General features: G+C 39.4%; 1 pseudogene; it reads left to right on the top strand.

Moving 5' to 3' along the window:
* Positions 1–11,827: 11,827 nt before the first annotated feature.
* LOC126470856 (katanin p60 ATPase-containing subunit A-like 1) lies at positions 11,828–68,957 on the top strand (annotated as a pseudogene).
* The last annotated feature ends 3,132 nt before the right edge of the window (positions 68,958–72,089 follow it).

Raw genomic sequence — 72,089 nt, 5'->3', positions numbered from 1 at the left:
ATACATGAAATTATAACACGATTGTAGAAACAGATAAAATGAAATATAAGAAACATATTCAGGCGACAAGTCGTTAGTTTAAATAAAGAAAATCAAGAATGTAACACTGGAATTTGCTTAATTTTTTAGCTCTTCCAGGAGCTCCTCGACAGAATAGAAGGAGTGAGCCATGAGGAAACTCTTCAGTTTAGACTTAAAAGTGTTTGGGCTACTGCTAAGATTTTTGAGTTCTTGTGGTAGCTTATTGAAAATGGATATATACTGCACTCCTTTCTGCACAAGAGTCAAGGAAGTGCATTCCACATGAAGATTTGATTTCTGCCTAGTATTAACTGAGTAAAAGCTGCTAACTCTTGCGAATAAGCTAATAATGCTAACAACAAACGACATTAAAGAAAATACATACTGTGAGGGCAATGTCAAATTCCCAGACTATTGAATAGGGGTCGACAAGAGGTTTTCGAACTTACACCATACATAGCTCGAACAGCCCGTTTTTGAGCCAAAAATACCCTTTTTGAATCAGAAGAATTTGCCCAAAAAATAATACCATATGACATAAGCGTATGAAAATATGCGAAGTATACTACTTTTCGTGTTGAAATATTAACCACGAGTTTAGCGACTACTACTGAAATGGGCATGTGATCATCAGCACTGGACAATGACACAGTGGTAATGCTCTGCACGGTCCGATGAACCCCAATGCTGATGGGAGGGCACGAATCCGTCACCTTCCAGGGGAACATTTCCTTGACACCTGTACTGTGGGACGGAGACAATCTGGTGGCAGCTCCAGTATGCTTAGGAGAACATTCACGTGGGCTTTCATTGATCCAGTGGAGCTTGTGCAAGGCACCATGATTGCCAAGCAGGATCTTACACCGCTTCATGACGATCATGTTTCCTGACAACAGTGGCATATTTCAACAAGATAATGCGCCATGTCACAAGGCCAGGAATGTGATGGAGTGGTTCAATACAGTGCTTAGTTCCAATTGATGTGCTGGCCCTCAATTCACCATATCTGAACCCGATCGAACACTTCTGGGATGTGATTGAATGTGGAGTCAGAGCTTGTCAGCCCCATCCTTGGAGTTTATGGGAATTAGGTGACATGTGGGCGGATGTGGTGCCAGCTCCCTCCAGCGACTTGCCAAGGCTTTATTGCTTCAGTACCGTGAAACGTTGCCACTCTATCCATGCCAAATGTGGACGTACCAGCTGTTAGGTAGGTGGTCATAATGTTGTGGCTGGATCAGTGTACATGACCCAGTCACACTAATGTAACCATTATCTACGTTCGACATCAAAGTGCTATAGCCACTTACAGACAGCAGGTGGCAGCATTAGCAGTGTAGAGTATAATGCGTGTCGGGGTATGCAGGAACAGCGCAATCTTTGTCAGTGCAGAAATGGTGTGATTTATCTAATGTCTAAAAGGGCCCGATCACTTGCTTTCAGGCCTTATTCAGTAGTAACAACTGTACTTCAAAGTATCTCATTCTGTCTGCCGCCACACGTACTGGGCATAACATCATACTTTGTAGCTTATATTTTAGACGTCGTTAGCCATATTTTCATCCCCCTATACTGAATATGTATCATTACTGTATTACAGGGATTTGAGCCTGATGGTCCGAGGAAAGGGCTAAAAGGGGTTGTCAAGAAATAAAAAGTCTGAAAATGTGATCGAGACTGTTTTCTACTGATTTTTAACATTTTATACCAATCACTGTGCTCCAGTCAAAAATGCTTTCTAAAATTTTAAAAGAGTGGAAGCATTTCCGAAATGGCTATGTTTGTAAACTGTTCACGTGCCACCATGGTTAAAGCATACCATGCATGGCAAAATTGCAATATCCAAAACTGATGCTAAGTGGTTATAAATCTGTGGTGCAACTGTGGTGCATCATGCACTATAGATGACAGGGCTGAACGATGCCTGCAGAGATGTGTACAGACAAATAGATGTAAAACTGTTGAGCAATTGACAAGATGAACCAAGGGACTATTAACAGTATCTCCTCATGGCCATTTAGTGCATGTATGGGTCTCTGCAGAAGGTGCATGGTTCATGCATAGGTGTTCATTTTTTATGCATGCTGTTCTAGAGTGGAGTAATAGAGAATTAGAGTGCACTTTGTTTGATTAATCTTCTGCCACAACCTTAAGTGTTATTTGAACCATAACCATGTAGATGCAGATGTAGTTGCACCCATGTGGACTGCTGTTCATCAGCGACGAAGGCTGGAATTTGCTTGCCAATAGCACCACTGGACATCCACTAAGTGGTGACAGAAGGTCTTTTCAGATAAATCAGTTTTACGCTCCATTATGTCAAACTTCTGAAAGCAAACACCCTGCAACAATCGTCAGGTGGGTCCAGGATAGAGAGGGGAATGTGACGGTCTGGGGAATGTCTTCATGGCTTCCCTGGGTGTTCTTGTCATGTCGGAAGACACAGTGGATTAACACAGTTATCCATCTATTCTCGGGAACCACATATACCCCTACATGCAGTTTGTTCTTCCTTGGCACGCAGTTCATTGGAATGTGCAGAGGAACGTGTATCACCCTGCACTACTGTACCAGACATTGGAAGTCACTGAGTGGACTGAAGGGACATCAAAACCACATTTATGGTTCTAATCCTCATCAGTTTACGTTTTTATTTTTTAGATGTTTCTTCCCTACTCTTTATCATTTCTTATCATTAATAATCAGGACATTGTTCTATGTGTCCACTAACTGGGCTGTGCACAACCATAACTAGTCCTGTCCAGTTCATGTAGGGTGACTTCCAGATGGAGTAGACAAACAATGAATACATCACTATGCTTTTGATACTGGGTGAATTCGATAACCAAGCTGCTATTGCTGCTCGTACATATACTGCACAGTACCCTCAAAGGTGACATCCTGATAGGAATGTTTTTGTCTCCTGGAGCAATGTCATCAGGGAAGCAGTAGTCTTTGTCCACAAGTAATGGACAGGTGTCATTCAAGGACTAGACATGCTCCACAAACACAGGATGCAATTCTTGATACCATTCACCATTCACCTCAGTGAAATACCCATGATATTGCAAGGCAGTTCAGATATTTCAAAAATTGGTTGTTAAAGCGTTGCTTAGTGAAGAATTCCACCTGTATCATTACACATTTACTCAACACCAGTGGCCAGAAGACCTCATTCAACGAATGCAGTTTTGTGAATGGCTTTTGCAAAAAGTGGAAGATAATGAACATTTTATGAAGAGTGTGATATGGACAGACAAATCTAGCTTCACTCGCAAAGGTATTTTTAACCTCCACAACAGACATTATTGGTCACAACACAACCGACATGTCACACGTAAGCATGACTTGTAGGCACGCTTTGCCATAAATCTGTGGCCTGGAATCATGGAAGGAGTGCTTTTGGGCCCCTACATATTACTGGAAAATTTGAATGTGCTCCTGTATTGTATGTTTCTTTACAGCACTTTGCCTGGCTCATTGGAAAACATCCCACTTAGTGTTCGGCGAAAGCTATGGTCTCAACGTGATGGTGCACAGCCACGGTTCACAATGAATGTGTGTAACTATTTAAATTAAACGTTTTCATGGAAATAGATTTGTCACTGAGGTCAAATATTCTGACCTCCATGTTCCCCGGACCTTATTCCACTAGCTTTTTATTTGTGGGGACACCTAAAGGAACAAGTTTATAGTATTCCACCAATGGATGGATACAAACTAAGAGCATGTGTGCATACTGCTTTGGCAATGATGGATGCAGGTGTGTTGCATAGCATGTTACAAAGTATTTTGACTCTAGAGGGAATGGCAACCAATGCAAACAAAGCATTCCTTGCATTGGCTTTAACACTGTGTATAAAAAAGAAAAAGAAAACGAGATGCTAGTCCAGGAAATAGTTAAAACTGAGAGACATATAGCTATGAAACTTTGCTAAAGGATTTTTTTTTCTTTTTTTTACTTGGCCCTCACACTGAAAAAGAAGACACAAGTATGCAAAAATTTATTTTCATCTAGTTTGTTGCCTAACAACAGTTTATTAAAATATCACACTGTGGAAACATATACATGGTGTTTGGAAGAAGATGTGAATTTTGATATTTTTTTTTATTTTATTGCACTCCTTCTTGTGTGTTGTGCATAAAATATTGCTTTTTTTTTAACTCTTCCAGCATAATACCATATATGGCTGGGAAAGAGGCAAGACGTCTACCCTTTTGGTAATTGCCGGTACTGTTTTGTCTTTATCCTTGATCATAGTTTCCACAGTTGCAAAAACTCATGATAGTGAGATGTATTGTAATAATCTCTTTTTTGCTAAATCTGCACAATGAAACATCAACACCAAATATCAAAACTTCTCTCAAACACATCAAACACTCTAAATGTTTGACAAATGCATCAGACAAAGCCACACATAGTAAATTATTTAAAAAGCTAGCAAAGGATGACAAACTGCTTGTTCGCGTATGGAGGAATTTGAAAATTTGATATCCTGTCATACAAAAACTGCACACAGTAGGTGTTCATATGAACAGTTTATATTATGTTTGTAAAATAATAATTAACTACAGAGTGAATCACGTCATAAGAGTACATTTGGATGGAATCATTTAGTTGACCAATAGTACATTTTAATTGAGCTTGACCATAAGATGTTAACCTGGACTGGTCAGCTAAAAGAAGTTCACAAAGATATTTACATGTAAGTGTCTGGTGGTTAGACAAGGAGTAACTGGAACACTGTTCTGCACAGTGAGTTACAGAAGTGTGTATTAATAAAATTCAAAATTTATTGTTATATTTTACTTTATAGAGGGAAACTAGCAAAATTTGTGGACACAAAATTACGATCAGACAAAGAAGTGTCATTAACTATGTGTTTTTTATCAAGGAAAATGACAATATTATGAGAATTATGTTGTAAATACCATACATATACTCATCGGGATCTGCAAATACTGGGAAAAAAATGGCTAAAATTTCAAATTTTGTAGATAGAATAAATAGTAAATTAACAAGTTTTGCTAGTGAGAGTGGCATTTTTGAACTCAGACAAATCAGAGCTACAAAATTGTGGAACTGAATTTTGAAAACAGCCACTGATTAAAAATCAGAAATCAAATAAGAATTTTAATTACAAATATTTGGGGAAATATGGTATTTTAGAAGAAATAAAGATGTTCTCTAAAAAGGGGAGGGTGAAAGCATTAAACTGAATAATAATCTGTCAGTCAAAATCAGTTATTAGTTCACTTTACAAGTTCCATCTCTACAAGTTCTTGAAATTTTATTTCCAGGTTATTTAATATAAGTATCATTGTTAGTGATTTAGAAACCATATTGTCACTTGAAGGAAGGTGTAAGTAGATGAATGACGAACACCAGCTTTACTTAACGAAAGTTTATTCAGCACTTGCACATACAAGAACGCAGAGCGATGTGCCTCTGGCCAGAACACTTACGGTATATATACAGCTACAGAACATTCCAGTATAATGATTCTTGCCATTTGTGGATACTTCTAGAATGGCAATGTTTCAGTTCAGGTGAGTTTTGAACTCACGACCCTCCATGCAACAATCTAGTATCATAACCACTGCACTACAGCGACTGCGCTACTCGGCATCTTCTGCGAGATTGCTCCCTCCTTAAGAGAACAGCGTCTCGCTGTTACATCCTCCTAGTCCAGGAATGAGTCATCGGTCTTGCATACTCTGACTCCCGATGACTGATGTTCACCCTGGTGGTGATCTTCTTATAACTTCCCTTGCCGCTACGATCTTTGTTACCTTTCCACTTGTTGCCTGTCGCTGGAGCTTCGACTGTACCCTGGGTTGCAGGAGCCTTATAGGGCTTCATTCGAAGGGCGTGGACCGTATCTCTGATCTTTCGTCGTCTTGTGTCAGGTTCGAAGTCTTCAACTTCGTAACATCAGACAACAGTCTTACAACCTTATAAGGGCCAAAGTAGCGCCTGAGGAGTTTCTCAGAGTGACGAACCTTCCGAACAGGAGTGAAGATCCAGACGAGGTCACCAGACTGGTAGACAACAGGGCGGTGGCTTGTGTCATACATACGGCGATCGTTTTCTTGATCCTGCAACGTACGGAGTCTAGCTAACTGCCGAGCTTCCTCAGCTCTGTTTATTATCTGGCCGATGTAGACGTCTTCCACGTCATCAGGATGTAACGGAAACACAGTGTCGATCGTCGTAGTCGCCTCACGCCCATGCACCAGGAAAAATGGCGTAAATCCTGTGGTGTCTTGTTTGGCGGTGTTGTAGGTAAACGTCACGAAAAGTAGCACCTAATCCCAGTTGCTCTGCTCAACATTGACGAACATTGATAGCATGTTGGCCAAGGTCTTATTAAGGCGTTCAGTAAGCCCGTTAGTTTGCGGATGGTAGGCAGTCGTCATGTGATGAGTAATGCACCGACAGTTTATCTCTGTCACAAGATTCGATTGAAAAACTTTCCCTCGATACGTAATTAACGACCTTGGGGCACGGTGTTTCAATACAATGTCTTCTACGATGAATTTGGCTACCTTGAATGCTTCGGCTGTTTTCACGGCTTTTGTAATGGCATAGTGCGTCAGACAATCAGTGCAAACAACAATCCATCTACTGTCACAAGAAGACGTTGGAAATCGTCCGAGGAGGTTCAAATGGCTCTGAGCACTATGGGACTTAACTGCTGAGGTCATCAGTCCCCTAGAACTTAGAACTACTTAAACCTAACTAACCTAAGGACAACACACACATCCATGCCCGAGGCAGGATTCGAACCTGCGACCGCAGCGGTCGCGCGGCTCCAGACTGTAGCGCCTAGAACCGCTCGGCCACTCCTGGCGTCCGTCCGAGGAGGTCAAGCCCAATACGATGGAAAGGCGTTTCGGCTGGTGCAATTGGCGTGAGTCGGCCAGGTGGTTTCTGAGGAACTGCCTTTCTCCTCTGGCACTCGCTACAGTGCGACACATAGTGACGGACACTCCTAAATAAACCCGGCCAGAAAAGTCTCTTGCGGATCCTATCGTATGTCTTAATAAATCCTAAATGTCCGGCCTCAAGTGTGTCATGGAATTTCGTAGAACATCTAAGCGCATGTGTTTAGGAATCACTGGTAGCCACCTCTTTCAAAAACGGATCAAAGTTTTTCTTGCAAAGTAATCCTTTAACTACCTTAAATTGTCCTTTCACATCCTCTGACCGATTTAAGGAAGCATAATTTGAGATATCTTGGCGTCCTTCTTCTGCTCAGCAGAGAGATACTAGAGTGCAGCGAGACAGTCATTATCTTCATCAAAGTCTTGATGGTCTGGCACAGGGCTTCTTGAGAGACAGTCGGCATATTGGTGTTTTATCCCACTTTTGCACATTATGGTAATGTCATATTCTTGAAGTCGTAGTGCCCACCTGGCGAGTCGTCCTGTTGGATCCTTAAGATCTGTCAACCAACAAAGTGAATGATGGTCTGTAACAATTGTGAATGGCCTTCCGTAGAGATACTGTCGAAATTTGCACATGGTCCAAATCACAGCAAGATATTCTCTTTCTGTAGTTGAGTAGTTTCTCTCGGCTTTTTTAAGTGTCCTAGACGCATAGGCTATAACCTTCTCTTTTCCATCCGAAATCTGCACTACAACAGCACGGATCCCATACCCACTGGCATCTGTGTGTAGTTTTGTAGGTACTCTCTCATCATACAGATCAAGTACAGGGTCAGTCGTCAGAGCTTTTTGCAGCAAATCGAAAGAATCTTGTTGAGCACTACCCCAGATAAATTTAGCATCGGCTTTTAACAAGTCTTGGTGTGGCCTTACTTTGATACAAAAGGCTTTGATAAAACGACGGTAATAAGAACACAATCTGAGGAAGCTTCTCACATTTCTAATACTTTTAGGGATAGGAAATTCCGTCATAGCTCTCACCTTTTCTGGGTCTGGCCGTACACCTTCGTTTGACACAAGGTGTCCAACCATTTAGATTTCTTTTGCTCCAAGGGACACTCTCTTGCATTAAGTTTCAGTTCGGCTTGTTGGTACGGTCTGGCTTGTTGGAGGCACTTAAGAACGGCCCTCAGTCTTTTTATGAATTCATCAAATGTCTCTGAGAACACTATAATGTCACCTAATTCACAAAGACACATCGTCCACGTCAGGTGCCTTAGAAGATTATCCATCATTCGTTCCAAAGTTGCTGGTGCATTACACAGACCAAACGGTATTATCTTAAATTCATACAGGCCCTCAGGGGTGATGAATGCAGTTTTCTCACGATCAGCCTCATCTACTTCGATTTGCCAGTATCCCGAGTACATGTCCATGGTTGAGAAAAACTTAGCCCCTTTCAGACAATCTGGTGTATCATCAATTCATGGAAGAGGGTAAAGGTCCTTTGTAGTTATTTTATTAAGCTTCCTGTAATGAACACAAAAGCGCCAACTGCTATCTGTCTTCCTGACAGGAACCACTGGTCACGACCATAGGCTCTGCGAAGGCTGAATGATGTCATTCTTCATCATTTTCTCTACTTCGTCGCAAATTATTCGACGTTCCGTTGCTGACACACGTTATGCTCTCTGGCTTATTGGTTGATGGTCTCCAGTGCTAATCCAGTGCTTCACTGACGATTTGCCTAATTTGCTCTTCACCTGTGGATTGAAGCATTCAGAGAACTCTTGAAGAATGGTAGTTAGCTTCTTCTGTTGTTCCTTAGTGAGATCTGGTGATAGTCGAGCTAGAAGATTTTGTCTCGTAGTGGTAGCGCGAAAGTAGCGCTAATTTCGCCCACAGACCCGGCCTGGGAAGTTTCTATGACTCTCAGCTGTTCTGCAATTAACAGCTCAGCATTTACTACGCACATGCATCTTGGAAGGATCTGCGGTTCTCGGCGACACTTAACTATCCACAATTCACCGAATCCGTTCTTAAACGAGATGCCAGAGGCTGGGATGACCAAGTTATTCTCCAGTGGTTTGCTTCTCTTACATTCCACTCAAGATCCATTGGTTGATGCATGGCATGACACATGACAGCTACCTTTCTAGTGCTGACTGTAGGAATGATCACTTCATCCAGCACACATAGTCTCCACACACTAGGATGCGCATCTTCCTGTCCAGAGTACCTCATCTCATCTACCATAATCTTTGAGCGACCACAATCTATAATTGCTTGAGAAGCTATCAAAAAGTCCCATCTGAGAATGACGTCATGATTACACTCTTGGAAGATGGTGAATTCTAACAGCTGTGTATGGCCACTTATACCCACATGAATGACACATCTTCCTGTAGGTTTTACATATTTAACATTAGCCTCCTTCAGCAGAGATGTTTTTCTGTCGACGAATACGGTTTTCTGCAACTGGCGATGGTACTTCTCCGAAATGACTGATTATGATGCTCCAGAGTCCACAAGAGCTTGGGCTGGTTGGCCATCCATGAGGACATCGACGTAGTTTCCTATCATTTTCGTAGTGATCGACGGCGGAGGATTTTTCTCTTCGACAGTCTCACCTCCAAGGAAGGTCGCACTCTTTAGTTTTCCAGGTGGCGGCGGCTAGGTGATCGGCTGCAGCTTCTAAACGGCGATGTGGACCTTGATCGGCGTGTTGGGGAGCCTCCTCTCCAGCGGCTAGCTTGCGGCGATGGTGACCTACGTCGTCTGGCGCCCACCTCTTCTTGTTCATCTTCGTCGTCCCGGAGTTGGCGACGGCTAAGATCGTTCTGCTGTCTTTTGGTGTGGGCTCCATCAAATATCCTTTCTCGACAATAACGCATCACATGTCCCGGTCGTCCGCAGTGAAAACATACTGGTCGGTTACCCTGGGTCCTCCAGACATCAGTCTTCCTTGGTACCTAAACAGGTTCCTCATGCGGCATTGTAGAAACGTAACTTCGCCTGGGTCTCGACTTTTTTATTGTTTTAAAGAGAAATGAAGGACGAGAGATTGGGTTCAATGTCCGTTCCACTTCCTCCCTTATGACCTCTTGAACCGTCTCGGTTTTTTGCTCGACGTGCAATCCAAGTGCCTTATGAACTTCCTCTCTCACTATCCGACAACGAACACTTGTGAAATCAGTTTCTTCCTCCATCACAGACATCGATACGACGCTTGGAAGCCGTTCAAACTTCTTGCGTGTAATTCTTTTTTGATGCATTGTCTCGATATACTAGCACCATTTTATCAAGTCGTCTGCTGTCGAAACCTCCTTCAGGAGTAGGGCTTGATACATGTCCTCAGCGACACCCTTCATGAGATGTGCAACCTTATCTTCCTCCTTCATTTGAGGATCCACTATTTTACACAGCTCCAAGACGTCTTGAATGTAGGATGCTGTAGTTTCTCCTGGACGCTGTGCCCTGCACTTTAATTTATCTTCAGCCTTGCACTTCTGTCGTTGTGTGTCGCCAAAATACTCGCGCAGTTCCGCCTGGAATACTTCCCAGCTTGTGAACTTCTCCTCGTTGTTCTCATACCATTGCTTGGCAGTGCCCTCCAAGTAGAAAAATATGTTAGCCAAACACACGGTGTCATCCCATTTGTTAAATTTTACTATAAGCTCGTATACCTTCAGCCACTTGTTTGGATCTTGACCACCGTCACCAGAGAACCCGGAAGGATGTCTCATGTGATGGCACACAGTTGCTGTTATCGTGACGTCATCTTCTTCTTCTGTCTCTAATAGATTGGGATCTATAGAATATGCCTCAAACTCGGGTTTCTCGCCACGTAAATGGCCTGATGGGAGCCACTGTGTCGTCGACAATGTGTGGTATCACAAGTTTCAATACCCAGCGCCTCCATCAGAGTAATGTCACGCAGAGGAATGTGTTAGGAGATGAATGACGAACACTAACTTTACTTAACGAAGGTTTATTCAGCACTTGCACATACAAGAGCGCGGAGTGAACTGCCTCCAGCCGGAACACATACAGTATATATACTGTTACAGAACATTCCGGTACAATGATTCTTGCCGTTTGTGGATACTTCTAGAATAGCAATGTTTCAGTTCAGGTGAGTTTTGAACTCACGACCCTCCATGCAACAGTCTAGTATCATAACCACTACACTACAGCGGCTGCACTACTCAGCTTCTTCTGCAACAATATTTTGAACAATTAATTCTGATAAAATACAACCTGAATACAAAATTAACTATTTTGTGAAATTGTCCCCTATGTGTATATTACTATCAGGAATGGTATAAGAACAAGTCAATAGTTCCACCTTACTCCATTACTGCTAGTTCCAATATAAATTAGTGTTGAATTTCCCACATAGAAGTGTTGATTTCTTGCATAGCTATAGATGTAAGCAACAACTGTATTTGCATATATCTCTGTGTATAAAGAATTTTATAATAGCTTTGCATTTCTACTATTTTTTAGTCTCATAACTGCTTTTACACAAATAATCTGACAGTATGTAGCCTCATGTAGAAATTGAAACTAACTCATCTACCTATATCCAATTTTCTGTGGGGCATAGAACACTAATAACACTTAGTTCAGTACTAGTACTTGGTGTTGCCTTTTTCATACTACTGATATCTTATCATACCAGGTCACTTCCACAAACTTTGTAAGTTTATTCAAAATCATTTACTCTCCCCATTACATAGATTTCTGTCACGTCTGGATGTTTCTGAGTCATAATCTCTACGTTGCCACAGGAGGGCCCTGTTTACGGTCCAAGGGCCACTTGAAGCACCAGGCTGAGGCACACTAGAGGTGCCTCTTGTGTAAAATTCGACACAGAGTGTATCATAATTAGTAGCAAAACCAATCCATTTCCATGTTCAGTAGATTTAGGTTTATTTTGACAGGTCTCATGAAGAGCCCAAGGAATTGCAGCTTGGCAGGTAATGTACGTGCAAGGGAAGTAGAAGGGAAAGGGGGCATGAAATGTTTCTTGTGTGGAAAAATGGGAGGGGGGGGGGGGGGGTGGCAAATGACATATTGTCACTTGTGTGGAAAAATGATCCTTGTCACAGAATTTGGTAGAAAGATGTACCTATTAATTTTCCGGTTTCTTTCAATCAGTGTGGTATACTTGTGTGATATGGTAGTTTTTGTTTGAACTTTTCTGGTCTGTTATAAGCTGAGGTTTGATAGGGTCCCTGAATGTTCATCAAACCAGGAACATATGCTTGCAGACCTGTGAACATAGCTGCTGCCATCATGAAAGATGGTAGTGTCCATGACATATCACCATGAATATATAGAAGAAAGGAAGATAACTGTTTGGCAAGAATGCTGAAATATACATCCGTAGCCTGAATGAATGGGCTCAAGCCATGGTACAAAAAAATCATCCCTCGAAGATCACAGGACCACCTCCATCCTGACTTACACCCTCAGTGCATTATAGTTTAAATGCCTCATTGAGCCACCAATGCACTCAGCACCTTGTATCATTTGAAAAGAGGAAAAACTATGACTCATCAGGCCACACTATGTGCCTCCATTCCTCTGTGTTGTTTGGCTCATTAAGTAGATTTATGTGCATTTGTGAGTAATGGCCTTTTGTGAGGTACCACCCTACGCTAAATGTCCATTGCACTCCCTTCACAACTTATTGAGATGAAACTGCATTCACTGATGCCATTTCCTGGCAAGTTTGAAACTGATCATCATTGACATCCCTGTTAGTTAAGACCTTATCATGACCATAGTTAAAATGCTGTTACTTGGCTGTGAATAGTACACTATTCCCTGTAAACACATTCGACATTCCACATTGATACACTAACAAACTGGGCAACATCAGTCACAGTGTGGTTATATGCACATCCAAATACAATATCTCCTTTTCCATTCTGTCACATCTCCTTCTCAACCTAGCTTACTGCAGTGATTTGTACAACTGACATCACTTGCCTGAAATGATTTGTCAATGGTGGATGGTCACATGAGTGCCTGCTACTAGTTCTATGTCATCTACAGAATTCCAAAGTGACAATAGGGCTCTTTTATGAGGATAGCTGATATCTTTCCCCATGAGCAGAACTCTTTGTGGACAGAATTATTGATCAATAAAATCAAAATATTGTACGTGCTCTATTTGTAATATACAAGGGTATGATATAAGATATTTTGATATTTGATAAAAAGACATATTGGTCAAGTTTTTTATAATATATTATGCAGTGTTATTTATTTTTTACAGAAATGATTTTACAGATGAATTAAATGTTGGCTTCTTAGTAGTTATATATACTGTCTGACAAAACAGTGAAGCACCCAGAAGACATGGTCGGCTGTCAAACATATGAAACACCAGTGTTTGTGTAAAAGATTATAGTTGCAATTCTCTGTGACAGGTAGAACAGCCACCGTAGTTCATTAGTGCATGAAGCACACTGTAACCCCTCCACATCTGTGCCTGCCATACAAGAACAAGTAATGGATTCCCTGCAATGTTCTGTATCATCCTGCATCATTCAGTAGAGATTAGCAGCAGCCAGACTAGGGAACTACTTTCCCATATGTAGGCTCCCATTAACGCCACAACACAAACAGCAGTGTTCGGAGACGTGCCATGAACATGGAACCTAGACTGCTGATGAAAGATGTCACATTGTATTCTGCAATGAATCATGATTATGCGCTAGGCTAGATGATCGTCGTCGACAAGCATGGTAGTGACGTGGGAAGATGTCCCATTCTTCCAATGTTTTGAAGAGGCATAGTGGTATTAGTCTTGGCATCATGGTGTGTAGAGCCATCGGGTATGACTTTACATCGTAGCTGGTACTGGTTACAGAACTGTGATGGCAAAATGGTACATAACAGACATCCTGCATTCTCGCATACTACCACTCATACTACAGCATTGTGGTGCTACTTTTCAACGGAACAATTCTCATCCATGCATGGAAAGTGCCTCTGTGAAGTCTCTGTGTGATGTTGAGGTATTCCTGTTCTAGCAACATCAAGATTTGTTGTTGATAGAAAATGCTGAGGACCAGCTGAGACATCAACTCTGTCAAAGTGCCAGTATCCAGGATACCAAGGAATGACTTGCCATTGGAGAGGGTACAATGGCTTTATGACACCCTTGACAATTGTATCAGTAAATAAAGCCAGGCAAAAGAGAGTGCAATGTCATACTGATAGGTGGGTCCACTTTACTGTCAACTTCTTTGTAAATTTGCCCCAATCTTGTAATCACTGAAATAATATCACATACCCTCTCAACCCATGAAGTTTCGTTTTGTTCCCTCCTCCCCAACTGGGTGCTTCACTATTTTTGTCAGGCAGTGTATATACATTTTTCTGACACATGGAAATACACAATAATGAGATACTTGTGACCTGTATAACCATTATCTTTTGTGGAAGTCCAGAAAACAGTTCCTTATTGTCTAACATTGTCTTGATGGACAACTCATCTCTGAGAGCTACATAAAAGGTATACAGAAAATTAGTATCGCAGAAACAATTTTAAATAATGCTGCAGAGCAAATATGGAGATAAAAGCCAAAACCTTACCATTTTCAGAAATGTTTCTTGTAGCTCACCTATTTGTTAGCACAAAACAGCTGCAGTATAATTAAAGGAGCCACTCAAGTAACTGTTGCCACCCTCTCCATCTGCTCTGTGTGCCACACAAGCAAATACACTACTCTTCTTTGCATAAAATTCTGTAGGGCTGATTTTATATAAAAACAACTTTTCTTGTGAATGCCTAAGTTAACAAATTTGTAATTCTTAAAGAAAATAGTCACAATGTTTTGGAATAATATCTATCATAGTAATTTTTTATCCAGATATTTCTCAAAATTATCCACTTTTTGTAGAATTTCTTAAAAGTTCACAGCTTACCCTTTGTAAGATCATTCATAATAAGTATGAAGAGCTGAAACAAATGTTTCCACATTCCCAAGATGCAATTGCTCAAGTGATTCAACAAATTGTCACAGCACTATTTTACAATGTATTGGAAGCTTACAAACTTGTTAAGCACAACCATAGAGGGTTATATCCTGTCATTAATATTCAGTAACTCATATCTGTATGGTACAGTTTATAATATAGTTTTAATGTCGCTAAGTTTGGATTTTTTTTTTTTTTTTTTACTAAAAGTAGTTCTGAAGGAGCATACCACCACAGCCTAACTTTTGACATGAGCCACTTTTAGTTAAGGGACAGTACCATTTCTTACTTAGTGATTCTTAAACTGCAATGCATCTCCTCCATTACTGGCAGTTCATGAAGCCATACTGTCACATGCTTTCATGTTTTCACTGTGTTTGATGGTTCTTCATTGACTAAGAGTTTGTTACATTGTCCTATGTTTAAATTGACTCTCACACAGTATATCACCTCTTCTAAGATGGTTTAGAAAGCTATTCATTAATGAAAATGTGGTTAAGATGTGTCTGAATTTTGATTACCACAAATTTTGCAATGACTGAAAATGTGGAAAGATAGGAAAGAAGTACCATCAATATTTTCTGAAAGTTTGAATCATAAATGTGCTTCATAATTAATTCTTATAAACAAAAATGCATACCATAACGTCAGTTTCGAGCTAGTTGTCATAGTATTATATTAGTGAATATCTAAATTCATTACACATTTAACAATAAGTCATTACAATTTCACCAAGTAAATTTTTCATTAAGACTTTTGACTTCTTTCATTGTAGCCGATCCAGGAAGTCTCATTCAATGGACCGCACTCCATGCCTGACAAAGCGGTCACATCCTGGAGCAGCAGTGAGCGTGAAAACACAAGAACCTGTAAGACGGAGCAATGAGGGACCGCCTTCATTACCATCTGCAATACCTTCACAAGATAGTGATTCTCATGAAACCCCACCAAAAGTGTTCCAGGCTGCCCAGTATGAACAGCATCTTGTAGAGACACTTGAAAAGGATATCATTCATAGAAATCCTAATGTGCAGTGGAACCGTGTTGCTGGGCTGAGCGAAGCAAAAGCAATACTTCAGGTGATGAACAATATTCAGTTACACACTTATTGTAGACAGTAATATTTTGTTGAGTTACATGTTATTACTAACACAACTCAAGAATAATCAAAAATTTCAGCAAAATATGATGAAAGTATTAAAAAACCAGAAGAAGGTGTACATGAGAAATGTTTCTCTACTGCTTGAATAACTTTTTGTATTTAAAATACACTTTGGATGTGTGGTATCAGAAATTATGTTTTATATCTCCTGCTTAATAAAAAGAACAGTTTAATACTAAATCATTGCATCAGACATGAGAGCAAATACCCTCACCTCAGGTGCCCTGGATATTGATTGACATCTGCACTCTTCATGCCACTGGTTTGTGGCTGTCAGGTACTGCATAACATGACCACCATTCTCTTCCTCCTGTGTTCTATATGTAGAGGAAGCATGATGAGACCTATGTGTGTCCTACTGCTTCCTATCTTGCTCATGTGGATTTTCCCTTACAGGTACAAAAACAACAAAGTAAAACCAAATTCCATAACACACCGGTGTTCAAAAGTTTCCTTAACAACTTTCCACAGAAAGAACATCCAAAATTTAACATTCTATGTTATAAATCTTCTGAAAGACTTTAACTTGGACCAGACATGCTATTGGGAGTTACAGTATTCATCTCTAAATTTCATGTATATGCTTTGCCAATGCAGCCTTGCCAGAGCCATACTCATTTTTAATCTCCTGTATATGCTGAATTTTATCAGTAGTATTTCATTGAAATGGGATACGCCATTTCCTGTCTCCATAATTAAGTACATAACATAGTTAGCCTTCCACTACTACTTCATGTAATCATCACTAACTAGCAAGACAATGAATGTTTCTCATGATGATGTGCAATTATGTAGAGACAGCCACAATTTGCCTTTAAAAATAGTACTGAGTGACAGAAAGGCACACAAAAAAATGGAGATTTCCACTTGCTGAATGGTAAGACATCGTTTCCTCAAACAAAAAGGTTATCAGGAAGATAAACATAATTTTGAGGTTGCTGATATATTGCTTTGGATACTGGAACAAAATAAAAACATAATATTTAAATAAATATCAAATTAAATAAATACTAATGTAAAAAGTGAGTTACACACATAAAATTTAGAGGTATTCAGAAAAATATCAGTCTATAGAACCAATGTAAGGGAGGACTGGAATAGTAATAGGAAGAAAAAAGAAGAACAGTGTGACAGAGTCAGTGGTGTGAAAGCAGAAGGAGCTAGGCAGATTACATAATATTGTTGAAGTTCAGACAAAGGATAATGTAGGAATGTTGGGTGTTCTATATGGACATTATCCATTTATGTAGAACATTTTGCATCTGTGTAAAAGATCTGTCCTTTAGTTGGAAGTTACAGATGGTATGGGTTCTGAACACGTTGGAGTCTCACAGTTTCATAATCTTGCTACTTTAGGAATCATATCAATTTAAACATTAATTTTTTTCTTCGTGAATACATATATGTTAATCCACATAAGACGCATAGGAATTTCTGATAGTATTCTAAGCATACTGGTTTAAAAAATCCTTATTTTTTCTTAGATGCAGAATATTCCCATAATTCATAATGAAGAATAGGTTATTGAACTGAAATCACTCATGTATAAAACAATGGAAACACCAGGTTGAAATATCAGCTGTATAAGAAAAGGATAGATTGCTACTCACCATAAAAATGACATGTTGAGCTGGAGACAGGCACAATGAAAATATTATTACACATTTAGATTTTGGCCAAAGCCTTTTTTAATAAGAAAACACACACACATTCATTCACACAAGCAAGCACACCTCACACATACATGACAGCCATCTCTTGCAGCTCAGACTTGTGAATAGTTGCCCCATAATCACAAATACTAATGTATGGTGCTTCACCTGGAAGAGTGACCTTCTCCGTTCTCAACAAACAGATAGATCTCATTTCTTCACGGAATAATAGTAAGCTAGGGAAAATAGACATTTTATACTACTCACAGTTCTGCATGTAATTACTTCAGGCTGATCAGACTACAAAATTTATACTGAAACTAACTTTTTATCAACTGAATATAATGTTGATGTGATCCATACTTCATTCTTGATAACTCATTCGATAATGAATATAGAAAGCTGCTCTTGCTTTCTAGGTGACATGTAAAAACATGATATGTCATATAGCTTAGACTAGTCAGCATAAATTAAATTTTAGTGTTTTTCAACAATATGGCAATAGCAACAGAGAAAAAAATTAAACATTTAGTGTGAAATTATTGTTGCAGATGACAGTCCTCTGAAACTCTTTGGCAGTGACTAAACATTTATCAGTGTTTACAGCAATATGTAGGTAAAGTTCCTATACCTACCAAGTGAGCAGCTCGGTGTATCAGAAAAATCAAAGGACATCATATCCTACATTAACATATTTGTAACAGGATTGCTGTTTATTTAAACATTATCTATCGTCTTACACTGCCAGATTCATACATGTTAGGGAAAACTGTCTTTCATGGTAATTTCTTCATGACACATGCACCATGTAGCATAAATTGATTGTGGTGGATATTATGTAAAAGCTTACCTAGACCTCTGTGAGACCTATGGTCATTTCAGAAAGTAACATAACTACTATGAACTGTGTCAATATTACTGCTAACATTCATGGCTGACACATACATTTTGAACCCTAGCCAGGTATGCATAGTCTAAATTTGCACTTATTATTAACCACAAATAATGTTAGGAAGTAAATTTATTGGTGCACCAGTATAAAAATCCCAGAGTCTATGAAGAGGATTCTGCAAAATGCTTGGTTAGAAACTTTACAAAATATTTTAACTGCATGTGCCCTTAGAAAAAATACTTTTTTAACCTTTCCTGCACTGTCCCAGGAAATTATGTCACTGCACCATAGTGCAGTACTGAATGAAGGTATGTAAACACAATCTGCAGATTACACAGTGGTAGGGATTTTCAAATACCAAGCAGACAGATAGGAGCTTTTTGGAGAACTTACCCTTTATGCTGGTTCAACTCAGTTTATTATCCATCTGAATGCTTAGACTTTTACATAGAGTTTCATTTATTGTATTCCCATTGACATCTATTTCTAACCAGTAGCTGTAACATTTTTAACTGATTTCAATTGCATAATATAAGATTTGTAAGATAAAGTAAAATAATGGTAAGAATATCATGGGAGATTGTCAGTTCACCTGCCCAACGAACAACATCCTTGCATAACATGTGTCAGTAGACATCGAGTTATAAACACAATGTTTATGTCTGGCATAGTGGTTAAAAGAAAAATATGCAGTAATACATTTACAAATGTGTAAAAAAAATCAGAAATTTTAAAATCTTTTGCTGTTCAAAATATCAACCCTGGTGTGCAACCTCAGTTATTAAATTAACAGAATATACACTGAAGCACCAAAGAATATGGTAAAAGTGTGCATGCTCAGGTACAGAGATATGCAAATAGGCAGAATACAGTGCTCTAGTTGGAAACACTTATATAAGACAACAAGTGTCTGGCGCAGTTGTTAGATAGGTTACTGCTGCAACAATGGCAGGTTATCAAGATTTAAGTGACTTTGAATGTGGTTTTGTAGTCAGCAGATGAGCAATGGGACACAACATCTCCAAGGTAGTGATGAAGTGAGGATTTTACTGTATGACCATTTCACGAGTGTACTGTGAATATCAGGAATCCGGTAGAACATCAAATCTCCAACATTGCTGCGGCCATAAAAAGATCCTTCAAGAACAGGACCAACAATGACTGAAGAGAATTGTTCAGTGTGATAGAAGTGCAATCCTTCTGCACATTGCTGCAGATTTCAATGCTGGGCCATCAACAAGTGTCGGTGTGAACCATTCAATGAAACATCACAACACAAAGCTTTAGGACAGTCAGTACCGACATTGGACTGTTGATGATTGGAAATATGTTGCCTGGTCAGAGGAGTCTCATTTCAAATTATATCAAGCAGATGGACGCCTATGGGTATGGAGACAACCTCAAAAATCCGTGGACCTTGCGTGCCAGCAGGGGACTGCTCAAGCTGGTGGTGGCTCTGTAATGGTATGGGGCATGTACAGTTGGAGTGATATGGGACCCCTGATATGTGTAGATACGACTCTGACAGGTGACATGTACGTAGGCATCCTGTCTGATCACCTGCATCCATTCATGTCCATTGTGCATTCCAACAACACCCAACACATCCAGAATTGATACAGAGTAGCTCCAGGAACATATCTGAGTTCAAACACTTCTCCTGGCCACAAAACTCCCCAGACATGAACATTATTGAGCATATCTGGTATGCCTTGCAACATGCTGTTCAGAAGAGATCTCCACCCCCTTGTACTCTTACAGATTTATGGACAGCCCTGCAGAATTCATGGTGTCAATTCCTTCCAGCACTACTTCAGACATTAGTCAAGTCCATGCCACATTGTGTTGTGGCACTTCTGCATGCTTTTGGGGGGCCTACATGATATTAGACAGGTGAATTGGTTTCTTTGGCTCTTAAGTGTGTTTAGTAGCACTTGAAGAAAATAAGTAAAGGTACAAGAAGCTGCTTTCATTTTAGAAAGTATGGCATAAAGTTCCTGGTGTTTCAGATGACAGGCTAACATTTTAGATGGTTAACTTTGCATATAAGCACAATACAGCAAAAATCCTAATAATAAAATTTCGAGGTTAACATCTATGATCACGATGAAGAACTAAGATATAGGAGAACAAGTGTGGAGGTACTTAGACATTCACATACTATGCATTATTTATTGTTTATGAAGATGTATACATCAATGAAATAGACACTGAAGAGTAATGGAATGATACACATTTCCTTAGTAACATACAGTACCATGATGATGGTGGACACTTGTAATGGCACGGGGTTTGCAAGAGACTAGTTGCCACATGGACTCTTACTGATTGATGATTCACATCTAGTGGAAACTAGTCTAATGATGTGTAGAATCCCAGGCTTGCTCAATAGGACTGAAATTAGACCATACTCTAATATCCATAGAGCACCACACTGACAACATTCAAGAGTGATGTGATGATGTGGGTATTTACACACATCATAAAAAGTTTTGTGTCAACCCAGTTCCCAGAACTCCTGAAGATAGTCATTGACTGTGGATATTGTATCACAGACACAGTCTCTTTGGCTGTTCAGAGATGTCACTAAACCTGCCTGAAGATTTAAACGACCACGCACGAGCAGTGACTATTAGATGGAGGGGGTCCGACTGCCGATCAGTTCCAGTCATTCCACCAGGAAGGAGGTACACGGCTCATGTTGTCTGTAGTTCAACCAAGCCTAGATGGTCAATGCCACAGTTTGATCATGTCCACATTGTTACTTTTAGCCAGGAAGGGTTCTCAACAAGGAAAGTGTCCAGGAGTCTCAGAGTGAACCAAAGCAATGTTGTTTGGACATGGAGGAGTTACAGGGAGAAAAGGAACTGTTCATGACATGCATCGCTCAGGCCACCCAAGGGCTACTACTGCAGTGGATGACTGCTACCTATAGATTATGGCTCAGAGGAACCCTGACAGCAACGCCACCATGTGCAATAATGCTTTTCATGCAGCTACAGGACGTCGTGTTACGGCTCAAACTGCACGCAATAGGCTGCATGATGCGCATCTTCACTCCCAACGTCCATGGCGAGGTCCATCTTTGCAACCATGACACCATGAAATGTGGTACAGATGGGCCCAAAAACATGCTGAATGGACTGCTCAGGATTGGCATCATGTTCTCTTCACCAATGAGTGTCACATATGCCTTCAACCAGACAATCGTCGGAGACCTGTATGGAGGCAACCCAGTCAGGTTGAATGCACTCTGTCCATCAAGTACAGCAAGGCAGAGATTCCCTGATGTTTTAGCATGGCATTATGTGGGGCTGACATACACCATTGGAAGTCATGGAAGGTGCTGTAATAGCTGTACGATACGTGTATGCCATCCTCCAACTGATAGTGTAACCATATCGGCAGCATATTGGCGAGGCATTTGTCTCCATGGACAACAATTCGCACCCCAGTCGTGCACATCTTGTGAATGACTTCCTTCATGATAATGACTTTGCTCAACTAGAGTGACTAGCATGTTATCCAGACATGAACCCTACTGAACATGCCTGGGATAGATTGAAAAGGGCTGTTTATGGACAACGAGACCCATCAACCACTCTGAGTGATCTACACCAAATCGCCATTGAGGAGTGGGACAATCTGGACCAACAGTGCCTTGATGAACTTGTGGCTAGTATGCCATGACAAATACAGGCATGCATCAATGCAACAGGACATGCTACTTGGTATTAGAGCTACTGATGTGTACAGAAATGTGGACCACCACCTCTGAAGGTCTCGCTGTGTGATGGTACAACATGCAATATGTGGTCTTTATGAGCAATAAAAAGGGCAGAAATTATGTTTATGTTGATCTCTATTCCAATTTTCTGTACAGGTTCTGGAACTCTTGGAACCGAGGTGATGCAAAACTTTTTTTGATGGGTGTATTATTATCATGCTGAAAATACATATCTCCAGTAGGACCCTATAAATCACAAATATAAACACATGATCTGCCAGCCACTACCTGAATCCTTAGCCTATGAATGATAGGAGTACATGCACCAGAGGTCACGTTCAGTCTCATATGAATTTAATCACATGAAGAGACTACCACTTATTAGACTGCATCTTGATCGTTATAGGATTACACACACATTTAGAAATATGCAATTCTGTACTGGAACTCATCTGCCTTAGTGACCTTTTCCTTTTGTTGAGCATCCATTTGCAGTGTTTTTGCCCTTATGCTAATTGCTCTGGTCTGTGAGGTGTGGTTTGCAAATTGTTTATTGTGTGATGGCGGTTTTTGTACCTTATGGTGATGCGATAGGTCTTGATGGTATTGTTTCCCAAATATTGTGTACAAAAATAGCAAGTGATCTGGAGGGCTGTGGTTTGTCTATCTAAGGTTAAATTCTCAGCCCAGTGATGGAAATCCCTACCAGCTAAATTTTGATAACTGTAGTTGCAGTATTACCTGGATCAACATAGCCACTGTATATACAGGAAATTGTGGCCAATGAAAGCTCCAGTACCTGTATAGCTTCAGGGATGAAGCTGTCCCTCGCATCTGACTTGTGTCACTTGTCAGTCAAACATCTTGCCTTTCTGTGTGCAGCTGTTCTGTGTACAGCCAGTGCATGGTCTGACTACATTTCAGTCATGTACCATACTGAAACACTCAATTCAGTGAAACAACAAAAGTGCTATTACTCCAATGTGGTAGCAATCAGTTTCCCATCAGCATATATATCTGACCTCATACAGATGCAAATATTCTGTTGTAGAAAAACTGGCTCTGTAAACGTGTGCTATTAAGAAATCTGTTTTACTTACTTTATTTTAATTGAGTCATATTTTTAGTTACTTAACTGAGTAGGACATACAGTGAGAAAGTTGGCGTAACTAATTTAATTTTGAAGCCAAAAAATCCACTATGAGAATGTTACAAATATTCTTTCCAAGATCCTCAAAGAACATGCATCAGTCAAGTGAAATTATTTCTATTTCCGGAACATACATTGCCATTAAATCTACTTTATTATTAATTTACAAACTCATTTCTTTCTGATAAATGGAGAACTTCCAGAATGAATGTTCTATATAATCATCAATTACTGACCAGTGAATGGCATATTGACATTTACATAGGCTGAAAAAGCACTCTATGTTTCAGGAAGCCATGGTACTCCCAATGCTGATGCCTGATTTCTTCTGTGGAATAAGAAGACCATGGAAAGGAATTCTTATGGTGGGACCTCCAGGAACAGGAAAGACTATGTTGGCTAAGGCAGTTGCAACTGAGTGTGGTTCAACATTCTTCAATATTTCTTCAGCAACACTTACCTCAAAATACCGTGGAGACTCAGAAAAGCTTGTGCGACTATTATTTGAAATGGTACGCTTATACAATAATGGAAATTCACTTAAGTTTTCACTAACTGCATAAAAATCACTTTTAATCAGTCAAAGTAGCAATCTGGTTTTAGAAGTCAGTATAGCACAATCAACCATTTATAAGTCATGAAAGTAGTTGCACTTTGCCTACGATTCAGAGATTTTGAGAAAGCTTTAAATTTAATGTCAGTAAATTCTCTTCTGACAGTCCTTGACAGACAATACATTGATTCAACCTATGTTATTATGCTGATGAATTCATAAACCACTGCAATAACTATCATTAGATTTAACCAGGATAACGGGAATTTTAAAATTGAGAAAAGAAGCATGTACGGAATTTTGTATCACCGATGCTATTCACAGCAGCCCTAGGTGATGTTTTCAGGTACATATGGTGAAAAATATTTGTTAATGGAATGTAACAGAACAATCTTCATTTTGCTGATGACATTGTGTTGTTTGCCTGCAAATGATTTGTAATCAGTACACAGGAAAAAAATTGTACAAATTAACAATGAAGTTATAGAACCAGTTGAAAAGCTGTATTTCAGACATTTGAAGACAATGGCAGTGTATGCAGCATAAGAAAAAAAAATATAGGAACAAAAGTGGCCTGGGTTGCTTTGGTACACTAAATTTCGAAAGTAAGCATCTGACGTGTATGAAAAGTAAAGCTTGCAGTTTGTGTATTTATCAGTTATGCTTATGTTAGTGAGATAATGCAGAATCTGTACAAAACTTGAGGGTTTTTCAGAGAGCAATAGGAATATGCATACCATAGACCATAATGGTCTAAATAAAGTAACTTTCCTTTTTTCCAGTTCATGGATAATAATTTATTTTTTAGAAGTAAGCAGATTTTTTAAAAAGTAGTGCCCTCTTTTGTATATGGGTAAATACTCATTTGCAGTTGTCCTAATTATATAAAGAACAAATCAGTTCTATCACTGTCATAAAAGTAGACTGTCATTAACACTACATATATTTACATTTGACATTATAATGAAGAATCCTGTCTTCAACACATCTAGTAAGGAAGACAGCACTGTTAGTGTTACAGAGCCTGAGGAGATTATAGAGCATATTTCTACAAACAAACCATGCAGCACAGTATGTCTTTTTGGAGTTGGTTTGGTATAATTTGCTATTAATCTCAAGAACAGGACAGTTGAGTTAAAAAACTGAAACTGTGCAGATTCTAATAGTACATTTTAATACTCTCTACTCCATTTGCATTCAAGCTGGAACAATCTAGATCACAGTGCTGGCAAAACTAAATTATTACTCTGTAGTATAACATTTATTGCAGAGAAATATTCCTGAAAGGTTAAAATTATGTGACTTATGTGGAAGGCAAGCAAAGATCTATACTCAGGTCTCAGTCTGACATAAAGCTTTAACCCATTGGGAATTTTTATTGTTGCTTAAAGTTTACTTCAGGTTTAATGTTTCATTCTGAGAACAACTTCAAGGCATTTACATTGTACACTATTTTGTTTTTAATAGCATTTCATTAATTTCTTCAGAATTGATATGCTTGTTGCTACACTCTGATTTTTTTAATGTCCTCTGAGCTGATTCTTCCAGTGCATCATCCTTCTCACACTTTATTTTACAGGTTTCAATGCATTTTCCTCCCTTCCCTTCCCTTTTCTAAAATCCTTGGAATTTGTAAACTAAGCTGATACTCTTTGTTCTCAGTTCAACTAATATTAATAATTCTAAACTGAAATGGAAAATTGACACTTATGAGGTTCCAGTAGAAAAACACAAGAACAGCAGATGATAAAGATAGTAGACTTTGGAATCAGATGTTCCTTTATTGACTAAAATAGAAGAAAGGGCTGAAAGAAAAGGGGCAATTTAAGAGATATGCAGGAGACCCAACCAGGTTCCCAAGTCAAAAAAGTCATATTGTCACAGGATAAGAAATAAATAAATAATGAAACCAATGGATAAGATTTAAAAACTAGAAGACGAAAGTGGTGGAGAGGGTAGCCAACAACTCAGAAAAAAGTGGAGCATAGTGTGAAACTAGAAATATAGATAATCAAGTTTGGCAACTCCAGATTGAATATTAAGAAACTAAAGAGAATATTCATTGTACACCTAGACTCTGATACCCATAGTTAGGAAAATGCTCAGTGCTACTGTCCTGTCAGACTGGATATAAATATCAAAAATTTTAATTATTTAAAAATAGTTGAGAGTAACTTTGACACAAGCATCTCCACATCATAATGCTCCATTAAAGTGTCTCTGTAAAGCAGTGTTTCAGGAGATCCACTGCATATGCTGTGGCCTGTACTTTATAACAAATAATTCAGTTCATATGATCACATAAAGCTAATTTGTTGCCTACATGTTTCAATATTGGTAGAACAAGTTTATCTAAAATATATGCCAATCAACTCATTTCTTATAATATACTGTATATTCTAGGCTAACAGCTCATACTGCTACATTACAAATACACAATATACATTTCAAAATATAATGACATGTAGAAAAAAGGCAATATGATTGGAATAGTGATTGAATACTTGTATTAATTTTTCAAAGTGATTTTGTTTTCTGGGTCTCACTCATACCAGTTTTTCAACTTGAACATTTTAATTTGCTGCAATGAATAAGATATTTCCTTAATAATATGCATTATATTTCAGGTTCACTTTTATACCCCAAGCACTATTTTTATAAATGAAACAGATTCACTGTGTTCATAACGTCGTACAGATTCAGAACATGAAGCTTCCCGAAGATTTAAGGCAGAACTGTTGATTCAAATGGATGGTCTTAATTCTAACAGGTATGAACACCATATTTACTTCAAATGGTAAAGAAACATCAATTAATTAAGTTATATGGACAAGTGTTGCCTGTGTGAATGAAGATATAAGTTGGTTGACACTGCAATCAGTGTTTGAGTAGAGTCTGAGAAAAGAAAAAGGTTAGGGTACAGGCACATTGGAAGATTAATAATGCAGAGATTGTGAAACATATGTAGTCCCTAAGCCATTGTTGTGAATTCCAGATGAGCTGACAGTGTGAAAATTTTGCACATAAAATACAATAAGCAGTTCTGAAACATGCACACACACACACACACACACACACACACACAATCACACACACACACACACACACACACAGAGAGAGAGAGAGAGAGAGAGAGAGAATGTAACTGTTTATTATTGTGTCATTCCTCAGCATACTGTTTTGGCACTAAATAGATTCCTGTCCTCATCTGAGACTTTTTTTAACTGATAAACTCTCAGATGACATGATTCAGGGTGCCGATTTCTTGATACTCTCAAGAATCTGTTGAGTGTTGATGTATTTTTAGTAAATACAAGGGATATTAAATATAGCCTATATTTTCCCAGGTAGTGTATTGGATTTTTGGGTGTCCCAGCTGTTATGCACTCTTGGTCACTACAACTGCTACTCTATAAATTAAAGAATATCTGACCAGATTTTTTCCTTGAAACAAAAAGTGCTTCATTCTGTCACAGAAAATGCCAAACTACTCCACTGGTGTTTAAAACTCAAAATAAGAACAAGTTTGAAAACACTCTGAAAAATAACAGACTGTGCACTGCACGTGTCCACTATTTTTTAGTTAGTTAGCTGAGTTTGCTATTGAGTGTAACCACAGAAAACAAATTCTTTCAGGAAATCAGCAGATTTTATCCCAGGTTTTTCTTTTGTCATAATAGAAATGTCTTCCTTGGGTGTTAATTGATTCAGTTCTTAATGGGCACTTGTAATACTTGTAGCATAACAAATCCAAAAATTAAACACAAATCAGCAAGCTTCATTTAAAGTTATAAGTTTACTCTTTTGTGAAACATTCCATGAGTCACAATACGCTCAACTGCGAATGTTGTTCTCAGGCCTGCGATGAGTTACTTACTGTTTGTAGACAGCTGGAAACAGATCTGAGAACTGTTAGATGACTGGAGCTGCACCAAACAGGTGTACTTGGAGGGCTACAGAGAAACATGTACCAAAGATACCAATGATACCTCGAATACAATCCTCCCATTGTTTCCTCTACAGCAAGTACAGGATCTATCACTACTCGCCATTGTGGATGGTGTGATAGGTCTCAGGGCCCTGTACAGAGGAGACAGGGACCAGAGAGAACTCAAGGTTTTACAGCCACCCACCGCACCCCCAACCAATGAATTCAAGGTTCTGTCTTTCACTGAAACTGAAACTGAGCCAGTAAGACTCACTTCACTTATTTAGGAATCTGCTGTGTATCATGTCAAGGGGAGAAAATTTAAAAGAGTATGGGGTCTATTAAGCACTGACACTTATAACATACAGGAATACTTGCACCCTTAGAAAAATTTCAGCAAAGGATGGGAAGGATCACCACACGCACTCCACACGTATGCCCATTCAACATTCTGAGGAGGCCGTTCCAGCACCCATTGAAGGAACAGACAACTGTGTATTGTGGAGCATATTTGAACAAACAGTGCTTGTCAGGCAAGCTTCAAAATCATACTTGAATCCTTCCACGACTGGAAGGAAAGGCTGAAAAGAGTAGCCATTTTCACAGACATACATTCTGCAGCATTTCCCCTGGTTCTCAGTTGAGAAGGCGGCTTGAATCACTTTGACTTTGGAGGTTCTGCGACAAGTTAGGCTACAGATTCTTAGAATTGCACCATAGAGTAGAGAAATCTAGGGTCTGTCTAGATGTGTCAGGTGTGCACTACACATCAGAAGCTGTTACCAAGACAGTTGATGGTTTGTGGGGTGCACAAAAGATTTTTTTTATATTACCTGACTCTTGATGCTGTCTGAGTAATGACACCTGTAAAAGCATCAGTGTAAGGTCAAAATTAATGCACTCCCCTTGCCACCTTCCCCCTATCCACCCAAAAAAGTATAGAAGTCCTAGTTATCAGTATCAATTGCTGAAGCACTTGCAACAAAGCACCAGGGTTAATAGCACTCCTAAAAAGCAGAAATGCTGAACTCCAGGAGTACTATCCCAATTTAATGCTTGCACCACTGCCAAGATTGGTGATATAGATATTAGGGTCACTACTATTAAGAAAAAATTTAAACCGCTAAGACTGAATGAAGTTCCATGACCTGATAGAATTCCTATTAGATTCTATACAGAATTTGTGGCTGAGTTAGTGCCCCTCGTAAAAATATTATATACCATAGATCTCTCAAACAAAAAAAACTGTGTCCAGTAGTTGGCAGAAAGCACAGCTCTCACCCATCTACAAGGAGGATAGCAAAAGTTATCTACAAAACTAATGTCCAATATCATTGACATGCATCATTATAGAAACTTAGAACATATTCTGAGTTCAGACATAACTAGGACTTCAAACAAAATCACCTCTTGCAAGGTAACCAGCATGGATTAAAAAGCATTGTTAATGCAAACCCAACTCACACTTTTCTCACACGATATCTGGAAAGTTATGGCACAAAGCAGTCAAGCAGACGCATTATTTCTTGAATTTTGTAAAGCATTTCACTCAGTACCTCACCTAAACTTCTTATCAAAAGTATGATTCTGTGGGATATCAATTGAAATTTATGACTTACTGAGGATTTCATGGTGGAGAGGATGAAGCATGTTATCTTGGCTAGAGGGCCATCAACAAATGTAAAAGTATCTTCAGGCAACCCATAGGTAGGTTTCTTGGGATGCTTGCTGTTCACGTTGCATATTAATGACCTATCAGACAACACTCATAATAACCTCAAACACTAACCATTGTGGCCGAGCGGTTCAAGGCACTTCAGTCTAGAAGCGCGCGGCTGCTTCAGTCACAGGTTCGAATCCTACCTTGGGCATGGATGTGTGTGATGTCCTTAGGTTAGTTAGGTTTAAGTTGAAATGGTTCAAATGGCTCTGAGCACTATGGGACTTAACATATGAGGTCATCAGTCCCCTAGAACTTAGAACTACTTAAACCTAATTAACCTAAGGACGTCACACACATCCATGCCCAAGGCAGGAGATTCAAACCTGCGACTGTAGCAGTCGCACGGATCCGGACTGAAGCGCCTAGAACCGCTCAGCCACCATGGGTGGCTAGGTTTAAGTAGTTCTAACTCTAGAGGACTGATGACCTTAGATGTTAAGTCCCATAGTGCTCAGAGCCATTTCTTTTAACCTCAAACTTTTCACAGATGCGTTTATGTGTAATGAAGAACTGCCTGAAAAAATTGCACAGTTACTGAGATAAATCTTAATAAGATTTAAAAGTGGTGTAAGGATTCACATCTTGCTTTAAATTTTCAGAAATATAAAATTGTGCATTTCCCAAAATGAAAAAAGTCGTATCCATCAACTTCAATAACAATCAGTCACAACTCGAATCAGTCAACTTGTACAAATACAAGGTTGTAACAATTTGTAGTTATATTACATGGAGAAATTGCCTAAGCATAGTTGTAGATAAAGTAAGTGGCAGACTTTGTCTCATTGGTAGTACACTAAGAATACATAATCTGTTTACAAAGGAGGTTGCTTACAAAACACTCAAGCTATGCAGTAGTTCTATAATGCTCTTCCATGGGTCTAATAAATCTGTGACCATTTGTGCTGTCCTTGGTGTAAGGACAGTATGAATGGTCACAGATTTGTCAGACCCACAGAAGAATTGTTAATGGTACAATGTTAATGATATCTTAAAGAAGCAACACTGTTTATCTTTGATTTGTGTTATCTACCATTTTTAAATGCTTTCGCATTTTCTGTTTATTCTGTGTTTGTATTGTTGTCTGCCATTAGTTGTAAGCTGTTACACATTGCAATAAACTCCGTACAAATGGGCTTATTTTCATGGTTCATTTACTGTTCCTGATCACAGGTTATGGTTCTAGGTGCATAAGTCTGTTATCAGTGTAGTGGCAGAGAGTTGTTTCCTGGTGTCATGCGTAACAGCAAAACTTTTAATGTCACCAGCATAGTGTTGGCGTGGCACAATGGAACAATCTACACATCAGTTTCATTTAATATTGTCTGCAGGGGACAATTAGGTGGTGTAGAAATTCCAAATGGATGTGATATTAAGAGGAAAAGACCTTTTAGATACTGCCAATAGCATTGTTACTCAGTCACCACAGGAGAGAGAAGCAGAAGTAAAAACATGGCAGGAAAAGGACACAAAAACACAGGAGTTTATTGTGACCTGGATGGAGGTAGCACCACTCACTCATCAGCTGGCATGTGGACAAAACTGAGACTGTGTATGAAAAAGAGTCCACAGTATTTACCTACTTCAGCAAAAGTGTTTCTTGCTCCAGTTTGATGATGACGCAGTGGTTACCGTTGTGTCGAAAATACAAAAAAATCAACACAATATTGAAGCAAGTGGGAGAACCACTTTCAGATAAAATGATCATAACAAAAGTGGTAATGTCATTGAGAAGGAAATGTTTAATGACTTAATTTCAAGATTGCTCATTGAGGAAGAGAGAAATAATCAGTGCAATCAGCCGGAGGTAGCTTTAGTCAGTCTAAGCAGGCAATAAAAAATTACCTGTTATGCTTGTGGTAAGACGAGCTACTACGCAAAGGACAGCAAAAGTAAAGCAAATATAGAACTAAGAAGTTGCAATTATTGTAAGAAAAGATGTCATTTGAAGTCAGATTGCAGGCTGTTGAAATCAAAGGAAGGCAAAAAGGCTCAGAATGTAAATGCCTTTATGTGTATGAATCAAGGAGTTGACCTAGAAAATTATTGGATGAGGTGCTAGCGAGCATATGTGCTGAGAACTGTTTACAAAACTGGACAGTGTGCAAAGCTCAATGAAAGTTACTGTGGGTGACAGTAAACTTCTTGATGTGACTGAGCATGGTACTGTGGAACTGTATGCATGGATCAGAGTTAAATTTATCAAAACAGTACTTAGTGGAGTGCCTTTTGTTCCTGAACTGAAATTCAATCTGTTTTCTGTAAGAACTGTGTTACACAAAGATATGTGTTTAGTTTCAAACAAGGAACAATGTGAATTCTTGAAGAGTAAAGGCGAAGTTTGTGCATTATTCAAACATGTCAACAAAATGTATCATACATTGTTTTCACTAAACGGAACACAGTCACAACTGTCAATGGTTCCTTTTATGCATGTGGATGAAACACACACTGTGGTTGACAGTAATAACATGTCAATTTGTCTATATATATTGAAAACTTGAGTGTCTGGCACAAATAATTGTAACATCAGAGCATTACGCACATGAAAGAGTTTTTATCATATAAAGGAGTGAGATTCATTGAAAACATTTGTAAAGAATGTTTAGTATGTAAACAACATCACTTGCTTTCCCTGTCAGTTCCTCTGGAGCTAATGCCTCACTCGAACTGATTCGTGCAGATGTCTGTGGACCCATGGAGATGCATTAGCTTGGAGGAGCTGGTTCAAATGGCTCTGAGCACTATGCAACTTAACATCTGAGGTCATCAGTCCCCTAGAACTTAGAACTACTTAAATATAACTAACCTAACGACATCACATACATCCATGCCCGAGGCAGGATTCAAATCTGCGACTGTAGCAGTCACGTGGTTCCGGACTGATGCACCTAGAACTGCTTGGCCACTGTGGCCGGCTTCTTGGAGGAGCAAGATATTTTTTGCATTTGAAGGATGACAACTGTGGTTAACACAAAGTATTTTTTATGAAACAGGAGAATAAAGTAAAATGTTTGATTAGGTATTTTATGCAAACACTGAGAGAGAAAATGGTCGGAAAATTAAAGTTCTAAGAGGTCATAATGGACTGGAGTTTATGAGTACTGACTTAGGTACATTTTTGAGTGAAAATGGCATAGCCCATCAAAGATGTGTTGTGTACACTCCACAGAAAAATGGAAAAGCTGAAAGGGAACTGCACACCTTGGTTAAAGCTGCTCATTCAATGATTTCAGGAATTCCCAAACATTTCTGGGCTGAAGCAGTTAACATGGTTGCTTATTTATTAAATCAAACTGGTCCAAGCCCTATAGAAAGTAAAACTCCTTTTGAAGCTTTTTATGTTAGAGAATTGCCCTTAGCAGATTTGAAAATATTTGAAATGCATATGTCTGTCCCCATACCCAAGGAAAAGTGACTGAAACTAGGCCCCAAAAACAAGATAGATTTATTTGTGGGTTATGATAATGATGTGAAGGGCTACAGAATATTTATACCTCCCACAAAGAGAACTGAGATGCAGCAAGACATTATTTTTTGCCTCCAGCAGTATCCAAAAGGAAGAAGAAAGCTGATGTTCATGTAAAATAGTCAGACACTATTCATTGTGATAAAAAGAACATAGATGAAGCTTCAGATTTAGAGGAATGGAAAGAAGAAATGAGGACTGATGTTGTGGAAGAAAATAAATGTCAGCCTAGAGGAGAACAAGAAATCAGTGAAGACAGTGAAAACAGAAATTTTTTTAGAGGATGCAGAGGACAAGAACACATACAATCTTAGATCCAGGAGGAAAATTCAACACCCAAATCAATTGGAGGATTATGTGTCAGAGCTGTTGACAGCAGTGATTGACAAAGACCCCAGCACCTATGCTGAAGCAATGTCTAGCAGTGAAGCTAAAAATTGGAAAATGCTCAACCAAGAGAGCTGCAAGCCCTAGAAGAAAACATCACATGGTATTATGTATGTAAGCCAAATGAATGTGATGTTATTGACAGAAAATGGGTTTTTAGGCAAAAAAAGGGATGAAAAGGGTAATGTTGTTTCTCACAAAGCTTGTCTTGTAGCAAAGGTTTCCAACAAAGCTTGTCTTGTGACTCTTCAAGCTTTCCTGGCGGATGTGTTGTAAATAGTCTTAGACAATTTACAAAGCTTGTCTTATTTAGAGGTATACAGTGCAGTAGCAAAACTGGTTTCATTGAAATTTTTTCTGGTTAATTTTAATGAGAATAACTTTTCCATCTATCAACTGGATGTCTTTAGTGCATTTCTCTATGGAGAGATAGTTGGAGACTACTGGTTATTGCAGTAAAATTAATGGCAAAGTTTGTAAACATACAAAAGCTCTGCATGGTTTAAAGAACTTACAAATAACTGTACCTGATGTTACATTTTATTCTCTCATGCTAAAAAAGTACTTTAAGTAAATAATTATTCTTAATTTTACTTTATTTTCAACATGATTATTTTAAACCATTTTGTGGTACTTAAAATGACAAAATACCTGTAATTATTCTGTACACTTACAATTAGATGTTATGAGACAATAAAGTTTCTATTCTATTCTACCAAGCAAGGAAAAAAAAAAAAAAAAAAAAAAAAAAAAAAAACATGGCTCTGAGCCCTGTGGGACTCAACATCTATGGTCATCAGTCCCCTAGAACTTAGTACTACTTAAACCTAACTAACCAAAGGACACCACACAACACCCAGTCATCACGAGGCAGAGAAAATCCCTGATCCGCCAGGAATCAAACCCAGGAACCTGGGTGCGGGAAGCAAGAATGCAACCGCACGACCACGAGCTACGGACTAAAAGTTTCAATTCTGCCATAAAAACAGGTAGCCTATTTATGGGGATTATGACAGTCAAATTGAAATAATGCATTACAAATTTAGAAAAAAATGTGGGCTTTATAAGACATAAGATTTCGCATGTAATAAATGAAAATTCTGAGCTGCAGAACGTTTCCCCATCTTGGCGTTAAGCACCAACAATCAGTCGAATTGCTCGCCAAACAAAAGTAAACTATGAGCAAATACGTGTTGAACATGCAAAAAAAAAAAAAAAAAAAAAAAAAAAAAAAAAAAAATCATCATATTTAGTGACAGGACGTGTCTAGCTTGCACTGTAATATCAAAAATTATGGAAAAGAGGCATGTAGAATCAGAGAAATTCGAGAGTACAGAAGCGAACAGAATGCGACGTTAAGTCGAAGAGTTTCAGGTCTTTGCGACTGTGGAAATCGTTCCTTTAAAGGAATTGTGTGCATCAAATATAAAACTGCTTCATTTCTCTTGTGCAAATGTGAATTCGAAATGGAAGATATGGTTGTGCATGGAAGATGAGCTAGGACTAAATTTTAATAACAAAGATGGTACTTACATTTTTTATCAGTATGCTCATTGATGAAGTTAAAGATTTAAGAAGTAAAATCGACGAACTCCGTTGACAGAAGCTATAAAATGATGGCGAAATATGCAGAGACAAAAAAATTGGCGCTAAATTATGCAAAAACCAATTCCCTGCAAAGAAAACCTTTACGAGAACTGAACAATATATTACGACTAAAAAAACATTTAAAACTGTGAAAAGAATTGCGAATGATTCTTCCTTAATTATTACAATAAGCAACAGGTTTCTAGCACTTCAAAAAGGATAAAATCACTAACAACAAAGTACCTGTACTGAAAATACGGTATTAATTTTACAACTGAAGCAAACAAAATAAATAACAAGAAATATTCACACAACAGAAACAGCAATGGCATAAGCAGCAGTCACAGTTGGAGTCAGTCCATTCATCCTATTATGTGGGTGTAATAATGTGTTGTGATAATGTAACTGGCCAGAAAATGTATAGGCCTAGGTAAAATGCTATCAGTTTACAAAGGTGACTGCTTCCAAAACACTTGTGTGTTCCACAGCACAATATTGTTGAAGTGTGTGGAAACCATACTAAACAGGACTTATTGGGGATACTGAACTTATACAAGTGGTCACATGTTTGTTTGACTCGAAGGAGACCATCGAAAATGCTGAAAAACTTGAATTGGCAGATGCTTTAAAATGGAGACCAAGTATCCTGTGAAAGCCTATTCACAAAGTTTCAAGAACTATTAATATATATGGAATCTAGGAATGTATTGCAGATGCCTAAAAGATTCACTCATATACCAACTGCAAATACAAAATTAGTTTAATTGGAACGTACACAAAGTCATTCTTCCCACACTGCATATGCAAATTAACTGGGAAGAAACTGTAGTGTGTGATACTGTGAGAAGTACCCTCTGTCATGCATGTCACAGTAGTTGGCAGAGTGTGTGTGTAGACGTATATTTTTTGGACAATTCCATTTATACCATAGAAGAGTTGAATAGACAATATTTATCAGAATTTTGAGACACATCTGGTTACTGTGGTTATGCAAGCCTATCCAGTTATGTCTCCAAGAGTGACCCAAAGCCTCAGTATGATTGCTATTCCCCTTGTATTTCTTCTGAACATTACAACAAGAGATTCTTCCAAGGCATACGTGGTAGCAGCATCACAGGGGTAATGAACATTGTACCCTGTACCACCAACCCAAGGACGTTAACATCCATGGAAACATTGAAAACTACGAAACAGATTCATTAATCAAATTACTACTGTATTATTATTTATGAGTCTAATTTAAATCCAGGTTCAAGTACTAGTCTGTTACAATTTTTCTGTTGTCACAATAGAAAAATGATTTTGCAGGAACTGAGTTAATTAACTGATTTCATTTTTTTAATTTCAATGTTTCTATGGAAATATATTATGTATTAATAAATATAGGTTAAAACCAATAAGTAAACAGTGCGCATCTTTTGTGAAATAAAAGATAATTGTAGGGCAATGACTGAAAAAATTAGTTATTTTTCTGTCTTTTATTATACCAGACAATAATCACTGATTGTGTTTATACAATTATTGATTTCAAGTGTGATCTACAGCCATCTCTAAATCAGTATTGGAACACAAGAAGCTTTTTTACACAGTGATGCAAATGTAGCATATTTTGCTACATGTAATTCTCTTTGACCATGTGATCAAACTAACAAGAAGAATTGTCACTACAAAATGTGCACTGTAACCTTTTACACTGTGCTAGGAGTAATGGAGAGGATTATACCTACTCCCCTGCTTCCTGCATCCCCCATGTAAAATGCCAAGTTACATTGCACATATATTAAATAAAGCCTCCAAGTACACAAAAACTTCACTTTTACCTTGCATATAATTCTTCCAATGATAACAAATATAAATCTTCTGATCAGGGTACAGCTGAAGATCAAATATGGATACATAACAATCTCTAAATCAGGTCTTAAAGGGCATTATAGCCATAGTGCAGTAAATATCATACCTGTCCATTTGTCTTTTCATGTGTCTGCACGTGCATCAAGTCTATGAGCATTTCTTAGGTGTGTGTGTGTGTGTGTGTGTGTGTGTGTGTGTGTGTGTGTGTGTGTGTGTGTGTGTGTGTGTAATTCCTCCATCATACAGAAATAACAAAAGTGCTCTCAAAAATTTTTCAGTTCAGATAACAAGGTGATAATGGTACTAGCAGCAACCAACCATCCATGGAACATTGATGAGGCATTTCGCCGAAGATTTGAGAAAAGGATATATATTCCTCTTCCAAACGGTAAATCTGCATTCATAATTCATCATAATAATGGTATTCATACAGCTGTGTATTTGATTCACAGGGGTGTACTTAAACCCAAATCATTGAGCTATGACACACAGAATTGTTACACATACTCTAGCATCACTTGATGGAAAGATATTAACTTTCTCCTTATTATATTCCTAAAATCAATACACATATACACTCAGATCTACATATAATGTACAACTGTGCATGTACATGCAATATCAGTAACTGAAAATCCAGGAATAGAGATAGTATGTATGTAGGATAGAACACTGCCCGCCAAATAGAAGCAATTCTGAACAGTAGGTAATTGCTTATAAAAGACAAAATGCTTTATTTTTGGAGAATGTCCTTTATTAGGACTACCAATGCACATGCTCAACTCAGCACAGGCTCTTGTATTGCAATGCTGTTTATCTAAATGAGGTCAGCAATGATGTCAAATGGGATAAGTGGTGGGCGAACAGAGATATATGTAGAGTGAGGAGATGGATGAATGGTACAGTAGGTGGGGTGGGGGGGGATTATGAAGGATAGTGCTAGGATGGAACATGTAACTGTTTTGCAAGGTCAAGTTACGGATAGGTGTGCCAGGATGAAAACAGAGAGGAAAATGGGAGAGTACTGGGGTAACAATACAAACTCGTAGATACATATAGGAGATATCGAAAGGTTCAAAGTTATGAGTAAGGATGGAGTAGTAGATAGAGGAAACAGGAAAAGTAAGAGCATGTTATGGGAACAATTGGTGACATTAGTTGATGACATGAAGGGAGAAGAGAAGGAGGACAAGTGTGGCACAAGAGTTAGCAAATATTGAAATCTTAACTGGAATGAACGATATGTAGAAGGGAGATTTCCCACCCACAACATTCAGAAAAACTTAAGGCTGTTGGCAAGAATCCAAGTAGCATGGCTTGTAAAACAAATGCTGAGGACAACCACTTGCATAGCATGCTAACTTTCAGTCACGGTTTGACAATATCTGTTCATGTGAGTGGATAGTTTAGTGCTCATATCTACATAGAATGCTGCATAGTACTTTCAACATAGTTATATGCTGTGACTGCTTCCATGTGTGGCTCTAGTTGTGATGAGTGATGCCAGTGATAGAATTGGTCTAGGAATGGTTGGCAGATGTATAGGACAGGTCTTGCATCTGGGTCTTATACAGGAATGTCACCCAGAGGTCAAGGGATTGAAAACAAGATGGCCATAAGGACACACAAAGATACTGCATAATTTTGGTGGACAACTGAATAGGGGTAGAGGAGTTCTGTTTAAGTCAGGGTTGGAAGGGTTGATATACTCTGCTGATGCTTCAGTACGATCCTCAGTACCCTAGGAAAAGAATTGCTTGTCACTGAAAATTTGGTATCCACTGGTTGCCAGTCTGTATGGGGGAGGGAGGTGAGACGTTTTTTATATAAGACGGGTAGCAGCTGCAGAGTGGCTGTACTTCTGGTGAGTGATGGGTTTAATTTAAATAGTCTGAAAGTGGCCATCAGTGAAGTGAAGGTGGCTCTAGGGGCCAAGGAGGACAATATAAAACAGGTGGTAGACCGGTGTTAAGATTTTGAATGAATGACAGTGGGATGTCTTCAGTGGGTCTCTAAATCATAAATATGTCATCAGTAAATCAGAACTAACTAAGGGTTTCAGGACTGTGAGTGATTAGAAAGGATTCCTCATGAAGGCTCTTGAACAGGTTGACACAGATCATGTAGATGTAATATGATTTTCCGAACATCCTTTGACCATTGATACAGGAATGCTGAATATGGGCAGAAATAACTGCAGGTCAAGCATGGAGAAAGGAGGAGATGCCAGTTACATTAAGAAGGCATGAAACTATAAAAACACTGATACCCATATACTTTACAGTGATCAGTGTTTTAAAACTTATGCTGCAAAAGTAGATTTTCTTGGAAAGTTAATAATAATAATAGCATACAGGACTCCATCTGTTAATTTTGAATTATTTATGAAATATTGATGCATTATTAAACTTCTTGATTTCCAAGCAAAATAAGGTAATATTATGTGGAAATATAATTTTTCAGAGAACACCTGTTCCAGAGTTTTACTTAAGTTCCTTGCCATTTTATGTGATCCAGCTCCTTTATGCAATTTGCAACAAGAATTATGGGAATGAGCACTACTGCTACTGACCACATTTTTATAGATGCATTGAGATTACAAAGTGCTATTGAAATTCCCATAGTTAATGGCCTCTCAGAATATTATAGTCAATTGCTGATGTTTAATATCAGAGTGCACCACATAAATAAAAATAATTGGAAAATACAAGGGTGATAAATGGACAAGAAATTGTCAGATACAAACTGGAAAGATATGTACAACATTCCTGGTGTTAATGAAAAACATAATGTATTCTGTAACATTGTAATAGGCTACTAATAGAAACTGCATTCCTAAGAAATTAAAATATGGAAGCAGATTAAATGCATCTGAACCTTGGGTTACATATGTAATCAGAATATCATGCAGAACTACAAGAAAACTCTACTAGTCATCAAGGGACATGGATGATGATAGGATTAAAGCCCATTTCAAACTGTGCTGTAAAAGTCCAAGTAAAGTCATCTGAGTGCCAAATGGTATGTATTATCAATAAAAAATAAGCTCCTTAAAGAACAAGATAAGAACTGTTTGGAACCCACCAAAAAAATGAGACAGGAGAAAAGAATCCAGAAAATGGAGAAATTTCTTTAAAAAATGAGGAATTCTGCATAAATTTATTTGGCCAATAATAGATAGATTAGGTTTGAATATTTCCATAGAGTACTTTCCAAAACAAGTTACATAAAATTCAGCATCCTCCTACATTTCCAAAATAAGTTTCCAAATTTTATTAATTCTCTTACAAATAAATGGTCAAGTGGTTATGAAGAAATCAAAAGTAAAATAATGAAATGTTGTTCAGCTGAGCTTACAATTAGTAATATATTGGCTTACTTATGCAACTAATCTTTTCCTAGAGAGACAAGCGTTCTGTTTTCTGCAACTTCACAAAAAAAGGGGTCAAGACACTATTCCAAATTACCAATCTGTCTTATTATTGCCAGTATTTTCAAAAAAAAATTTAGAAGATCATATAAGTTGTAAACACTTTTGTTTGTTTATTTATTTGTCCATCTTCAAGCATCTGCATACAAAGGATGCCTAGACATTTGTAAGTACACTCTATTTTATTTAGTTGAGTTGTATGTATTTCTATTTTTAATGTTTGACAAGAATTATCTTGGTGTACAGGTTGCCTTAGGCTATTCCTTCTATAATTTACTTCTATATGCAAGAGGTAACTGCATATGGAGAGAAATAAACTGTTAATATATTTAACTGTGTGGAATAAGGCCTATAAGGTATTTTAGTCATGGAAATTCCAGATGTGCACCTGTTGGTCTTGTTCAAACAGATGCTCCCCCCCTCCCCCTTTCTCTCCCTCTTAATTTTTCTCTCTTCTTCTTTTTCTTCCTCAGGGAGAATCACCCTAAAATCAATACCTTATTTTAAATGAAAGTGGAAGATATCATAATAGGAACTCAGTGATAGTTGTTTAATAACATATGTGCATTGTTTCCCCAACAAATAAATAACAAGTGACAGAATTATAGATATACCGTCCGTGTGACTATTTGAAGTAAATTTAGTCTCGAAATGTATGCCAAGGAGTTCAGCAGATGTGCACTCATTTCAGCATAGGATTAACTGAAAATAATGTTCAGTCTTTTCCTTGGTATACAATATACTAGAATCAGTGAAATAGAAGCTACTACCATTGGGAAATTTTGTTACTTAGCTAAGGGAACCATAGTATTCCCAAGGAAATGCTTAAATATTATGAAGTAGTAGACACAGCAGGTTCCTGGTTTTTATCTTATGTGAATGACAGAAAGCAATGTGTATTCCTGGTTTTTATCTTATGTGAATGACAGAAAGCAATGTGTATCTGTTGCCTGTCAGTCACTTAACAATAGGCATTCAGAATTAGAACCAATCAGACATGGTGTACTGTAAGGTTCAAGTTTGGGTCCTCTGTTGTTTCTGATCTACCAGTACATAAACAATCCTTCATTTGCAGTTTCAAAAAGTACAAATTTTATTATTTTCTGTAGATGATATAAGTGTAGAAATAAGAGGTAATATCAATTTCCTAAGTGAAAAGGCAGCTGTTGAAAGATTAGAAAACGTCATCAGTTGTTTTAACACAAATGCAATGCAATGTAATGATATTTGTGCTATGTTGTGTACATTCAGTTCAGTACATCTCATATAACTCTACAAGCTACAGAAATAGTCTACTGAAACAATGAAGTACAAGAAATAGAAAGGGTTCACTGTTTTGGATCACAACTTTAATTGGAGGACTGTGGCCTGGAATTATTTTAGTGCATTAGTTCGGCTATGTTTCAATTCCTACTGCCATATGTAATTTAAAAATGAAGAAACTAGTTTTTTCTGCACATTTTCATTCAATAATGAGTTATGGGATCATTTTATGGGGATGCTCTACTTATATGAGCAATATTATATTCAGGTGATGGTAGTGTGTTATAAGAATTATGTATGGTGTTATCAGTGCTCCTTCAATAAGGCTGCTTTTATTTTTATATAAATCATTTCCTTCTCTGATTATGACACAGTTTACATCACTTTTTACTGCAGTTTCACGGTTTTTGAGCACTTCTTGTAATTGAGCTCCAGGCTTTCAAATTCTATTCACTTTATATTCTGACTTAATATCAGATAAGACTGTGGTTAGTCCCCTACCATGACTCATTGATAGTACGTATGTTTCTTCTTTCTTATTCACTGTCTGGTTTTCTGCACTGCATTTAATTTCATCATTTGTTGCACTAATACAATTTTTACTTCTAATAGTACTGTACATGGTGGTATAGAGTTTCCATTGGCAGTTTTTTGGTCAATAGATTTTTCTGAGCAGTTTCCTCTGACACTGAATTTTTTTTCGACTTTTTTGGGCTGCCTGCACTTCGAACCCTGTACTCGCTCATTAGTGGAACACGAAAAACGTTTGTTCTTAACACAGGATGAGAGAATTTCTTACGCCTAATATATATAGTACACATTCTTGTTTGCAGCTTTGCATCTCCGTGGGAATGTCCACAACTGCATCAAATTTTTCAACATACTGTCTGGCTTTACTCAACTTGTTTTGCAGCCCTTCCCCCACAATTACTTCAAGTCTGGTGTATTACTTTACTGTATCTTATATAGACCTATTCAGTTGTCTGTACAACCTTTAGGGCCTACTGCTTGTTAAATCTGGACCAGTAAAAATACAATACAATACAGCACAATGAAACTGGTGGTATGCTAAGTGAACAGATGTGCTAAATAAAACATACCGGTAGTTCATAATGTGTTGTAAGAAAGACATGAACGCTTTGTCCCTTAGAAAGCAGTTTCTATTAGAAGTATATATAATTCCTAGCAGTTGTGTTCATAATGACAACAGATGGGACCCTGTCCCATTGTTTGTTTTTCTGTCTAAAAAATTTTTTTTGGCCAAATTACATACAGTGTGCCACCTATAACCCACTTTGTAACCTTTCCCAGAAAGTTTGGATACTCACTACTACCTCCCAATATGTTTTCTACATGATAGTCATAGTGGACAAATTGGTGCACAGTGAAATTAAGAAATACACTATAATTACAACACAAGAACATAAGCTGACCAGCTTGTGCGCTGCTGAAACTAAGTGTTGTCCAGTGCATACAACAATATCATGTGACCATTCATGAAATTTTATGTCATAACAATGTGTTATTCATAAATGATTGTTGTCAAGATAGGACTATTACACTGAGGTGACAAAAGTCAGTGGATAGCAGTACACATGTCCAGAGGGTAGTAGTATTGCATACACAAAGTACGATCTGTTGTAGAATTTTAGAACATGTTTTTTGCTCGAGTATCATGTCGTTTTTGGAAACCCAGAATCTACTATGTAGGAATCAACATGGATTCCGGAAACAGCGATCGTGTGAGACCCAACTCGCTTTATTTGTTCATGAGACCCAGAAAATATTAGATACAGGCTCCCAGGTAGATGCTATTTTTCTTGACTTCCGGAAGGCGTTCGATACAGTTCCGCACTGTCGCCTGATAAACAAAGTAAGAGCCTACGGAATATCAGACCAGCTGTGTGGCTGGATTGAAGAGTTTTTAGCAAACAGAACACAGCATGTTGTTATCAATGGAGAGACGTCTACAGATGTTAAAGTAACCTCTGGCGTGCCACAGGGGAGTGTTATGGGACCATTGCTTTTCACAATATATATAAATGACCTAGTAGATAGTGTCGGAAGTTCCATGCGGCTTTTCGCGGATGATGCTGTAGTATACAGAGAAGTTGCAGCATTAGAAAATTGTAGCGAAATGCAGGAAGATCTGCAGCGGATAGGCACTTGGTGCAGGGAGTGGCAACTGACCCTTAACATAGACAAATGTAATGTATTGCGAATACATAGAAAGAAGGATCCTTTATTGTATGATTATATGATAGCGGAACAAACTCTGGTAACAGTTACTTCTGTAAAATATCTGGGAGTATGCGTGCGGAACGATTTGAAGTGGAATGATCATATAAAATTAATTGTTGGTAAGGCGGGTACCAGGTTGAGATTCATTGGGAGAGTGCTTAGAAAATGTAGTCCATCAACAAAGGAGGTGGCTTACAAAACACTCGTTCGACCTATACTTGAGTATTGCTCATCAGTGTGGGATCCGTACCAGATCGGTCTGACGGAGGAGATAGAGAAGATCCAAAGAAGAGTGGCGCGTTTCGTCACAGGGTTATTTGGTAACCTTGATAGGGTTACGGAGATGTTTAATAAACTCAAGTGGCAGACTCTGCAAGAGAGGCGCTCTGCATCGCAGTGTAGCTTGCTGTCCAGGTTTCGAGAGGGTGCGTTTCTGGATGAGGTATCGAATATATTGCTTCCCCCTACTTATACCTCCCGAGGAGATCACGAATGTAAAATTAGAGAGATTAGAGCGTGCACGGAGGCTTTCAGACAGTCATTCTTCCCCCGAACCATACGCGACTGGAACAGGAAAGGGAGGTAATGACAGTGGCACGTAAAGTGCCCTCCGCCACACACCGTTGGGTGGCTTGCGGAGTATAAATGTAGATGTAGATGTAGAAGGGCAGTGCACTGGCTAAGCTGTCATTTGTACTACGCTAATTGATGTGAAAATGTTTCTGATATGATTATGATCACACAACAGAAATTAACAGGCTTTTAACGTTGAATGGTGGTTGGAGCTAGAAGCGTTGGACATTCCATTTTGTAAATCGTTATATAATCCAACATTCCGAGATCCACAGTGTCACGAGTGTGCTGACAATACCAAATTTCAGGCAACCCCTCTCACCATGGACAATGCAGTGGCCGATGGCATCCACTTAATGACTGAGGGCAGTGACGTTTGCGTAGGGTTGTCAGTGCTAACAGATGAGCAACACTATGTGAAATAACAACAGTAATCAATGTATGATGTATAAAGAACATATTCATTGGGACAGTGTGGTGAAATATGGCATTAGTGGGCTATGGCAGCCAATTAAATCCTAGAAGTCTGGAAGACCATGGCCTGGTCCGATGATTCCCGATATCAGCCGGAAAGAGCTGACAGTAGCGTTTGAATGTGGTGCAGACCCCATGAAGCCATGGATCCAAGTTGTCAAGTGCTGTGCAAGTTGGTGATGGTTCCATAATGGTGTGGTCTGTGCTTGCATGGAACAGACTGGGTTCTCTGGTCCAACTAAACCAATCATTGACTGATAATGCCTAAGTGTAGCTAGTTCGAGACCATTTGCAGCCATTCATGGACTTTATATTCCCAAACAATGATGGAATTTTTGTGGGTGACAATGCACCATGTTACTGGGCCAAATTTTTTTGCGATTGGTTTGAAGAGCATTCTGGACAATTCAGGTGAATGATTTGACCACCCAGATGACATGAATCCCATTGAATTTTTATAGGATATAGTCAAGAGATCAGTTCGTGCACAAAATCCTACATTGGCAACACTTTCGCAAATATGGACAGCTGTAGTGGCAGCATGGCTCAGTATTTCTGCAGGGGACTTCCAATGACTTGTTGAGGCTATCCCATGTCAAGTTGCTGCACTACACCAGGCCAAAGGAAGAGCAACATGGCTGCTGTATCTCATGCTGTTTTTATGCAATATATTTCCAAGATTCTCTCTGGGCAGGCAATTAAAAAATTAAGCGCTAAAACATGTGCAATAGAGATATTACAAGAAACATTATCAGACTTAAATTTAATACATGTTGCCTCTCGTATGGTGTAATGCCATTCTGTGCAAAACTTAAACTACATAGTGTTTCAACTGTTGCTCCCGAGATCAAACATTGTTTTTAAATAGCTTTGTCCTTTGAGGACGGCCCAGTGGTCGAAATGCGTAAGAAGTGATTGAAACATTATTTGTAGTCAAAACAGAAGAATTGTATTATACAAGCTCTGTCACGGCAACATCTTACATGAGTCAGTGTTATGAGAGTTTTATCCCCTGGTAAAGAAAATTTTCTACCGTTATTACTCAGACCCTGTCCCGCCAAATTTGTAAATTTAGTGAGAGAAGAAAGACTCAGAACACACCTGCCTGCTTCCTTAATCCCAATTTTCTCATTGTTACGACATTCACATGAAATATGAGCACCAACTAAGAGAGACTGGGAAGCAGATGGAGATGATCCAAGTCATTTGCCTTTTACGTTATTCACAGTTTGGATAGGATAGTGAGACACGAAAGACAGGTGTGGCTAGACATGTGGTGGTTTGACAGGTGACCCAGCTCGATGCATCAGGAGTGCCAACACAGATGCGCGTAGTCCGTAAGAAGTTAGCATGTGGAGCTGTCTGTCTGAGCAGCAGACCATACATCAACCCCTGCTACTGGAACAGTATATGAGTGCCATGAAATGACCCAGCTGTCATAAGGGCACCAAGTAACCTGAGGGGTTATTGTCGACATCTACACTATATTCTGCAAGCACCCTCATCATGTTTGGTGGAGGGTACTTCGTGTACCAGTGACACTTCCCTCTTTTTCTCTTGCAGTTACAAATGGTTCGTAGGAAGAACATTTGCTGGTTAGCCTCCATGTTGGCTCAAATCTTTCTGATTTTATCTTCATGGTCTTTTCATGAGCTAAACGTAGGAGGAAGCACTATATTGGTTGACTCTTCAAGGAACATGCACTTTTGGAATTTTAACAGTAAACTACACTGTGATCCAAAATTACTCTCTCGCAGTCCCTGTGACTGTTGGCTGAGCATCTCTGACACCTTCAAGCTTACTAAATGAACGTGTAACTAAATTATCTGCTTTTCTTTGGATCTTTTCTGTTTCCTCTATTAGTCCTGTTTGTCACACATCTTAGACTAATGACAATGCGTGTTCTTTGCAGTGGTTTGCAAAGTACAGATATAGATGTTTAGATTAATTCAAGTGTTGGTCAAACGAGTGTTTTGTAAGTCATCTTCTTTATCGATGGACTACATTTCCTAAGAATTCCTCTAATGGGTCTGTCTGGCATCTGCCGTACCCAAGAGTAGCTGTATGCAGCAGTTCTACTTCAGATTGCTCCCTACGCATATCGCTTTCCAGTGATTGTTCTGCATTTGTGTAATCATACAATAATGGGTCTTTCTATGTATTCGCAATATGTTACATTTGTTTATGTACGAGGCCTAGCGCCGATCCTCTGCAGTTCCTCCTGCAATTTTGCTACAGTTTTCTAGCTTTATGACTTCTCTGTCTATAACAACATCATCCACGATCAACCTAACAGAACTCCCGACGTTATCTTCTAGGTCGTTTATATATACTGTGAGAAGTAATGGTCCTAAAACACTTCCTTGCGTTGCGTCCAAAGTTACTTTTATGTCTGTAGATTTCTCGTCAGTGAGAATGACATGATGTGTTCTGTTTCCTAGAAACTTGTCACTACAGTCACGCAATTGCTGTGATATTCCGTATGATCATATTTTGTTCACTAAGCGGCATTACGGAATTCTGTCAAACGCCTTCAGGAAGTCAAGGAACACGGCATCACTTGTGCGCCTCCATCTACTACTTTCTGGGTCTCGTGGACGAACAGAGCGAGCTGGGTTTCACATTATAGCTGTTTCATTCCTACAGACAGGAGATTGTCGGTCTCCAGAGATGTCATAATACGCGAGCATAAATTCTACAACAGACCGGCGTCAGAGATATAGGCCTATAGTTCTATGTATTTGTTCGACGACCTTTCTTGAAAACGGGAGTGACTTGTGTTTTTTTTTTTTTATTTCAATCATTAGGAACGCTTTGTTTCTCCAAAGACCTACGGTAGACTGCTAGAAGAGGACAAGTTCGTTTGCATACTCTATGTAGAATCGAATTGGTATTCCTTTAGATCCATTGGTCTTTCTTCTGTTTAGTAATTCCAGTAGACTTTCTATCGCATGGTCACTTATTTCGACATCTGTCATTTTGTGCCACGATTTAAAGAAGGAACTACAGTGCTCTTTCCCTCTGTGAAACAATTTTAGAAAAAGTCATTTCCGCCTTTTCTGTGTCATCCTCCGTTTCATTCTCATTACGCTCACAGTGTATCTGAACAAAACTTCTTAGGATTTTCTGTCAAATCGGTCAACAGAATTTTACTTTCAGATTCATTGAACTCTTCATTCATGGCCCTCCTGTGCTGATTTTGGGTTCGTCTAGTTTTTGTTTGTGTGTGAGGCTTTTGCTGGATTTAAATTTGCAGTCAAACTCTCTTTGCTTTCGTAATAGCTTTCTAACGTGGTTGTCGAACTTTGGCTGGACTTTTCCATCCCTCACAACTTTGCTCGGCATGTACAAGTCTAAAGCCTAGGCCTATTGTACAACAGTGGCGGCTCGTGACTGGGAAGTTAGGTGAAGAGCTATCAGGAAAGAAAACTATACCTAGATTCATACAAGCTTATCTAAATAATTGAATTTATTTCTTTGTTGTACTCCAAATCAATTCTTGGATCCTTTAAGGGTGGCCGGCCGGAGTGACCGAGCGGTTCTAGGCGCTACAGTCTGGAGCCGAGCTGCCGCTACGGTCGCAGGTTCGAATCCTGCCTCGGGCATGGATGTGTGTGATGTCCTTAGGTTAGTTAGGTTTAATTAGTTCTAAGTTCTAGGCGACTGATGACCTCAGAAGTTAAGTCGCATAGTGCTCAGAGCCATTTGAACCATTTTGAACTTAAAGGGTGCAAACTTGTCGGTGATGTCTTCATAGAATGCTGTGTTTATATTAACTGCAGTAGAAGTTCCTTCTGAATTGAAATATTCGCTAAAGAAGAAAGTCTTTCTTCTGAAACTGCATTCTTCGTGTACGTTTTTATACGCTTCAGACAAGGAAAGCGTGTTTCCGTAGATGCCGTAGTAGAAGAGATGGACAGAATGAAGGAGAACGCTTTATAAGTAGCCGGGAAAATATCCTTAGCCTCGTTAAGCATTTATAATATCCTTCCTGTGGGAATCTTTCTCATTGCCATACAAAATAATAAAATACATACTGCATCATCAGCGGGGTTCAGATTTAATACATATACCGCCAAATGCATTATGCGTGCTCCACACACACAACAAACTCTGCTTTACAGCCTTGAGCTGGAAGCAGCCGGGAATAAAATTCCCATCTACATCACTGCATGCCGCCTCCACAGAAAACCTCAAGAAGGTGACATCTTAGTTGCTATAGTAACCATACGATCACGCTCGACCTGATATGTGGCTCTGTCCACGAGGTTGAGCTCCAGGAAACGAAGGCCACTGCAGTTCGCCTGGTCCGAATCGTGTGCTTGCTGCTAGAAGAGAATTCCACACAGTATAAAACATGGAAATGCATTTGGAGTAATAACCAGCATACGTGGTAAAATAAATAAACTTTTTTAAAGTGTAGCAACGGTTGCGGATGCAGGGGGTGGGTTAAGTGGCTCAAGGTTCCCCCCGCCCCCCCCCCCCCTCACAAAATAAAGCATCAGGGTCTACCCAGATACAATACTTCGTATTGTCCTTCTTTCTTAGTACAATTTTCATTACTTATCCTAACGTAATCGATTTTAAGTAGGTATAATATGTTATCAACTTTTAAATTACTTAAGAAGCTGTTTACATAATGAGTCTTTAATTCGCACGCTACTCATTGGCGATGCACCAACAGCGACGCCCAACTGCTACCGCCGCAGAGCCGCCCGCGACGGGGTCCCGCGTGGTATATGAGAGAGTAGTGTGCAGTAAACAATGAGTGGTTTTCTTACTTTTTTTTTTTTTAACAGCAAAAGAAGAGGCCGAATCGCGCGAAAATGGACCAATATTACCCGAAAACAATGCCAGCTACTTCTTATTGTCAACACAAACGTTCATCAGGTGCATCCTTCTGATTATTTTGTATGTTTTAAATGAAATTCATATAAACGCGATTAGTCGGGTTTGTGACTTTTTGTTCGGTTGATTTCGTTGATCTTTCGATAGGTGTGGTGTGGCTGCCTGTGGACACGAGTCTGAGCACTCGTTCCTCCCTGCTGGACCTACAAGGGACAGCGTGAAGTGAAACTTAATGTAAATAATGTAATACAACATAAATCATCGGGTTTCTTCGGTTTGTAATTCTTTTTAAACTAGCTTTCTTCGCACGCCTGCAACTGCTCTGAATTTCATAGTTTTATATTCTATTATTTACCTAAAATCGGTAAATAATCTTTTACAGGTTAAAGTACTCATCCATAAGAACAACTTTTACTATCGGACCTACTTCGAAATCGCGCAAAGCACCAGCTATTTCATACATTTCGGTCAAGTAGGTTATCAGATGTGTAACTTTTGTGCAGCTGATTTTTTTCGGGATTTCGAAGCTGCTGAGTATTATTCTAACCCATTAAAAGGAATTTTGACTATTTTTAAATAACCCTGTAGAGTAGCTCCGCAGAGTTAGTTTAGTTGGTAAGTTGTTGATTTCATCGTGCGCGCAGGCCGCTGGTGGCCGAGTGTTTCTAGGCGCCTCATTCTGGAACCGCGCGACCGCTACGGTCACAGGTTCGAATCCTGCCTCGGGCATGGATGTGTGTGATGTCCTTAGGTTAGTTAGGTTTAAGTAGTTCTAAGTTCTAGGACACTGATGACCTCAGAAGTTAAGTCCCATAATGCTCAGAGCCATTTGAACCATGTGAATCATCGTGCACGATTCTCTACTTCGTGTACAAGCATCAGTTTGTTGGCTGCTGTTAACAGAGCCCGACCCAGTGCTATAGGGAGTGGCTAGTACATACATTACCTGACCTGAAAATCGTTTCGATATTTCTTATGTAACAGGAAAAGCACTTAGCGATGAGGAAAAGTATTAACATCTGACACAGTCTTCAGAACCACCTCGAATTATGAATATCCAGAGTAGACAAGAAAGAAAGTTTCAATTGGATTGGCTAAAGAAATACTGTCTGTAGCCAAAAACAGAATGGTGCATAATGTTTGTCTTGCGTACTATTTTCTGGTCCAGGTGGTAGGGGAAAGCATTCTGTAGCGCTAGGATCTTTAGCCACTCGTCCACTTTGCAAATACACTCTAATATAAAATGAAAAAGAATCCTGAATATGACAGAAATCGGTAGATGTTCTGTGCATCTACAGACAAACAAGCCATTACAGTTTCAGAACATTTGGACGATTTATTCAAGAGAAAGCGCTTCACAGATTTAGCAAGTCAACAACGCATTGGTCCACCTTTGGCCCTTTAAGCAAGCAGTTACACAGCTTAGCACTGATTGATAAGAGTTGATATATGTCCTCCTCAGCGATATCATGCCAAATTCTGTCTAACTGGCGCGATAGATCGTCAAAATCCCGAGGTGCTTGGAGGGCCCTGCCCGTAATGCTCCAAACATTCTCAAGTGGGGAGAGATCCGGCGACCTTGCTGGTCAAGGTAGGGTTTAGGAAGCACGAAGATAAGCAGCTGAAACTCTCGCTATATGCGGAAGGTAATTGTCTTGGTGAAATGTAAGCCCAGCATGGCTTCCCGTGAAGGATAACAAAACGAGGCCTAGAATATCGTCGGCCTACAGCTTTGCTGTAAGGGTGCCGCGATGACTGCCAAAGGGGTCCTGCTAAAAATGAAATGGCACACAAGACCATCACCCCTAACTGTCGGGCTGTATGGCGGGTGAGAGTCAGGTTGATATCCCACTCTGTCCGCGGCGTTTCCAGACACGTCTTTGCTGATCATCAAGGCTTAGTTTGAAGCGCGACTCATCACTGAAGACAATTCTACTCCAGGCAGAAAGTGGCTGACACCACTGCAGACAGGCTTGTTGGTGTACAGAGGTTAATGGTAGTCGGTGCAAGGAGCTCCGTGAGCTCAGCCCCCTTTCTGTGAGCCGCCTATTGATGGTCCTTGTGGTCAATGAAGCACCAGTTGCACGTTGCTTCTATGATAATGATGAATCCGTGGTTCTGATGATTGCTCGGTCCTCATGTTCTGTCGTCTGTTCCTTCTTGACATCGTGTTCTGCCATGGTTAATCCATTCCTGCCAACATCATCGAATAGTAGCATCGCTCCTATCCGAACGTCGAGCAATTCATCGATTACTCCAACCAGCTTCTTTCAGAACAACTACACGTCCTTTCTCAAATGCTGATATCTACGTATACTGTTCGCGCGCCCATTTACGAGGTACAGTTGCTGTCTAATTGAATCCACAGAATGAAACTCGCAAAGATTTTATGTCCTAGTATTGACGTGTCCCCTGTTTATTCTCCTTGCCAGCTGCGCAGTAAAACCGTGCTGCAGTGTCACACATTCATCCACCGGCAGTCAAAGTTTACAGTTTTGCATTTTCCTTCGATACATTGATGAATACCAATTTGTGAGCAATTTACATAACTCCTACTTGGTGCGTCGTTTCTTTGTCTGGTACACATTTCGAAAGTTCATATGAAAACCCTGAAAAGGCTGCCAATATTTTAATCGAAACGGAGAGAAACTGAAAATGATTAAATCAAAGAGAGTGTGGCTGATTCCTATAGTAAATACTATTATACTATGTTATCGACCAAATATACCGTTAAGAGGCCGCCGAGATGAAGTGATGAAATCGGCCAAGGAAAATTTCAAGCCGTTTTAAAATTTCGCGTTGACTCAGTTGATTCATCTCTCCAAAAAAAAATTAGAGACAGCGCTGCAAAATGCTACATATCTGAGCAAAAAAGCTCATAATTAGATGATTGATTGTTACCATTCTGTCATAATAAGAAAGGTACTCAACAAAGTCGACGAAGCCGGCCGAAGTGGCCGTGCGGTTAAAGGCGCTGCAGTCTGGAACCGCAAGACCGCTACGGTCGCAGGTACGAATCCTGCCTCAGGCATGGATGTTTGTGGTTTCCTTAGGTTACTTAGGTTTAACCAGTTCTAAGTTCTAGGGGACTAATGACCTCAGCAGTTGAGTCCCATAGTGCTCAGAGCCATTTGAACCAAAGTCGACGAAGCGAAATATTATGCTACCCTTGGCGACGAAATAGGATACCAGTGGTGCAGGACAATTTAGTGTATGTATCAGGTATTTCGATGTACTAACAGCACAGTGCATGGAGATTTCATAAGCTTCCTGTCTGCAATTGACTTGACTGGTGCTGCATTAAGCGATCAAATAGTTCAAGTTCACAACTTGAGATGTGAAGGTTATGACGGAGATGCCAACATGTCTTGAAAGTTAAGTGGTGTACAATTTCGATTAAAGTAACTCCTGCTTCTAGCGACTTTTATGCATTCTGCATAACATAAACTAAACCTAGCTACCGTGGAGGCCTGCAGCTTGCCTAGTGTTCGCAGTATGATGAAAGATGTAAGTAGTATTACCAGTTTTGTAAGTGAGTGAGTCAGCAAAAGGGTTGGAACTTACCAAGCGAACTGTCCTTGAAATCATCCGAAGGCAAAAATGGTTTCAAAATCTTAATGATACACGCTGGCTTCAAAGTCTGATGCACTCCAATTCAAAGAGCTCTTTCACTATAGTGTACAGCTTTCTTTTTTTTTTTTTTTTTTTTTTTTTTTTAAGTAATTGACGGACCTTCTCCGCAATCGGAAAGTACAAGTCTTCTGGTTTCTATTCGACGATGGCTTACCTTTGACGGTAACAACCCCTGTATTTGAGATTACTGTTTCGCTTTCACGCCAACTTTAGGCTGTTACATTAGACCTTAACTTTTGCTATGAGATGGTAGACGGTGTAATAAGAACTCTGGAGAGGTACAGAGAAACTTAATATCAAGAAATTTCCCAAGAGGCATGTCGCACTTGTAGAAACTTTGGACATTCAATTGCAGGCTCCCAGAAAAGCCAGACATTCAATTCAGCGCTGAAAAATAGAAGCTCCAGATGCTAAGTAATACTAAGGTAAAAAAAAGAACCTTTAATATACAGGGTGGTCCATTGATCGTGATCGGGCCAAATATCTCACGAAATAAGCGTCAAACGAAAAAACTACAAAGAACGAAACTTGTCTAGCTTGAAGGCGGAAACCAGATGGCGCTATGGTTGGCCCGCTAGATGGCGCTGCCATAGGTCAAACGGATATCAACGGCGTTTTTTTTTTTAAAAATAGGAACCCCCATTTTTATTACGTATTCGTGTAGTACATAAATAAATATGAATATTTTAGTTGGACCACTTTTTTCGCTGTGTGATAGATGGCGCTGTAATAGTCACAAACGTATAAGAACGTGGTATCACGTAACATTCCGCCAGTGCGGACGGTATTTGCTTCGTGATACATTACACGTGTTAATGATTGTACCTTAGCATATGGCAAAATCTAAAAAAAATCATCTGACATGACAATACAGAGAGGATGATTTCATCACACTGTGTTCCTGATTATACTTCTTGTGTATATTTCACTCTTTGAATTGCATTGTGAATATGTGCTCATATTCTTCTTTATTTTTGCATGCATCCATAATATTATGTGGAGTATTTGATTTCATGTTTATTTTTGTTTCATGTAGGACTAAAATAGAAACTGTTTCATTGGATAGTGTAGTATGTACTCATGTAAATTTGTTCCTGCTTACTAATCTGTGTGTGCACTGCTCAGTTTAAAGGTATTACAAGTTTGTTGCTAGTATTCTGCTTTACTTTAGATTGCATCCATTTTTATACTTCTCACATTTAATGGAATACTCCATGTTACCAGCTTTTGACATAATTGGTAGTCAGCTTTATTACATCTGGTCATGAAGTAAGTATGTATTTCTGCTTTGTACAGTGTTGCTTCTTGCCATTAAGTATCCTTTGTGGACGTAGTAACGGACACCTGTAACAGGGACTACTGACAATGCAATGCACTACAATCATCCTTCCACACCAGTGAAAATTTGATAGGAAATAACACAGACACAAACACACACACACACACACACACATACACACACACACACACAAACACACACACACACACACACACACACAAGCTTTCATAATTGGATCTACTAGTGAATCCTCTATAACTAGAGTTTGCTAGATGCAGTAGTATTCAGTTCAGTGAAAGTGTTTTCAAACTATAGCACACAATCCGATGTACAAATATGTACTTCGACGTAGAATAATTTTTCTAGTTATAATATATGGCACAATAACTAAGAACTCTGTCACTAATATTACAAAACATACTAACCAGTAAAGTACTTGGGCTCGAACAAACAGATCTGTATGAACGTTTGGTTACAGGACCGTTATGTTCCTCTGAATGTGCTGGTGGGTGTCGTTTTTCTGCAAAACTCTGCAGTCATGCTCTAGATATCACTGTAGATGTAATTGTAGACGCCATACGCAATGCAGCAATCTTAACTATAAATGTAAATGCGGAATGTCATTAAAATGCTCCGAGCAATACGAATGACTGCAAAACGCACAGTGAAGAAATGCAAGTTGATCGCATGGCGTATTTGCATATTCTATATCAGTGTTGAACGCCACGTCAATGACACTTTTAAAGTTGTTGGATGATTCACCAATATCGTAGCCAGCGTTCTGCCACGCGTAACGAAACATTGGTCTGTACACTCCCGCAGATAACTGATTGTAAATGACAGAATGCATATTCATGATAAAGAACCTGTCGTGCAATTTCGGCTGCATATTACTGGAGCGTAGTTTAATGAAGTGTTTTATTCTCTCGGCATATATTTTATATTGCCTGAAGAAATACACATCCAGTGGTTGTGCATATTTTGTAGTTTTAGGCGGAATGATTTTTAAATCTACATGTTTTCCACCAGGTGCTTCCAGTAGTACTCGTTCATCCTTATGTCCAGACCAGGAGTCACAAAGTACTAATGACTTTCTCGACAAATGTGGATTCAAAACTGACAGAAAAAACGTCTTCAGATGTTGTTTCGTCATCTTCCCATTCACACTTGCATCGACGACGGCATTTGGAGGGCACCGCGTTTCTATTTCCCTTGACACGCGGGGTCCAAACTTTCCACTGGATTCGTGGAATCGTCCATTGATATAGCAACATCGCTCGTGTAACTACACTGCTGGCCACCGTAAATGCAACACCCTGAAGGAAGCATCCGAATCAAGTGAAATTTACACCGTGGAATTGCAGTGATGAGATATGCAACTGATTAGAATTTCAGCGCAGACGAACATCATGCGCGCCTGTGGCGCCACCTCATAGCGCCATTTAAGGCTTGGCAATTTCGACGAGTGTACGTTCGGCACGTGTGTTTACCTTGTGGTTGTTTCACAAGACGATCAGTTATGCCTCGTAGACAACAGCGAACATCGTTTGATCAAATATCCGAGTTCGACAGATGAAGGATAGTGGCTTACCGAGATTGTGGATTATCATACAGAGAAATCGCTAGTCATGTTGGACGAAACCAAACAACTGTAATGCGGATATGTGACCGTTGGGTGCAGGAGGGTACGACGGACCGACGTGGTCGATCGCATTCACCTCGGTGCACCACTGCACGTGCTGATAGGCAAACTGTGCGCATGGCAGTGACGGATCGCTCAGTGACATCCCGAACCATAGTACAGCACATTGCGTCTGTAACGCATCATCCAGTGTCTGCGTGTACCATTCGACGCCGTTTACAGCAGAGTGGTCTGTCCGCAAGACGTCCATTGCTTCGTCTACCATTGACGCAGAACCACAGACGTCTCCGTCGACAATGGTGTGATGACAGACGGATGTGGACGGCAGAATGGAATGACGTTGTCTTTACTGACGAGGCACGCTTCTGTCTGCAGCACCACGATGGTCGAATTCCAGTGTGGAGACACCGTGGAGAGAGGATGCTGGACAGCTGCATTATGCACCGCCACACTGGTCTTGCACCGGGTATTATGGTATGGGGCGGTATTGGATATTACTCTCGCACGCCTCTAGTACGCATTGCCGGTACTTTAAATAGTCGGCGCTACATATCCGAGGTGCTGGAGCCAGTTGTCCTTCCTTACCTTCAGGGCTCGGCCACAGCCGTATTTCAACAGGATAATGCGCGACCACACGTGGCACGCATTGTCCAAAGGTTCTTCGTCAATAACCAGATTGAAGTGCTTCCCTGGCCGGCTCGCTCTCCGGATCTTTCGCCGATAGAAAACATGTGGTCCATGGTTGCTCAACGAGTGACCCAGATTACATCCCTAGCTGCCACACCAGATGATCTTTGGCAACGCGTGGAAGCTGCTTGAGCTGCTGTACCCCAGGAACACATCCAACGTCTCTTTGACTCAATGCCGAGACGTGTGGCAGCGGTGATCTCCAACAATGGCGGCTACTCTGGCTACTGATTCTGGCAGGAACCACATGTCACAGACGTCTGTAAACGTAATCATTTGATACTTGGTCAACATGTTATCTACAAAATAAATTTTGTTGTGCTACCTCTTGTCTTTCTTGGTGTTGCATTTACGGTGGCCAGCAGTGTATGTGTTGCACAGTTAACTGATTGCAACACCGCGACAGTGTTTCTCTCCCCTTTCGTGGATAGTGTTCTGTCACAAGAAAGTTCATAGTTGAACTGACTGATCACAGTTCCATACAGAACTAATATCGATGTTTTCTCTCGTGACATGCTCATTGACGTCAGCAACAAACGTTTGAGCTCTTTCAATCAGCTCTTCTTCGTCATCCTTATCTTTTTGTGCTTGGAGCATAGTGATACGGCGTGATGTTATCCTATACTCCTTTTTCAAATTAGTAATAAATCCTAGTGAAGCTGTAAAGTTTGTACACCCGAGATTTCTGGCTACGTCCAATGCCCAATGTTGTAAATGCCAATAATGAACGGTGGAACCGCATTCTCGCGCTTCATCGAATTTCGCCATTACACGCTCCTTGATGGTCTTGAACAGCAGTGTACGATTTCCTTTGAAAACTGTATTTCCTTCTCTTTTCTTTGCCACGTAATCCAGTATGTTTTTAATATTGCTTTTAGACTTCAGTTTAGGATATCTTTTCAGAAGCTTGTCGTATGTGTCGAAACCTCTTACGTAATAATCATCGTACATGTTCTCGAGTGTGTTGTCATCAAACGCCGTGATGATACTTGCAACTTTAACCTTCTTCTTAGGAGACGGTTGGTATTCACTGTCACTGCTTCCATCGCCTCTTCCCGCACTTGCCGTAGCACTACCGTTTGCAATGAGTTGTTCGTCATTATCATCCCTATCATCATCATTATGTGTTAGTGTAAAAACAGTATCTGTTTCTAACTTATGCTCATATTTCTGCGCTATAATAGACACCAGAAATCATGCGAATCATTCGTCTTCTACACCAATACCATCTTCGCGAAGAAGGGTTCTTCGTAACTTCTTCTCAACCAATCGCAATACATTAGCAGGATTGATTATCAATCGCCGACCCATCTGACGCTTCAATACACAAATAATGTCACAAAACGCAACTTCAGAGGCACGCTGCACCGTCCCTACTGGTCCCGACTGGCGTACCGGCAGGTCAGAGTGCAATGCGGCATGGCATACGCAGTGCCTCTAACGGACGACTGCAGAGTTTTGCAGATGCGGGAGTATCAATAGTGCAATAAGAGACCTTTACATTATTTCTCACACTATTTTGGTGTATTTCTGTTTGTTCGAGCCCAAGTACTTTCCTGGTCAGTGACAAGAAGCAACACAGTTCAATGCAGAAATACATACACATTGCGTGAAAAGATGTAATAAAGTTGAATAGCATTACTGTCAAAAGCTGCTAAATGGAGGTCCCCATAAACCCATTGGATTATACAGCTTATACAGCTGTGTCACAGCCAGCCACAGGTTTCAAGTCCGTCATTACATTGCTAGCTGTGAGACGGACCGAGCAGCTATAGCGCCTCCTTAGTGTTTCTTCTTCGCTGTTACTAGATGGCATGAATGTAATATACCATTGGAAAGTTGAGAAATCAGTCTGTTTGGTGGTGAGTACCACACACGATTTCTTTCGATATTTTACGAGTTTTAAGCAAACACTTTCAGGTTTTGTTTGGTTTATTCTCCCCAATCCCATCAAGAAAACACCCCCCCAGAAGTTGTGCAGTGTGTAAAGCAAGGAAGAAGAAAAGTGATACACGATATGAATGTGAGAAACTCTAGTGGCGTTGAACATGCCTGCATTTTTCGGGTATATCACACCAACAAAAACTTCTAAAACAGTGTTATCTTCATTCCTCAACAATTCAATAAATAGTGAGGATAGATTTATAAAGAACTGTAATCAAAAATATATATAACTTTGAGGAAAGTTTGTAAGACAACATATGATGATTTTCGTAAATTTAAATAGTAAATGTATGGTCAACTGTGGGAAAAATATTAGTAAGTCACTGGGTGAAATGGGAGAAAGATGAAGAATGGATGTGAACTAAAATAAAGTAGGATATGAGAAATATACTTAAAATGCACTTAAACTGGGCAGTTCACATTCGTATTCGTAGGCAGGAACAAATGTCAACAGCAAAACCAATTTCTGTTTTATATGAAACGAAAACAAATATGGAATTATTTACTCCAACAATCAATACAGATGCAAGCAAAAATCGAGCAGAATACAATCAGCTTATTCACAGTGCAGTTCAAAGAGTGCAATACACACAGGAAGTCATATATCAGGAACACAATGCGATGAAACCCACTTCTGTTTACTGCGAAACGAAATCAAATACGGAAGACATTAAATCACTCGATAAGAAAGCGAGATGATGTACTGATAATTTTGCAGTGCTCCAAATGTCATGGCAGAGAATCGAGGTCATGTTACCGGAAGTCCCCCTAATGTGAATTTCACCCCCCCCCCCCTCCCACTACACACACATCGCTCTGCTGAGACTACCAGACACTGACTATGCGAGAACTGTCTCCAGTGTTCACGAGATCCAAATTGAATCACATAACTGTAGTGCTTATGACGGGTCAAAACTGCACTAGAATGTTGGCTCCCACAAAGATAATGCACTAAGACTTATACAAAAAACCTTAAGATAGTAAACACTAGTCTAGAAAGTAAAATACAAAGGTACAATTCACTTTTTCGAAGAAATACGTGGGAATAAAAATTAAACTATGCACTGTGAATAAAACAAACTAATATCGCTCCAGGTGCGTCTGTGGAAGCGGTGCCGCAAAAATGCGTGAAAGGACCAGAGCTGTCACGACGGTCCCACGTGGCACGCACACATGCGAGTCAGCAGAAGAAGCAACGGCAGTGCGAACTGAGCTGTCGTATAGTACAGACGCGAATTTCGAGATTCTGTAATTTCAGTCCGTGGATCAGGAGGGTCGAGCTTAACGCGAGCTCCCCACAGACTCATACGGATCTTTGTTTTTCACTCTCCCTTTGCTTCATCATGTCTGCGAAACACACAGCACCCCCACGATCACGAGAAAAAGATTCGTTTCGTTCCGGACATGCTTCCACTGTTCTCCTGCCCTCACACAACCAGACGACACGCTCGTCACCGAGGAGGGTACACCGTCTGGGGTCGGTGTTCGAGCGGAACTGTTATGCAAAGACAATTATCGCGATCGACGGTTAATGGACATTGCGAATCAATTTCATTTTTGTCACTTGTTCATTTACTCATTTGACAAAATAATTTTCGGAAAGTGTACTTATCAATTTCCTGTTACCACACCGTCGAACAAAGTGCGTGGGTGTCAGTAAAGTCGGATCACTCTACAACTGACATGTAAGCGGCGATACCCACACGTTCCCGCTTCACTGGTGACCCCAACACGATCGCTACGCTAAATACGCGGTGATGAACTTTCATCAGTATGAGTGATGCAGAACCACAAGTGATCTAACGCTTTCGTCCTCGCGTATGAAGAGTGAGTTCACGAACAAAACTTCGTGAACTAGGCGCTAAAGCAAGGTGACAGCTTTGGAAGAACTGCAAAAGACAATAGACAGTGTACAACAGACGATACTTGAGCTGCTAGTGCGCAACCAGAGACTGGAGAACAAGTTTACGGGAGTGGCAGAAAGCGCAGGATGTGTGTTTTGGTTAGGCTGCCCTCCATTTGGCCCCGTGGCCCAATCATGTGGTTCAGCCAAGTGGAGGCAGTTTTCATGAGCAACATCACCTGTGACCTCGCCAAATTTGGACATGTCATGAGCCAGCTAGATCAAGACTATGCAGCCAAAGTGTGGGATATCACCACCACGCCGACATAGTCTTCATATAAGTGACTAACAGAGGAGTTAATAAGGTGAATTGCATCACTGCGGGAACAACAGGTGAATCAGTTGCTGCGACAACAGGAGAGATTATATTAGATTAGATTAGATTAGATTAATACTAGTTCCATGGATCATGAATACGATATTTTGTAATGATGTGGAACGAGTCAAATTTTCCAATACATGACATAATTAAGTTAATTTAACAACATAATTGAGTTAATATAACAACTTTTTTATTTTTTGTTTTTTTTTTAATTTTTTTAATAATTTTTTTGTTTGTTTTTTTTCTTTTTTTCTTAATTTATATCTAAAAATTCCTCTATGGAGTAGAAGGAGTTGTCATTCAGAAATTCTTTTAATTTCTTCTTAAATACTTGTTGGTTATCTGTCAGACTTTTGATACTATTTGGTAAGTGACCAAAGACTTTAGTGGCAGTATAATTCACCCCTTTCTGTGCCAAAATTATATTTAATATTGAATAGTGAAGATCATCCTTTCTCCTAGTATTGTAGTTATGCACACTACTATTACTTTTCAATTGGGTTTGGTTGTTAATAACAAATTTCATAAGAGAGTATATATACTGAGAAGCTACTGTGAATATCTCTAGATCCTTAAATAAATGTCTGCAGGATGATCTTGGGTGGACTCCAGCTATTATTCTGACTACACGCTTTTGTGCAATAAATATTTTATTCCTCAGTGATGAATTACCTCAAAATATGATGCCATATGCAAGCAATGAGTGAAAATAGACGTAGTAAGCTAATTTACTAAGATGTTTATCACCAAAATTTGTAATGACCCTTATTGTATAAGTAGCTGAACTCAAAAGTTTCAGCAGATCATCAATGTGTTTCTTCCAATTTAATTTCACATCAATGGACACACCTAAAAATTTTCAATATTCTACCTTAGCTATATGCTTCTGATTAAGGTCTATATTTATTAATGGCGTCATACCATTTACTGTACGGAAGTGTATCTACTGTGTCTTATCAAAATTCAGTGAGAGTCCGTTTACAAGGAACCACTTAGTAATTTTCTGAAAGACATTATTGACAATTTCATCAGTTAATTCTTGTTTGTCAGGTGTGATTACTATACTTGTATCATCAGCAAAGAGAACTAACTTTGCCTCTTCATGAATATAGAATGGCAAGTTATTAATATATATTAAGAACAACAACAGACCCAAGACTGACCCTTGTGGAACCCCATTCTTGATAGTTCCCCAGTTTGAGGAATGTGCTGATCTTTGCATATTATGAGAACTGCTTATTTCAATGTGCAATGACAGGAGGCCATCGCAGTTCCTGCGCCATTTTCAGAGCCTCGCACAGTCCGACATGGTCCTAGACTTGCTATTGCATGCTGTCTGGATGCGCAGCGTTCCAGCACAAGTGCAAGCAGCCATTGCTGCACAAACAGAAATGCAGCTGGACACTGTCATGAACTTGGCTGATAGGGTGTGTGACGCACCGGCAACAACACCCAATACCACCGCCGTGGCAGCCTACAATGCTGTTGCCGTGCCTGCAAATTTGGCTTTGTTGTGATATGTGTCTGCCGTAGTTACCAGTACAGATGCCAACCTGCCCTACCTAGTTCGAGACCTGGCTGCAAAGGTGGCAGTACACAGGTCGACCAGTTGGCACACTCACAAACAGAGAGCAGCAGTCCCCATAGTGGCACAGATTTCGATACCACCGATCTGGCTCCCACCACCATCAGCGTGTTACCAGCCATTCTGGTGGTAAGCCGACAACATTAGAGCATCAGCTGAGTGGGCACTGCTGGTATCATTCCTGCTTTAGCTATAAAGCGACAAAGTGTCGGCCTCTCTGCTTGCACCCAAATGCCAGCTGCAAATGGGCCTAGGTTCACCCAGCTGCAGTGCAATATCCAGGCATCTCCTCAAAATGGAATGGCCTAGCAGCGTGAAGTACCTCATCTGCATGGGTTCCAATCTGTCTCTTTCGCCTTGATTTATGCTAAGAGCTTGCTGGAAGGCCTAGACAATCTCTTATGGTGGCAAACAACTCAACAATAAAAATGTACAGCACTTGTCACAGAAATTTGGATCCTGGACTGTGTCGCACCTTTCCTTGTAAGTTTGTTGTGGCTGATGTCAACAAACCAATCCGGGGTGCGAATTTCCTTGGTCACAACAACATATTAGCTGACATTACAAGTGCCCTTCTGATTTGACAACAAATTTGAAAATAGAGTTACAGTAACAGCTGGCTGCCTCGTTCAGTGTTAAACTAGTGAAGTTCCCCAGACCATATGCAGATATACTGGACAAATTTCCAGAGCCCACTTGTCTGCCTTGTGCACTGAGGCATGTCGAACATTCAGCAGTCCACCACATTATGACTACATGTGGACCACCAACCTCATGCTGTCCACATCAACTTGCACCCGAGTGACTTGCTGTAGTAAAGGCTGAGTTCGAGGCCGTGTTGTGACAGTGCATTGTTCGTCCACCATGTAGCCAATGGTCCTCTGCCTTGCAATTTGTGCCAAAGATAGATAATTTTTGGTGCCCATGAGGAGATTGGTTGGTTGGTTGGTTTTGGGGAAGGAGACCAGACAGCGAGGTCATCAGTCTCATCGGATTAGGGAAGGACGGGGAAGGAAGTCGGCCGTGCCATGCCCATGAGGAGACTACCTACCTTAAATGTACAAACGGTGCCAGACCGATACCTCAAACCACGCCTATAGAAATGTAGCCACGCCTTGGTGGGCTCTGTTATACTTAGCAAAATTAACTGCACGAAGGTGTTCATGCAGATCCCTGTGGTACCTGAAGACATTCAGAAAACAGTAATTATAATGCCCTTCATTCTTTTTGAAAGCTTATACTTGTCATTCGGTCTACAGAATATTGCCCAGACATAGCAGCATTTACTGGATGGCATTTTACGAGGCATATTTGTGGTATTTTATGTACCTCACTGATATCCTCATCTATTCAAAGTCATCTGAATGCCATCACTGCCACATAACGACCATCTTTCAGTGGCTGAGCGAGGCCGGCATAGTCATTAATCCCTCAAAAATTATGTTTGGGGTCACACAAATTGAGTTTCAAGGGCATTTACTCAGAGCCACTACTGGGTAAGGTGCAGGGGATGTTGAACAAGGTGCACCCACAGACACACAAAGGCTTACGCCACTATCTTGACATGATAAATTTTTATCGGTGCCATCTGCCTAATGCCACCACATTGCTGGAACCTCTGACTGTGGTGCTACGTGGTCCTACCTTGAAGCCGGCCAGTGTGGCAGTACGGTTCTAGGCACTTCAGTCTGGAACTGCGTGACCGCTACGGTCGCAGGTTCGAATCCTACCTCGGGCATGGATGTATGTGATGTCCTTAGGTTAGTTAGGTTTAAGTAGTTCCAAGTTCTAGGGGACTGATGACCACAGATGTTAAGTCCCATAGTGCTCAGAGCCATTTGAACCATTTTTTCCTACCTTGAAGGGAGAGACCCTTGTTAACTGGTAGTATGCAATGGAGAGAGGATCTATTAACTCCAAACGAAGCCTTGCAGAAGTGACACTGCTCTCTCACCTGGTGCACGACGCTCAACTGGCTGTGGTCATGAATGCTAACCAGACAGCTATAGGTGCAGTGCTTCAACAGCGCATTGGCAGCAGCTGGCAGATGCTCAGTTTCTTCTCATGGAAGCTTTCAGAGTGGCAACACACATGGAGTGCTAAGGATTGTGAGTTGCTTGCATTGTTCAAGGCAGTAAAATTCTGCCGCCTATCAGTAGAAGCTCATCCCTTTGTAATTTTCACCAACCACAAGCCCCTAACTCACGTATTTCAGTACAATAATACCACGTGTACGCCACACCAATACTGGCAGTTGGAGTACGTCTCACAGTTCTTCACGGACATCCTCCATTACCACAATAAAGAAAAATTTTAATGGAGCAAAAAATAGTACGTTCATAGTGAAAAATGCAACAGGAAATGACAGTGAAAGGAAGTTTGTTGACATTAATCAATAGCAGTTGAAACAGAAACAGCAGTATCTTTCATAAATATAATACAACAGTGAAAAATGACATTTCCTAACATTTATACAAACCTAGCAATGCACAGGAAGGAGTAAATTATCCACCTGTTGGCTCTCTTCCAAGATTTGTGTAGTGATCTTGAGGATGTTATGCGTATAAAATAATTTTGAAAACAAATTACTCTACACAGAGTATATGCAGAGTTTGTTCTACTGGACAAGTGAAGACTATGTTATGTATCTTAAACCCACTGCATCATTTGAGCACATTCCGTAAACTGACTTAGAGACAGTGGATGTCGTAAAGAGTTTGGTGTATCCACACAGTCTGTGTTACTGATGAGAATTAATTCGCCTTCATTACACAGAATAAATCCTATATTATTTGTATGTGGCAGTTTCTTCCTTTCCAATTTCTCTTTCACAGACTTTGTGTAATGGACCCTTTTTTACACAGATTGTCATTACTGATATCAGGATGTTTCATGTTGTTTCAGATGAAACAAGATCTGCCTTGGTGAAACTACGCCTAGAAGGAGTAAATGTTGATCCTCCTCTAGATACTAACAAAGTTGCTGACAGCCTTAAGGGCTACACAGGATCAGACATAAGTAATGTATGTAGGTAAGTAAAATACAATTTGTTGAAAATCAAAGTACACTACTAAGGCAGAACATTATGACCATCTTTCTTCCATTTAAATGAGGGAAGCTGATAACCAAAGCAACTTGACAAATATGATTTTCCAGTGAATATCACAGATGTGACATGGCTTGAAAAATGAAACAGTGCTGGAGGAGATAATAGTGCTGGAGAGCACACAATTCATGATTCATGATTGCTCATGTCTTTCTGCACCCATGTGTGTGCACTAATTTATCCATTGACACCAATACATATTATGTCATTCAGCATTACAGGATTCACCTTAGAAAATAGTGTAAGAGAAATGTGTTATCTTCTCTAATAAATCAGGCTTCTTGTTTCATTATGTTAAATGATGCACCAGAACATACTGGCATCTTGGAGATCACCTGAACAACACACACATCATGAGACATAAATAAATAGGCCAGTGATCACAATACCATGTTATGAGTGGCATCCATCTGTGTTTACCTCAGCATTACACAAGGCAATTAGTAATATCCCTGTTATGATCAAGTTTTTATGCCAGTGGTTGACTCACAGAAAATTACATGAATGATCAGTATATTCTTGCTTATAAATGTAGACTGTCACTAACAAAATACTAAATAAAGTAGTTAAACATATTAGTAATAGTATTAACTGAAAGACTTTGAATATTCTGTACTACTGTCAGTCATGCTGCATGGCAGCTTATGTAACAGTGACCCAACTGCTAATGGTTGACACAGTAATTTCATTTCATAAATAACAACAGGTCACACTTATCTCTGTAACATAATAGACCATTATATGAATAAATCACTGCTCACTGTTATGATTTAAGCTACTTCATGAAACCATCATTTTCTCATATATCATATAACAAATTAGAGTTAATAAGTCTGACAGACAACAAGCAGCCTTGTTTAACTTTCAAAGAGGAAAAATTCTGTGCAGTATGAAGCATGAATTATGGATGCCAGTATGGAATCAGAGGACAATTGAGCCACAGGCTAAAATCCTACCTACATGACAGACAAGAGAAAATAATCTCAGATGGGATTAACATGTAGGTAAGAGGGCTGGAGTCCAAATGGGGAATGGTAAATTATGGAGCCCTACAAGACTCTGTCCTCAGTCACCTGCTATTTCTTATCCACAAGCATTGTGATACACTATAAAACATCCACAGATGTAGAGTTTAATGCCATATTATTACTTGCAGATGTTCTGAACTGGTTCACAGTAAATTCCCTGACAATAAACCTCATCAAAACCAATTATATTTACCTCCATTCTAATCAGGAAAGCCCATAAGAAATTAACACTGCACTTGAGAGCCATCAGATACAGTGGGCATATTGTTTGAAATAATTAGGGATACTAATGAATAACAGGTTTAACTGTGAACATCACATCCTTCAAATCTTGAAAAGGATAATCTCCCAACTCTGAGACATCAACGTCTCAAAATCTGCTTATTTTGGTTACTTCCAGTCGCTCATCTTGTGCGGCAGTTCACTGATACTGAAAAAAGTCTTTATCATCCAGAGAAAGATTGTCAGAGTGGTGTGTGGACTGCCTCTAAAAATTTCATGTCCTAATCTTTTGAAGCAAATAGAGATATTAATTACTACCTCTCAAAATCTCTTTTTGATCATGCCATTCATGCGTCACAATACTTCTCAATATGAAATAAATGAATGAGTACGGCCATCGCCATAACACAAGAAGGAAATGTGGCATACAATAAAACTTGAAGAATTTTCTCTAGTGCAAAAATGTGTAAAATGCACTAGCACAAAAATCTTGAACTCACCTCCAAGTCATATTAAATCCCTACAAGGCAGTAACTGAATGTTTAAAAGTAAGCTGGAGCAGTTTCATCTTGAAAAAGTTTCTGTTCTCTAGACAAATTCTTTAACAGACACAGGTAAGAGCATTTTCCATATCTACCTGTGTTTTGCTGTTTTATTGTCTCTTTCTTCTTTAATTAGATCTTATAAATCACATTGTGTCCTGTAAGTTATAAAGATGGTTACTGTATTTTATAAATCAAAGGCTGTGTTTAGGTAATATCTGAAATTTACATTTTAAACTCTGTATTGACATAAACATACAAAATGAGTTAACAGTTTCAAGTCATTCCACAAGCATGTGTGATCACACAATAATGGATAAATGGAATGTGTATCAGAATAAATAAATAAAAACACATTCCACTATTTCTCTGGCAATTTCAGTTTCTATCTACAGTGAAAGGAATTTTTCCTCATCACATAATAAGTATTCTCAATGGGTTACAACTTAGATGACATTGCAGGCCAATGGATAGAGATCATAGCTTTTCAACAAGCTGTGTGTTAAGTAAACATTGGATTTAAAATGGTGAAAAATTGCAGTGTATATCATGCAATGAAATAGCAATAAATGGTACAGTTGGACAGTTGTAATATATCACTGTCTATCTCACAGCCTCTAGTGAACACAATAAGTGATAACAAACAGTAACTGGTGTCACATCAGACTGTAGCACTTGATATTTCTGACACATGATGCTTATGAACCAGTACTAATTACCTGTTGTGCTTTGCAGTGACAATCATTGCTGTTGTCAGAATGGTATAGAAACTTGAAGCGGGCAAGATCAGAGAAAATAATGCTTGCTCAGTTTAGTTGTACCAGACATTTGAGTATTGACTCAGATGCAAATTGATGCTGAGGATTCAAACACAAATGGCAGAAGGTCACCTATGTTGTGGTACTGAGTTATGGATTCTAATGTGTTATAGATTCCAGAGCTCAGTATAAAATGCATGAAATGTTACTAAAAAAACCACCCCACTTGATCCTGAAACAGTAAATTAAACCTTTGTGTAATTATTCATGTTTTGTGTGCTCTTCTCAGGGATGCTGCCCTTATGGCAATGAGGCATAAAATATGTGGCAGGAGTCCAGAAGAAATTAAGAAAATCAAGAAAGAAGATGTTGATCTACCAGTAACTATGCAGGATTTTGATGAAGCATTAACAAGATGTAAAAAAAAGTGTGTCAGCAGGAGACATTGCAAAATATGAAGTTTGGATGGAAGAATTTGGATCTTGCTAGAGACCTTGAAGTGATGATTATTTTTTATGAAGTGTAAAATGACATGTGATATAATTTTCTAGCATGTTCAGACTGAAATAAAGATTATCCATGTATGGTATTCTTAAACTAATCTTTCCCATACTCACTAACCATTATTACTGATTTGCTCATTTTTTGAAACAAAATATTTACTAATTGTGTCTGGACTATTTGTTAAGATTTACTGTGGTGTGTTCCATAGAATCGAACAAAGATATGAAAATTGTTTTGCCTCATTCTCATTAAGAAGAAAGAATTCTTATTGTAGCGTTTGGCTGTCAGCGTTAGTCCTATGTACTTTATATGGGCAGTTTTCTGGTATCAGAATGAGCCCAAGGAGCTTTAGAATGGATAATATATTTTTTCCTTATCCCTTTTCATACATTATTTTTTAACTTAATCATTTTTCATTGTTGCATATTCTAAACTTTTTTAAATTGTTGTTCCTAACCAACCTATGGTATACAATATAAGAGATATGGGATAAATGATATATTAGCATCATAAATACCAGAAATATTTATGTGAAATGGATGAGTACCCCAAAAACATGTAGTTTACATGTCTACATCTACATCTACATCTACATTTATACTCTGCAAGCCACCCAAAGGTGTGTGGCGGAGGGCATTTTACGTGCCACTGTCATTACCTCCCTTTCCTGTTCCAGTCTTGTTGAACTTCATGCATATATGTTAAGTTATTGAGCCAGCCATGCAGTTTGTATACAAATGCACTGTGCTAACACCCAAATCTGTACATAAATCAAAATGAACCAAATCCAAAGAAAACACATTAGGTTGGCTAATGATGGTGTCACACACTGCGTGGTGCCTAGTGGAGTACAAATGTAAATGACATACACATTACTAGGACCAAAATTGATAAAGTACAAGAAATTATAGAACATATTAGCTTAAAAATATGTTGTAGAAATCTTAAGTAATGACCAGTACAATTGGTGATGCACCACAAATTTGTATAAAATACAAAGATAACAAAGTACACAAATTTAGGTACCTTGGGGAGATCATCAAAGAAAATTGAGTGAAAAAAGAAGCACTTTGGAAGTGAATGCAAGAACTCAACAAAGCACATCAGGCATAAAAGCAATCTAAAACACAAAGTCATCTCCTGAAAGACATCGATAAATTATTGTGAAACCATTTTGTATTGTCTCAGTCAGAACCAAATGGACGAGTCACAATATTTTTTTCCCATTATTTTGCACTTAGGAGAACTGTCCTACTTCCACAGTGATGTCAAAGGGGTGGGGGAAAACTGTGTAGCAAAATTTGGCTCTTTTGAGTTTCCCACCACCTTTTGATTTTCGCACCATTTTGCACTTATAGCAGTTTACCTATGTCAGAAGGATGGGGGAGGGGACAAAATCTGTCAGAGTTGCATGGCATCATTAACGATGATGTAGATGAGGGGGAAATCTAGCAAAAATGCAGACTATCCTGAAACTGGCCTAGCCCAACTACTGAAGAATTCATTAATCAGCAGTTGCGGGCATTATTGAGGAAAGTATCAATCCGGTGGAGCACCTGTGGTGATCATCCCCAAAAAAGAGTGTGTATGGATAGCTCAAAATCATATCAGTTTTGTTTTAGTTACAGATAACTCAGTAGTCGCATGATTACAGGTGCTTATCTGATCTCAAATGTGGCAGAAACTATGGATAATTTTGGATAGACTCCACCATGGACTTAAAGAGTGGTTATCACCAGCTAGAAGCAATACTGGAAGACCAGCCAAAAATGCATTTATTGTTCCTATGGGTAACTACCAATACTGGTATATGCCATTTGGATTAAAGAATGTGGCAGCCACATTTCAGCATTTGCCACATGGATTTTAGCAAGGTTTGAAAGCAAGGAAGTGTACGGTACATTTGGATGACGTTGCTGACCTTGCTCAGGATATGGAAGAACAAGTGCTACTGTTAATGAAGGTGTCTAACAGTTGCGCACAGCACATCTAAGACTGAGTATTGAAACATGTGATTAATCATGAAGAGGTCTGGACTGATGCTAGTTGGTAAGGGCCATGCAAGATTTTCTGCACTGTGTTCTGAGGAAGAGCTATAGTAGTTTTTGGTTTTATTGAATTGTTATAGGAAGTTCAATGTGAAATTTGCAGAGGTAGCATGGCCACTTACTCACCAACTGAGAAAAGGAATGATGTGTCATTGTACATCAGAGTGCAGGGATGCAGTCAGTAAATTAAAAGAATTGTTAAGATCTTGTACAGTGTTGATTTTTTCAAACTATGAATTTGTATTGTCATATGATGCAAGCAATAATTTGCTTAGCTGTTTATTGAGTTAGGAAGTGGACAGAGCAGAGCATGCAGTTGCCTATTCCTCACATTGATTGAATACATTGTAAAGAATTTACTCTAAAACAAAAAAGGAAATGCTTAAGCCTCATATGTGGCATAACATACTTTTGATGTTACTCACATTGTAGTATACTAAAAGTAATAACAGGTATGTGGTGTTGACACGGATATTAAGTTTGAAGGATCCATCAAGCAGATTGATGCACTGGATACTGAAGCTTAGCGAGTTCAATTTTGAGGTAATCCATGGACCAGACAGAACACAAGGGAACGCAGACGGCCTCAGTCTCAAGGTTTGTGTGTTATGGTGAGTGGGTCACACAGCTGCAGAGTGATAGAAAGCACAAGATCTGATGAAGACTGCAAGTTATGCAGCTACAGTTCATTCAGCATGGTGGAGTGTTATGTAAGAAAAGAAAACAAGGACCCCCATCTTGTGATTCCAGCCACACTGTGGAAGGAAATGTTGAGACAGGTACATGATCATTTGTTAGCCAGCCATGGGGGTTGAAGAACCATGGAGCAGCATATAGCAAAACAATATTGGCAGTGGACACTTGAAGAAGATGTAAGACTGTACATGTATCATGTGCACAGTGGGTTGAATTAAGCCATCAGCATATTCCACTGCAAAGATTAACAGAGGCTAGTAAATCATTTGCAATGATTGATATGGAGATCTTAGGCTCTTCTAAGGTTTCTGAGAGTACAAGTCTGTCACACTGTGAGGTAGTATATGGCCAGAAAATGCCTTCACTATTTGAG

Source organism: Schistocerca serialis, chromosome 3 (assembly GCF_023864345.2).
Source record: "Schistocerca serialis cubense isolate TAMUIC-IGC-003099 chromosome 3, iqSchSeri2.2, whole genome shotgun sequence".
In the NCBI taxonomy this organism is placed as follows: domain Eukaryota; kingdom Metazoa; phylum Arthropoda; class Insecta; order Orthoptera; family Acrididae; genus Schistocerca; species Schistocerca serialis.
Note: the sequence above shows the minus strand (reverse complement) of the source record. Positions and strands in the feature narration are given on the sequence as shown.